A 71885-nucleotide genomic window follows, 5' to 3' on the forward strand; every position below is an offset into this window, starting at 1 on the left:
TTCCAGAATTTATCACCAGCCTGTAAAATATAGCAAGAGTTTTTGAGTAAGGATGAAATTGTCAAAATGGAAAGTAAGATGCTCAAGTTAATGGTTTACCGCTGGAGCCGGGTTAGCCTTGCAGAAAGGACTTAAGCCTGCTTTCCCGCAATCTGCCAGGCTCTCGTTCAGAAGAGACTTGGTCATGTCATCAACGACACCCTCAGGTAAGTCGTCAGGACTGTGCCGTAGAGGATCATTTTTCTGGCCTGTGTAATCGCACATCAAGCCGGGGCGGCGGCTCAAGGGAATCACCCGCCAGGCAATCCAAACCCGGACCAAGTCAATGCCGTTTAGGTCGTTCCCCAGAAGAGCTTTGATCTTGTTGATAGTGGGGGCAAGTGTTTGACGTTCAGCCGGAGATAATTTATCTGGTAAAGGGTGAGTTGACTCCAGGCGCAGGGCGCGAAAGCCGGGCAAGGGGTTCTCATCAGCCGGAGAAGTGTCTTGACAGTAGAACCAAGTCTGGTTCCAATCTTTAGGGTGACTCGGCGGCTCGGCATAAGGGAAGAGGCAGTCTCTACGTCGTTGGATTGAGATCCCACCAAGTTCCAAACTGGGCCCGTGGGCACATTCGTTTTGACGGTTCAGATAAAATAACTCTCTAAAGAGTAGTATGTTGGGTTCTTCTCCAAGGTACACCTCACAAAATACTTGGAAATTGCAGATGTTTGACACGGAATTAGGTCCGATGTCTTGAGGCCGCAGGTCAAAAAAGTGTAAGACGTCTCTGAAAAATTTTGAGCCGGGTGGAGCAAAGGCCCGGCTCATGTGATCAGTAAAAATGACAACTTCCCCATCCTTGGGTTGAGGTTTTTCTTCTGACGGGTCAGGAGCGCGATAAGACAAGATCTCTTTCTTCGGCAGATGACCACTCTTCACAAAACCGTCTAAGATGCTATCAGTGACGGTGGATTTAACCCAGTTGCATGTGATGGGTGCTTTGGGAGCCTTGGGCGGCATTATGAAGGATGGAAGCCTATGACAAAATAAAAATTTCCGGTTCAAATTTAAGCCGGAGAAAATACTTCAATTCATATTCAAGATGGCGGCTTACGAAGGGGCCTAATGATATATGGCTAATTGTGTCAGATTGTTTAAGCCGCCATGGGAAACAGTAGCAATTAAATTATTTAAATCCACTATGAGTGATCAAGATCATTCATTGAGCATTGCCTCGTTAAGCCGGCGGTAAGAGCCGTCATGGATAATGGATACAGTTTTTTGCCTAAGTATCGCACAAACAGGATTCACAGGTTGCAGTTGCTATTTTGGATCAAACGGTGGTTCAGAAAAGAAAATATTCTAGACCTAAAAACTAGTACAGATGAGTTCGTGAGCTCTAATGAGGTCTTTTTACAAGCAAAAGGGATCTGCTAGTATTGAAAATGGATGCGAAGCAACTACCGCATGAGTTCCATACTACTTTTGGATCAAATAAAGCCGCGGTGGAGGAATTATGAAGAAACTGTGTTGAACCATGAAGAACACGGAAGAACTTGAAAACCCTAAATGCAGATCAGAAGTGAGGGAAGGTGAAGACTTACAGTTGTAGATCTACTGCGGAGGATCGCCGCCGTTCTCTGGTCGATTCAGGCTGATGCAGCGGCCAAGATCGACGAAGATGAGGTGCTCTGCTGCGGTGGCGGCGGCGGAGCTCGAGCAGCAGCGGAGTCGCGAGAGGAAGAAGATGATAGAAAGGGGGAGAATGAAGAAAGACCTAAAGGTCGTGCTTATTTATAAGGAAGGACTGACAGAGAGGGCGCGAGAAACGAGGAGGCCAGACATGGATATCCAGCTACTCCGATGCCTCAATTTTCGGGATGGTCATTAAGATAAAGATCCGTTGAGATATGACAGAATAAAATGAATTTAATGGAAGATGACGTCATGGCGGGTTATCATGAATTCAGAAGATGACGTCATGGCGGGTTATAACTTCGCACAGACAGAAGCCAGAATGTTTTTCTTAAAGTATTGAAGATTGACATGAACCGGTTCAAATCAATCTGGGGCCTAATGTTGGGGATATAACTACTGGTGTAACCCGCCCAGGAGTGGCCGGGTTACGCTATAGCAATTCATTATATGAAGCCCAATATCAAGCTTGAAGATGGCGGTTCAATAAAGGGCCTAAAGCCCGTAGGCGACTTAAGGCCCGTAGTGATAAACCGCCGTAATGGCGTGACTTGTGTTGTAAGGCAAGATTAACTAGTTACCGAGCCGGATACTGTTTATAAGCCGGCCGGGACTCTGTAGGCCGCGGGGCGTCAACCCGTGTATATAACGGGATGACCCGCCGGCGGCTTAAGGGAGATAACATCAAATCGGTAGCCAGGCATAGCGGATTCGCTCCCTGGTCATCGAAACCCTAGTAATTCCACCTCAACTGGAGTAGGCTTTTACCTTCACCGTAAGGGGCCGAATCAGTATAACCCTCGTGTCCTTTGTCCCGCTTTAACCCATTTAAGCTTCCTAGTTGCGATGGCTCCACGACTAAGTCCTTTCACAAGGGCATCTGCCGTGACTATTCCACGACATCATCTAAATGATCACGTGATCCGAATCAACTAAACCATGTCCGATCATCACGTGAGATGGAGTAGTTTTCAATGGTGAACATCACTATGTTGATCATATCTACTATATGATTCACGCTCGACCTTTCGGTCTCCAGTGTTCCGAGGCCATATCTGCATATGCTAGGCTCGTCAAGTTTAACCCGAGTATTCTGCGTGTGCAAAACTGGCTTGCACCCGTTGTATGTGAACGTAGAGCTTATCACACCCGATCATCACGTGGTGTCTCGGCACGAAGAACTGTCGCAACGGTGCATACTCAGGGAGAACACTTATACCTTGAAATTTTAGTAAGGGATCATCTTATAAAGCTACCGCCGAACTAAGCAAAATAAGATGTATAAAAGATAAACATCACATGCAATCAAAATATGTGACATGATATGGCCATCATCATCTTGTGCTTTTGATCTCCATCTCCAAAGTACTATCATGATCTCCATTGTTACCGGCATGACACCATGATCTCCATCATCTAGATCTTTTATCAACGTGTCGTCACATGGTCGTCTCACCAGCTCTTGCTTTTGCAACTATTGCTATCGCATAGCGATAAAGTAAAGCAATTACATGGCACTTGCATCTTATGCAATAAAGAGACAACCATAAGGCTCCTGCCAGTTGCCGATAACTTCAACAAAACATGATCATCTTATACAACAATTTATATCTCACCACGTCTTGACCATATCACATCACAACATGCCCTGCAAAAACAAGTTAGACGTCCTCTACTTTGTTGTTGCAAGTTTTACGTGGCTGCTACGGGCTGAGCAAGAACCGTTCTAACCTACGCATCAAAACCACAACGATAGTTCGTCAAGTTAGTGATGTTTTAACCTTCTCAAGGACCGGGCGTAGCCACACTCGGTTCAACTAAAGTTGGAGAAACTGACACCCGCCAACCACCTGTGTGTGAAGCACGTCGGTAGAACCAGTCTCGTGTAAGCGTACGCGTAATGTCGGTCCGGGCCGCTTCATCCAACAATACCGCCGAATCAAAGTGTGACATGTTGGTAAGCAGTATGACTTGTATCGCCCACAACTCACTTGTGTTCTACTCGTGCATATAACATCTACGCATAAACCTGGCTCGGATGCCACTGTTGGGGAACGTAGTAATTTCAAAAAAATTCCTACACACACGCAAGATCATGGTGATGCATAGCAACGAGAGGGGAGAGTGTCGTCTACGTACCCTCGTAGACCGTAAGCGGAAGCGTGATGACAACGCGGTTGATGTAGTCATACGTCTTCACGATCGATCGATCCTCAGTACCGAACGTACGGCACCTCCGCGTTCAACACACGTTCAGCCCGGTGATGTCCTGCGAACTCACGATCCAGTAGAGCTCGAGGGAGAGTTTCGTCAGCACGACGGCGTGGTGAATATGTTGATGAAGCTACCGTCGCAGGGCTTCGCCTAACCACCGCTACAATATGACCGAGGTGGATTATGATGGAGGGGGGCACCGCACACGGCAGGGAGAGATCAATGATCAACTTGTGTGTTCTAGGGTGCCCCCCTACCCCCGTATATAAAGGAGCAAGGGGGAGGCCAGCCGGCCCCTGTAGGGCGCGCCAGGAGGAGGAGTCCTCCTCCTAGTAGGAGTAGGACTCCCCTTTCCTACTCATACTAGGAGGAGGAAAGGAAGGAGGAGAGGGAGAAGGAAGGAGAGGGGGGGAAAGGAGGAAAGGGTGGCCGGCCCCCTAGTCCAATTCGGTTTGGGCTAGGGGGGGCGCGCGCCTTGCCTCCTCTCTTCCACCACTTGGCCCATGAGGCCCATTACTTCTTCCTCGTATTCCCGTAACTCCCCAGTATCCCGAAAAATACCCGAATCACTCGGAACCTTTTCGATGTCCGAATATAGTCATCCAATATATCGATCTTTACGTCTCAACCATTTCGAGACTCCTCGTCATGTCCCCGATCTCATCCGGGACTCCAAACTACCTTCGGTACATCAAATCACATAAACTCATAATACCGATCGTCACAGAACTTTAAGCGTGCGGACCCTACGGGTTCGAGAACTATGTAGACATGACCGAGACCCGTCTCTGGATAATAACCAATAGCGGAACATGGATGCTCATATTGGTTCCTACATATTCTACGAAGATCTTTATCGGTCAAACCGCAGAACAACATACGTTGTTCCCTTTGTCATCGGTATGTTATTTGCCCGAGATTCGATCATCGGTATCTCAATACCTAGCTCAATCTCGTTACCGGCAAGTCTCTTTACTCGTTCCGTAATGCATCATCCCGCAACTAACTCATTAGTCACATTGCTTGCAAGGCTTATAGTGATGTGCATTACCGAGAGGGCCCAGAGATACCTCTCCGACAATCGGAGTGACAAATCCTAATCTCGATCTATGCCAACTCAACAAGTACCATCGGAGACACCTGTAGAGCATCTTTATAATCACCCAGTTATGTTGTGATGTTTGGTAGCACACAAAGTGTTCCTCCGGTATTCGGGAGTTGCACAATCTCATAGTCATAGGAACATGTATAAGTCATGAAGAAAGCAATAGCAATATACTAAACGATCAAATGCTAAGCTAACGGAATGGGTCAAGTCAATCACATCATTCTCTAATGATGTGATCCCGTTAATCAAATGACAAATCATGTCTATGGCTAGGAAACTTAACCATCTTTGATTCAATGAGCTAGTCAAGTAGAGGCATACTAGTGACACTTAGTTTGTCTATATATTCACACATGTACTAAGTTTCCGGTTAATACAATTCTAGCATGAATAATAAACATTTATCATGATATAAGGAAATATAAATAACAACTTTATTATTGCCTCTAGGGCATATTTCCTTCACATGCATCGCGTCACTTGTTGCAACCTGGGAGTTTTCCCTTTTTCGTAGATCCGTTGATTCAAAACATTTTATCTCTCAAACCGTGCGTCCAAATCTCAAACCGCTTTCACCGTTGGATTCCTCACGTCGAGATCTTCAAACTAGATCCCATGTTGATAGGTTTTGACGAACTTTTTTCACGAAAAAAACGGACAAAAAAACCAAACCGGGAGCACGGGTTTTTTCCCTTTCCGAAAGAGGCACGCCCGTGCCTCTCACGAAATCACAACCGTGCCTCTCGCGGAAGCAAAACCATGACTCTCGCGGAAGGAAAAAAGAAGAGAAAACACGTTTTTTTTCCATTTTCGAGGAGGCACGGCCGTGACTCGCGAAAACACACCCGTGCCTCTCGCGGAAGCAAAACCGTGACTCTCGCGAAAGAAAAAAAAACAGAAAACGCGTTTTTTTCCGTTTCCGAGAGGCACGGCCGTGACTCTAGTGAAAGCACACCCGTGCCTCTCGCGGAAACAAAACCGTGACTTGCGAAAGGAAAAAAAAACAGAAAACGCGTTTTTTTTTCATTTCCGAAAGGCATGGCCGTGACTCTCGCGAAAGCATAACCGTGCCTCTCGCAGAAGCAAAACCGTGACTCTCGCGAAAGGAAAAAAACAGAAAACACGTTTTTTTCCGTTTTCGAGAGTCACAGACTCTCGCGAAAGCAAAACCGTGCCTTTCGCGGAAGCAAAACCATGACTCTCGCGAAAGTAAAAAAACGTGTTTTTCGCGCAATTTTTTTAAATTTGTTTCTGCCAAAAAGCTAAGGAAGACCGGTGGAAAACCAAAACGTCGAAAAAACTGGAAAAAACCCGCTTAAATAGCCGAAAACGCGTGCGAAAAAAACAAAAACCGGAGGGAGCGCCTAGAGCGCGACACGTGGTGAATGGCTGACAGCGCGCCAAGTGGTGTTGATCGTTGCGAGGCTCCCGAAGGAGCGCTCGTTAACTAGTCTTCTCTCTTCCACCGCATCAAAAAACTGTACCACGTGTTTACAGTTGTCCAAAGTCAACTGTATGGGCGTGGTTGATCTGTTCCATTTTCTGATTGCCGCCCTTAGCCTTCTTAAATTGAAGCTGAGGAGGGACGAAGCCGAGCTGAAGGGCGTGCAGCCCCTTTGCCAAAGAGCCGTGACCAAATCCCGGCCTGCTGGCACCTACAACCAGTGATTTTCGAACCTGAAGAAAGGGCCTTGGGTGCTTTTTTGCAGAAATCCACTGCAACCAAGGCATGGTCTGAAGTTGTTGAGGGAAGAGCAGCTACCATAGTGTCCAAAAAACTCAGGTTCCAGTCTGCATTGACAAGAATTCTGTCCAGCTTGATAAGAGTTGGCTCCACTCTTTTGTTCGACCAGGTGAAGGTGCGATTTGAGATGTCAATATCATCTAGAGCATTTTGACGGATCCAGGAGTTGAAAGTGTCCATCAGAGGCCAGTTCTTCCTTCCCTGAGATTTTTCATGGGCGTATCTGTACATGTTGAAGTCTCCCAATACAATCCACGGACCAGCTAACACCTGAGACACTTGATTCATGGCATCAAAGAAATCTCCCAATACGTTCCTCTTCTATGATTCTGATACGTCAATATTTGATGTATCCTTCGGGGAAAAAGTAGCTCGGGTCAGTGATAACTGACCGGGTGGTGACAAGTCAGTAATATCCCTCTTCAGTAGAATAAAAATTGTATTTCACCAACCAGCCGGATTTGTGTCCGGTCAATACTAACTTTCATCATCATAATGGAAACATCCATCGGAGAATACATACACACAGTAACAACAATGGAAACATCAACCCCAAGTTCTCAAATTATACAAGGTACAAAAACTCCTTTAAACTACAGAAGATTGGAAGCGTGTTGAGGGCGAACATAGAACTCTAAGTGGGTGCGACGCATCCTGCTTGTGACGAATGACTTCCAATCAGCTATAGTGGGAAGAAGGAACATATAAAAGAAGATACTTGTGAAGAGTGCAACAAATGAACGAGTAATAAACTGGAAGAATTAGTAACATTTGAACAATAAAATGCAGCAAACTGAGATACCTTGGTCTAAATAACTTGCCCTTTAATGGATGTAATTCCGACATTTGATTGTATAAATTGATAACTATATTCCGCCGTCCAAGTGCAATATGCATGTGGATGCTCCTGGTTGGGACAGCCTCGACGTGCTTGGCTCACGGCCTCAGTGTTCTCTGCTCGTGGTTGGGACTGGTGCACACTCGCGATTGGGGCACCATGCATGAGGGTGCATTGTGCGTGGCGCCACATTGCAGTTATGTATGTACTACAAACCGCCATGCGTGCGTGTTGATATTCCCGGATGGCCAACCCCATTCCTGCCATTAATTGTGTCAATTCAACCTTTAGATCTCCCCACAACCCCAAGAACTATATATGCCCACGTAAATGTTGCCCATACAGAGAGGATCAAGGCTCCTACAATGGGGATCCCAGGGGCGAAAGCTTACGAGCAGTTCACCAAGGAGTTCACCGTGCCGTCCCATGGCAGGACCGACCTCATGGTGGTGTACACCAACCAGCCGCACTGGGTGGACCGATGCATCATCACGTACGAGTAGTTCGTGAGGGAGGACACGTACAAGGTGGTCGGTTTTGACCTCAAGTACACCTGCGGGCATGCCGACCATGATCAGATGGTCGTCGTCGCCCAGTTGTGCGTGCATAGCATGTCCTCATCTATCACTACTAGAGGGTCACGAGGCCTTATTCGTAATTTGGGCATCACCTGTCCGTGTCTCGTCGACATCCAGAAGCAATACAGGATCATCGTCTCGGGAAGAAGCAGGACTCCCTGGCTGACCTCATCGCAGCTATCATAGACCCCTTCTACTTGGCATGAAGGATGACATCATAAAGAGGCATGTATGCCACTCGATCGGGGAACGCAGACCCCACCTCCTCTACGTGGCCAAGGACGTCTACATAACCTATGGCATGTACAGGCGGATCATTGACATGTGGACGTGCCTCCTTCCCCTTGCCGCCAAGGGGTCGCGCAACAGCAGTCGTAGCAGTGCCAAGAATGTCAAGAAGTGGTAAATGATGATCGTTTCCTAGTTTATGTAATTATGCAACAAGATGGATGTTTAGTTACTTATGTAATGGACGTTTAGTTCAACTACATAATGATGTTTTATAAGTATATGTTGTTGTTCTGCGGACAGACCAAGTCACATCACACACGATTCACCTCGATAAAACATGTGCGATGGTTACCACCATCTCATGCAGCTCATATAGTTCAATCGTGTGCCTAACAGAGCACACAATTCTCACAGTATAATCATGTGTGTTGTCCTGATTCATCGCACACATGTTCTACTTACTAAACTGTGTGCGAAAATTCTCACATGGTCGTCATATTACGCAATGTCTACGATGCTCCCCATCACCGCAGCAGGCAATTGGTTCCTAGCAATAGGTTGCCACGCAGCGCACATGTCTAGGATGGTGGAATCGTGTTTGTTATCTCAACTTGTCACACATAGTTTTTCATACAGAATTGTGCGCTCCATATCACATACGCATTTCCTTTCTAAACCGTGCATGTTTGATCGGCCATCGCACACGTTTCTTTTTTTGGCAGAAGGTTTTATTGTTATACCATTTGTGATGCCTACACCGCACAGAGTCTGGTTCAAGGGTGTGCTAGGTGTCTCTTCATAGCACTGTTTTGCACTAATGAAATTTTAGAAAATATGTGTATATAAAAGTATTGGTCAATGTTGCATCCTTGAGAGAGCGTCCAAATCTACATAATTTTGTATTTATAATGGAGTAGTAACTAAGAGGGAAAACCTAAGAATATATTCAACATTTATAATTGTAGTAAGTGCATTACTGTTGTCTGATATTCATAATTTTTCAAAAGCAAATAGTATGCACTATCATGATCATGCCCATCCAAATTAGAACTTATCTCCACATAGAATACCATTGAAGTGCTCATGATACTGTCACAATGCTATATCCTAATCTGTATCGCCTTCTGGTGTGAAGAAACACAAGAGTACACAATACCAAATAATCCTCAAAAAATGTCAGCAAATGCTTTCCGATGCAAACATACATTGTGTGCAATCATATAATTAATCTGTGTTATTTTATCATTTTAGCTACATGCACTAATGATCGGTACCTTGAATTTGATATTTTGATTACGTACTTTTGCGAGGGACTACGTCCATCCACCGCAATGATTGTTTGACATGTTCCATATTGAGAATGGTGAAGTTCTACAAGGTCTATTCATCAAATTATTTTCAATAGTTGAATGCTTACATAATTTTTGGCTATAATTTAGCAAAATATTATAATGTCGGAAGCAAATTTGGTGCTCTCAAGTGCGCGTGCACCCTATATGCGCCAAATAATTTAGTAATTCAAAAAAAGTCAAAGAAATTGGAATCTTATTTGGAATCAAATATGATCAAGTATTGTACTGATGTAAAAAAGTTTGGCCAATGAATGATTCCCATAGACGTCAGCGGAAAAAATCAATTTTATGACGACAATATAGCGTGAAGTACTTGTATAAAGCATTTTTTGGTGAATATTTGACCCAAGATACATTGAAAATCATTCTCTAGTGGGTCTTTTTATATGAGTGCATCACTTTATCATGTTTGACTCTAGTTTCAGATATTTTTTGAACTTTTATTGAATTACTAAATTATTTTTGCATGTAGGGTGCATATGGACCCAAGAGCACAGAGGTATTTCTCAATATTATAAAAGGTATAATTGTGCAATCCTATTTTCATTATCCTATGTTGATGGAGTTTGTGAATAACACAGGCGAGGAAAACAACATGCAATGTTGCTCCATAGAGCTTTTGTTCAGCAAGAAGTGGGGAGTCAAGATGTATCTCATAGGCAAACTAAGTATATCTGAATGTGCCATGATAAGACACATGCAATAGGCTATGAAGTATAATACGTCGAACCTCCATTTAAAAAATATATGACATTTTATAGGAGTAGGGCGTTTTGGATCTTGGCCTCCATGGGCGCCGATTTTTTGAAAAATTCAAAATTCAAAATTTTTTGTTTCAAAAAAATATGAACATTTTTGTACAAGTAAACAAGGACGTGAGATGCATGTGTGTACAATTTCAGGATGACATATGTTGAGATGCTACCTGTACAAAAAAGACAAAGTCATGTTGAAACTGAATAGTATAATGTGTTCCAGATTTGTTTTTTTTTTGCACGGTCCTTATTTCATCGTATTTCATCCTGCAAATTTACACACTTGTGCACTATGCCTTCATCTATATCTGTATTTTTTCAGAATCTTTTGAAATGTAAAAAATATGAATTTTCAAGAATTTTGAATTTTGCATCTGGAGGCCTCCATGGAGCTCGGCCTCCAAAAGCAATTTCCAATTTTATAGAGCCTTCTATCAAACTGCTCTAACCTTGATTATTGATATATTATAATATAATATTAAATTGTTGAACTTAAATTAAGATGTGTCCCAAAGAATTATTTTATTGCTTTACAAGAATATAAATATATACAAAATAGTGGTCAATAATTGAGTGCAGCTATTCGGTGCCTAGGCTCATCTGCACCCGGTCAGAAAAAAATCATACAAACTTCCACTACTAGAAAAACGGCTATAGCTAATATGGTCATTAATGGCGCACCACGTATGTTTTTACTAATGGCGCACCACATGAGCAGTGCGCCATTGCTAATTTTTTGGGTCCATCCCCCCCCCCCACCAAGGTGTGGTGCGCCATTGCTATGCCTCAGACACACAAACACACCCCCCCCCCCCCGATCGCCTTTTAGGTTTTTTAAAAATAAAAGAAAACGATAAAAGATTCAAAAAAAATCAAAAAAATAGATGCCCATGTGTTATGTGTTCTAGTTGTTAGGAAAATTAACAAACATGAATTTTGAATATTTTTTGCAAAAGGCCGCCGTGTTTCGGTAAAATGGCCGTAACTTTTACATACGACCTCTGATGAAAAAGTTGTTTATATGGAAAATCATCTACTCGAAAAGTTACATCCCATGGCGCACCTGCCCATGGGAACCCCGTTGAAGATTTTTAGAATCCTTAAGAACCTAACAGAAAAGAAGTTACGGGGCTTTCAAGATCTGGAGAGGCAAAAAAATTAAAAAAAATCAAACTCAGTAATGGCGCACCTGCCCATGGTGCGCCATTACTATCTTCCCGCCTTCAAAATTCAAAGTATATCAAAAAAATAAAAATAAAAAGTTAGTAATGGCGCACCTGTCGCCATTACTATCTTCCCGCCTTCAAAATTCAAAATAAATCAAAAAAATAAAAAAAGTTAGTAATGGCGCACCTGCCCACAGTGCGCCATTACTATGCCGTATATATGGCTGGGCGGGGTCCTCTCCTCCTTACCTCTTCATTTTTTCTCCTCCACTCCATCTCCTCCTCTCCTCCACTCCATCTCCCCTCCTCTCCTCCACCATACTCCCCTCCTCCTCTCCGGCGACCTCCTCCTCCTCCTCCTCTCCGGCGACATCCTCCTCCCTCCTCTCCTCCCCTCCCCTCACGGTTTCTCCTCCCTCCTCTCCGGTGAGCACCTCCTCCCTCCTCTCCGGTGATCTCCTCCTCCCTCCTCTCCGGTGAGCTCCTCCTCCCTCCTCTCCTCCCCTCCCCTCACGGTTTCTCCTTCCTCTTCTCCGGCGACCTCCTCCTCCTCTCCGGCGATGGAGGCGAGCTCCTCTCCGGTGACCTCCTCCTCCTCTCCGGCGATGTAGGCGAGCTCCTCTCCGGTGACCTCCTCCTCCTCCCTCCTCTCCTCCTCACGGTCTCTCCTCGGCCCTCCTCTCCGGCGAACTCCTCTCCGGCAAAAGAACGTACAAGATCCAAAAACGAGAACAAAATTTGAAAAAATATCGTGCAAAAAAATGAGCAAAAAAAAGAGCAAAAAAAGGGCAAAAAAATCGCGATCCAGATCCAAATTCAAAATTCAAATATAGCAATGGCGCACGGTGGGGGTTAGACGGTGCACCACTACTATTTTCCCGCCTTCAAAATTCAGAATAAAATAAAAAAAATCAAAAAAAAAGTTACCAGTGGCGCACCTGTAGCAATAGTAATGGCGCACTACAAGGTGCGCCACTGTTACCTGCAATACTAATGGCGCACCAGAGGTTCGCCATTAGTATTTGTTACTAGTGGCGTGGTAATAGTGGCGCACCTATAGTGCGCCATTAATAGCCAAAATTGGTGCGCCACTAACAGCCTTTTTCCTAGTAGTGTTCACAAAAATTGAAAAATTCCAAAAAAAATTTGCATGGTTGAAAATTTGATGCGTGAGGTTCGCTCCAATTTTCAATTCATTTGGACATCTGAGCAGCTCTCGGCAAAAAAGACAAATCGAGTCAGAATAGTGGATGAACAGTAAACCTTTTTACAAACACTGAATTTGTTTTTTTGCTGAGAGCCGCTTAGATGTCCAAATGATTTGAAAAATGGAGCGGACCTCATGCATCAAATTATCTACCATGCAAAAAACTGGAATTTTGAAGTTTTTCTAGTATTTGTTTTGATTTTTTTCGTCGGGACGGTTGCAGATGAGCCTGGGCTCAGAAGATGATTACCGTCAATAATTGCATCATGGACACGGTGTCCCCATCTAACGAGTTTTTTAGTAAGTAACTAAGAGCAAAAAAGTTGAATGTAATCAAGATAAACTTACTCTCTCTTCAGTTTCCAATGTACTATTATTGAAGATTCTTTCTTTTTACTTGCTTAAAAATCCATAATTGTTATTTGGCAATTGGTCTAGTAGACCCATTGTCTTCATTAGCATCACAAATATTGTTACATCTAATTCAAACTTGTGACAATATGAATGTTTGCATACTGAGCTAACAATGCAAACAAACTCGTGTCAGCTCACGAAATTTAAGTATTGATCTGATGACACATACACGTGACACATATATTAAAGATGTGGCATGCATATCTGATATTTTATTTAGCACAATACTCTTTAGTGGTTATAGGACCATATTATTTTTTAGCGGATAATGTGAATATCCATGAAACCATCAATTGAAATACACTCTCCACTCTCAAGAGGGGCATATTAAAAAATCACTAAAGGGATACCTTGGTACATTTGCGACGGCCACTGTGCTAGTTGATATAAAAGTAGCATGAAACGAGCAAAAAAATATAGGTACGTCTAGGACATATCAAGATGCATGATATATTTTGATTTTTGGGTGCAGTATTTAGCTATAAATGAAGATGGATTTCGATCTATAGATACATGGACATATTGTCTATATAAAGTCATCACAACATATGATATTATATTTCATGAAAGTATCCATATGTGTCACTGCTAGTTGGAGAGATGCTACTCGTCAACCTATGGCTTCTGGTCCAATTTTCCTCATTAAACAGCCACCACTTCAATTCTATAAATGATAATATTTTTGGCAATTATTTATTTTGAAAATAAAAAAATATCTCCAACCACATTAGACGCTCACAACTTATTTCAAGTAGCAAATCTAGTAAATTTTACAACATCGCTAGAGTTGTAGGTGACACAAGTGAAGTTCCTAATTTGTATGGTAGAGATGTTGAGTGGCGAACTTTTACGGATTAATAAATTGATTTTTAAGTGAGGGGAGAAACTAGTCGCTTGCTTCAAACCATTGCACTTGGGCTCCAAAAATTGTTTTGCTAAGTAATAGATTGGATTAACATGAACCACTTCATTTCTCCTACATTAAATTTCTATCCACCCCTCTCTTCCCCCATTGTCATATAGACGTTCATGTTAACACTCTTTGTGATCAAGCTAATCCAATTGAGTAGAACAAGAGGTTGTAATCCTAACTTGAGAAAAGAGCTTAAGTGAGACGAACATCAATGAGATATTGAGTCATTAAAATGATACGACTCATAAAAGGGACTTGGGTTCAACTCTAGCTAGGTCCAACAAGAAGAATAGTGGTACTCCCTAGAAAATAAACTCTGTAAAAGGAGGGTAAAGGGGAGTGGTAATGGTAATGGAAATGGTGTGAGTGGGGTATCTACTAGGGGTAACCGAACTCGCAATTAATTTCCGGGAAACTACAACCATCATATGCGCTTCGTAAGAGCAAGGATGTGCAAGTATATGCTAAATTTGTTGGTCCATGTAATTCATATATAGAACATGTTATTTGGTTTTTCAAAGTACTTGTTACTAACGCCAAAGAGACGATTCAAGAATAGGTACCCAAAGTAAAATATTAATTGCATCTAGGACTATATCGCTGGTGGCAAGTCATGGTTGCACTAATGATATGACCAGACGAAGGGACATGCTTTACAAATTTGTGCAAGATATCTCTACTACCTCAAATGTTGTATTTTTTGAGAATAATATGGGAAAGGTAATTGATTGGGCAAAGTGACAATCACTAACAATCTATCCATAGAAACCGTGGTACTTGTCCTCTCATTATAACTTGCTTTTCGTTCAATGATTAGCATTCTTGGCTATCTATCCTTTAAGTGTGCGAAAGCTTTTAGGAGAGATACAGTCTCAAATAGGTCTTTGTGGGGCCTGTCGAAGGCAATATTTATGTGGTCGGTTTTTCGAAAGAAAGCACTTGGCATGCGAGATGCCTAATGACCATAGCCGACTTGGGGTGGTTGTGGCACCACAAGCTAGTCTACGTTGGTGTGAGAAATCTACAAATACGAACACATTCTTGGACTAATTGTGGATCCTTTGAGAAATTTAGAGTTTGTAGTGATTTTATTGCTGGAAAGAAGTATTCTGTTAAGAGCATGATCACGACAACTAGACCTTTGGACCTCCTTCATATGGATCTCTTTGGGCCTCCAAAATACGATAGCCTTGGCAGAAAAAAAATTATAGTCTTGACATTGTGGACGACTTCTCAAAGTACACTTTGGTGTTCTTTCTTCGAACCATGGATGATACTCAAGATACATTCAAGACTTTTTCCAAGCAAGCTCAACACAAATTTCATGGGATGATCTTGGCAATAAGAATTGATAATGGCACAGAGTTGAAGAATGAATACATCATCATAAATTTTACACCACAAATTGTGTACAAAGTATCAATCGGTACCAAAGTAATATTGTAATACTTTGGTACATGTCATAAAGCCTCTATTTTCTATAAGTGAAAATTTTGAGACATCGTTTAAGTAGCATATTGGCATGGTGCACGGGAAGTCTCACCAATGTTATGCGGTGTCATTGATCATGGCTCTACAGGCGGCGACGTGGAAATTCTATCATTTGCATTCATTGCCTACGCAAGCAAAATTTTAATTAAAAAACATAAACATTGTCAGGCGCCCAAAACAAATCTGAAGGAAGAAGAAGAAACTAATAACAAAGTGTGTAACTAAGAGTAAACCATATATAAGCTTACTTGTTTATCCCAATCAGTGGTGCCAAAGGAAATGAAAAGAAGCAACAACGTCTGTGTCACCAATCCGCTCAATATTCCCAATCAAAGCCCCTGCATGCACACAAGCTTGTTTATACCGACAGTGATCATCCAAATATGACACCAGCACCACCACCACCAATTATTATTATTATTATTATTATTATTATTATTATTATTATTATTATTATTATTATTATTATTATATACTACTACTACTACTGCCTCCATTCCGGTTTATTAGGTTTGCATGTATCCCTAGATTGAAAACTAGACTGACGTAATACAAGTTAAATATCACAAAAAAGTATCATTAGAAACTTTAAATTGTATATTTTCTAATGATATAATTTTTGGCCTATACAAGTCATGTTGTATCTGTCAAATTACTGATTTAGGAATATGTGCAGGACTAATAAACCGTTAAGGAAGTAATATGTTGGTACTACACTATTAATGTTCATGCTGCTACTAGTTTCCCTGTAAAGGAGACTAGGAATATATATACATACCTTTCCACCAAGATGGCACTTGAAGGTGAAAACTACTGCTGCAGGGATACCTACTAGATAATACGCAATGAAATTAACAAAAGCACCAATCTTCTGTTGTCCACAGCCCCTAACGATACCTGTAAAATTAACATAACCCTTTACTCAGTGTGCCAATTTGTGCCACACTTATAGACAGTTTTCCGGTAAAAAAGTACAACTACACGAACTAAAAAACTCACCAAACTTTAGTCCCCATTTGGAACACATGAACTTGAAACGTGTGAATAAGAAAAACATTGAAATTGAGATGGCATGTATCAGAAATTCCAAGAGAAACTAAAACCACGGAAAACCCTAAAACTCTCTTTTTGATGCCATGCGGGCAAAATCTAGAAATTGCAGTCACAAAGAGAAGAAAACATGAGGCAAAACATCATGTTTGGTCCCCTCTAAAATTCCTATGTAATAACTAACTACAAGGAATTTCAAAAGAAAGCGGGAAACAATTCTTTCGTTCCAAATGGCGCGAAAGAAATATTTCTTGCAGGAATTATATTTCTAAAATTTCTTTGTATATATGTTTTGTCTATGCTCTAAACGGGGCCACACAAAAATCAAAGGCTCTTGATTAGCTCCACGTGACGTCTCACTTTGAGTGAGTCCAACCTATGCACGTATGCACCCATAATTACTCAGCCCCCCTGCCCGTGGAGGATACGATGGAGTGCAGGCCGAGAAGGTGGCATGCCGGCGAACCATGCAGCGCTCTGACTGCGTCGTTCCGATTATCACAACGCAGTTTCTATCCCTATCTTGTCCCCATGTCCGAAGACTGTGTCTTGTCGAGAGCTCTGGCGATGTGCTGACGGTGACGAAAGGAGCGACGTCTTTTGGCAGGGTTCGCCGGCGCGGCGGAAGGCCTGGGAGACCAGCTTGGACGTCTGAACTTGTAAACTAAGATAGCGAAAAGGAATCAACATAGAATGAATATAGTCCCATAGATTACAGCTAATGGAACCCATCCTAACTAAGCCAGCCACGAACTCCATAGATGTGTTTGCAACGTGTGAATGTGGTAAATAAAGTCTTGTTTACAAGTCAAAACTGTGCATGCAGTAAGTTACCCACGAATTCCATAGAATTTTTGTTTACAAGTCAAACTGTGCATGCAGTAAATAAAGTCTTGTTCGACAACATGCATGACATGCAATATGCAGGCACGTACGTACCTGAGAGGACGTACTGGAGGCCGTCGAAGAGGACGGAGACGGCCAGGATGAGCATCATGGTGGCGACATAGGAGACCACCTCCTGGTCCTTGCTGTAGGCATGCATAGCCCCACACTTTGTGCACAAGAACCAGGAGGAGCCCCTCCGACGTACCCACCAGAAACGCCAGCACTATTACCACGCGGGCCGCCAGAAGCGCCGCCCGTGGCCGCCCCGCCCCGAGCTCGTTGGACACACGCGTGCTTATAGCCGAAGAGAGCCCATTCGGGACCGTGCACACCAAGGAGTTGGTGTTCAAGCTGCACCGGCCGGAGAGAGATACATCAAGCAGCGATCGTCCATGGAGATGGAGTGGAGATCAATCTATCCATCACAAAGAAAAGAAAGATCAACTTATAGTATACCAGATGGAGAGGACGGCAGTCTCGAGCTTGGGGTTGGGGAGAAGGCCCGAGAGTATCACCATCACCTCGAACGACCACCACTCCATGCTGCAAATTTTGCACATGCATCAAGGATTTGTCGTCGTTGATGAGTTGAGTGGCACTAGTACTACTCACCAGACCATGAGCGCGGATGGCACGGCGAGCTTCAAGAAGGGGATGAGGCCGTGGAACGCCTCAAAAGAGAACCCCATCCAGCTCTTCTTGCACGACGGCGAGACCCTGACGTAGACGGCCAGTATGGAGACGTTGGTGAGGTAGGACACGGCGTTGGCCAGCGCGGCGCCTCTGATCCCCAGCCGCAGCCTGTACACCAGCGCCCAGCAGACCAGCACGTGGCTCACCGCGGTGGCGCCGGAGCTCAGCATCACCGGCACCACCAGCTTCTGCGCCTGCAGAAACCGGACGTGGCACTGCAGCCACCCGTAGAAGAAAAGCGCCGGGATCATCCACCGGATGTACGTCCCGGCGCCCGCCGCGATCTCCGGGTCCTGCCCCAGGTGCAGCAGGATCGCGCCGGTGTTGGCCCACACCGCCGCAATCGGCAGGCTCGCCAGGACCAGCACCAGCATCGCCCTCTGCTTGTACACTCCCAGCATGTGGTCCTCGCTCGCCCCGAAGGCCTGCCCGCACAGGGTGTCCAGGGCGAACGACATGCCCGTCTGCCATGGTTCGATCGACAAGATAAGTGCAGAGTGGAAGAAGAACATGCATGTGAGCGGTACCGTACGTACCAGGAAGCTGAAGCCGGTGACGATGGCGAATGAGCTGGCCATGGAGGCGCTGGCCAGCGCGAGCTCACCCAGGTGCCCCACGAACATGACGGAGATCATCTGGATGACGCTCTGCAGCAGGCATCCCACGATGAGCGGCCCGGCGAGGCGGAGCTGTCTCTTGGCCTCGCTCGTCGCCAGCACTAGGTTCACGGCCCAGGCCGCCTTTGGCACTGGGGAGCCGCGGCTCCATGCTTAACTCCATGGATCCGCTCTTGGTGCTTCCGCTGGGGAGCTACCTCGGCTCACTCGGTCAGCGTCTCTGTCTCTGCTTTTTTTTTTAAGGTAAAAGAATGCTGATGCCACACACTATTTTTTCGAAAAGGGATGCCACACACTATGTAACGGAAGAAAAATTGATCTATTAGAAAAAGGACGGCTGAGATTCACCAACAGAGTGTGAAGATGTATATGGCTGAATCAGCACAGGAGCTCTGGGGTAAGGAAGAACAGTTCATTTACATGGAGGCTTTTCGGAAATGTTATCTCTCAAACTTTTGCCCGGAGGCCAACCATGGCGAACGTCATCCCTGCCGTCGCACAGATCTTAGCGGAAGGCCAATGCCACGTCAATTCCCTGGAGGCGTTCACTCTGAACAGCGAACGGGCGGACGTTCCTTCTTTTTTTCAAAAAAAGAAAAACACAAGCGATGCGCACTTGGAGGGAGTCGAACTAGCCATCTATGCGCACTCACCATTCAGCTGAAGCTAGGGTTTGTGAACACTTTCGTTCAAACTTTTTTCTGTATTTGAGTAAACTGCGCCCGAGATGAGCGAACACATTTTTTCGTACATTCGTTTCTTGCAAATGAGAAGATTGACAGGTCCCCTCTGGCTGATCTGATGGATGAGGCTCCGAGTATATCTAGGATGATCCATAATTTTCATATTGCAAAGATAAGTCGGACTGCCTGTCGGATGTGGGGTTCCGGCAAACCCTTAAGATTCGAACACTGGGGTGCGCGCGAAGTCTTTCCCTCCTACCGATCTACGCCCTAGCTCGCTAAGATCTCGCGGACGAACTCGACGAACTCGCAACACAGAAAGACACGAGATTTATACTGGTTCGGGCCACCGCTGTGGTGTAATACTCTACTCCAGTGTGGTGGTGGTGGATTGCCTCTTGGGCTGATGATGAACAGTACAGAGGGAAGAACAACCTCCTGAGGTTGAGGTGTTCTTGTGTGGGTGTGGGTTGGCTCTGGATCAGCCCTCTTTCCGATCTCTCTTCCTACTGTGGTGGCTGGTTCTACTTATATAGGCCCTGGTCCTCTTCCCAAATATCGAGCGGGAAGGGAGCCAACAACGGCGGGCAAATTTGAAGGGGGACAGCTAGTACAAGCTATCCTGACAAAAGCGGTCTTCGCCTGCCAAAGGCTCTGTTGATGACGCCGTCTTGGGCTCCACGTTGACCTCCGTCTTGCCGTCCTTATGGTCTTGGTCTCGTTGCACCGATATGGCAACCTTTGTCTGATGCCTCGGTACTCCTCGCCTGCGCTTACCTCCTTAGCACCAAAGAGGAAACAAGGACGCTGCGCGCACTGGTGCCCGCCTGGCGCCCGCCTTGCGTTGATCGTCATGGCTCACGTCACGAGAGCCTCATGAGGTTTTCCCCGCCTTGATATCTCCGCTCCTCGTGAGCCTGCCTGACTAGGCCACTCCTGAGGAGGTCTTGTGTCGTCTGCCTCGCGATGCTTGGCCCCTCGCGAGGGTCTTGGAAGCCTTGTTGATAAGACGGGCCGTACGGCCTGCTGACTTAGCCACGCCGTGGGCCGCAGGCCGGCAAGTCTGGGGACCCCCGTCCCTAGAACGCCGACAGTAGCCCCCGGGCCCAAGGTGCGCTCGGGCTTGGCTTCACGGCGAAGCCAAGGGTCAAGTACGGAGCACCGCGGGCCCCAAAAGCCCGCGGCCTTGGTTGACGCGTGGCGGTTGATTGGGCGTGGGCGCCTCCCTTCCCCACGCTGCCTCAGCTACTGCACGACTTTGACAAGCCCCTGGTATATTCAGGACGCCCTCTTCCTCACGAGGCGCTTATTTCCTCGTGTCCATCTTGCCTTGGTGGCCTGCCCTGGCGCTTTGTAGAAACTTGTTAGGAAGTGCGTCAAAAGATTTGCCGTTCACCCTGGCCCTGCCCTGGCGCTTTGTATCGCGGTACCCGTGGGGCACGGACTAGGAGAGGTGCGCCATCTTTTGGGCTCGAACGAATTTGAACTGCAGCTGCCTCGTAGTTTGCTCTTTATTTTTTTTCAAAAATTATTTCTAGGTATATAAGTATCTATTTAATCAGAGAAACATCAAAAGTTTTCCAAGATTCAACCACTAGCTAGGAACGGTCAAGCCCGCCGTTTTGACCGCATTTTGAAACGGGCATAAAAAATTCAAAAAAATTCAAAAAATTAGAAAACCTCCGCATTGTGTCATCATATTTGACCAAGTTTCCAGAAAAAATAATAAACTTGTAATATGGTAGTTATTTTAAAAAAGTGTTCTCAGAAATCAGCTATCATGCATGAAGATTCATGGCTTTCAAGCCAAATGATCAATCTTATGGCCACATTCATGGCATAGTTTGTTCAAATGATCTCATATTGTGCACAAGGGTGCATCTTGGAATTCCAAACAATGTTGCCTAAGGGAGTTTTCATTTTCTTTGGACGAAAAATTCATTTTCCATTTTTCGAGTGCCCGAAATGAGGTTTTTTTGTGAAGGACCTACCATATATTTGTTGCAAAATTGGACCAAATCAATTTTCTAAAATACTAGGACATATTTAATGCAAAATTGACCAAATGGTTGGGTGTAAAAAGTTTTGATCCACCTCTCGTGAAAAAGACAAATTCCCACCGATTCAGTTGGAAGCGGGTCAAATTTGAACTGCAGCTGCCTCGTAGTTTGCTCTTTATTTTTTTCAAAAATCATTTCTAGGTACATAAGTATCTATTTAATCAGAGAAACATCAAAAGTTTTCCAAGATTCAACCACTAGCTAGGAACGGTCAAGCCCGCCGTTTTGACCGCATTTTGAAACGGGCATAAAAAATTCAAAAAAAAAATCAAAAAATTGGAAAACATCCGCATAGTGTCATCATATGTGACCAAGTTTCTAGAAAAAAATAATAAACTTGTAATATGGTAGTTATTTTAAAAAGTGTTCTCAGAAATGAGCTATCATCGTGAAGATTCATGGCTTCAAGCCAAATGATCAATCTTATGGCCACATTCATGGCATAGTTTGTTCAAATGATCTCATATTGTGCACAAGGGTGCATCTTGGAATTCCAAACAATGTTGCCTAAGGAAGTTTTCATTTTCTTTGCGTGGAAAATTCATTTTCTATTTTCCGAGTGCTTGAAATGAGTTTTTTTTGTGAAGGACCTACCATATATTTGTTGCAAAATTGGACCAAATCAATTTTCTAAAATACTAGGCCATATTCAATGCACAATTGACAAAATGGTTGGGTGTCAAATGGTTGGGTGACAAAATGGTTGCGCTACTCCACCGGCTACTGTTCAACCACCCCGCCACGGGCACCCCTCCACCGTCTACTGTTCATCCAGCCCTCCACACCACGGGGTCCTGTTCAACCACCCCTCCACGGGCACCCCTCCACCGTCTACTGTTCATCCAGCCCTCCACACCACGGGGTCCTGTTCATCCAGAGGCAACGCCACCGCTCACTGTTCATCCAACCACCCCCCCCCCCCCCCCGCAACGCTCACTGTTCATCCCAGAGGCAGCATCGATCGGCTTCAGTTAGCAGCAGTATTGAAGGAATCGCTCGATCGGGTTCAGTTAACAGTCATCGATCGATCGGTCGGGTACAGTAACGCGTAGCCTGCGGTGCAATCGCTCGGGTTCAGTTAGAGCCAACGCCTCGCACACACGCGCGTACGTGTACGAGAGAAACGCGCATCGCTCGGCCCCCGACCTCCCACCGTAACCGGGAACTCGCCGAAATTTTCCTCGCCCTCGCTTCTACCACGGTTTTTTCCGTCATGGACGGCCCAAAGAATGTCATGCAGCTGCATCTCCGGCCCGCCCAGGACGAAAAGCCCATTTTCTGTCATGATTTTTTGTCATAGAAGTAGGAGCCCACCACATCTATGATGATACCGGGTTTTGTCACAATTATCGTCATAGAAGTGTCATATGTATGACAGAAAAAAAATTCGTTCGGCCCAAAATGTCACGGATGTGTCTTTTTTTGTAGTGAATGGGTAGGCTGAGACGACCTTGATGGGGTGGCCCTGGAAGTAGTGTCGCAGCTTGCGTGAGGCCACCAGGAGTGCGAGCAGGAGCTTCTGGGGCATGGGGTAGCGTGCCCTCGCGTCCCGTAGTACGGTGCTGACGAAGTACACCGGGTGTTCGACGAGGGTTGGTACACTGTCGAGGCTCGGGTCCTGCAGAGATCGGGGCATATCCTGAGGTGGAGGGGTTCCTGAGACCTGACTATCCTCAGAAGCTTCTGCGATGTTGCCCTGCTGAGCTTGGTCTTCCACCGCTGACGGCTCTGCTGCGCCTTCCTGACCCTACGCCTCTTCAGCTCCGGCTCGGCGCAGCGTGCCCTTGGCTTGGCGCTCCTCCCGAACCGCCACCAGCGCCGCGCTGGCGGAGTACGGGGTGGCGGCAAGTAGAGTACCAGGGGTTCGAGAGGCCGTGGTGCCACCATCCCCGCGGGGCTGGTAAGGTATTTCTTGAGGTCTTGGAAGGCCTGGTCGGCCTCCGGAGTCCACTCGAACGGGCCCTTCTTCTTCATGAGCTTGAAGAAGGGTAAGGCGCGCTCTCCTAGTTTGGAGATGAAACGCCCTAACGCAGTCACCCGCCCTGCTAGCTTCTGCATCTCCTTGAGGGTCTGTGGTGGGCTCATGTCTTCGATGGCCTTGATCTTCTCTGGGTTCGCCTCGATCCCTCTGTGGGATACGAGGAATCCCAGTAGCTTGCCGGAGGGGACGCCGAACACGCACTTCTCCGGGTTAAGCCTCAAGTTCACTTGGCGCAGGCTCTCGAAGGTCTCCTCCAAGTCTTGAATCAATGTCCTCGCCTCGCGAGACTTGACCACTATGTCATCGACGTAGGCCTCTGTGTTTCTCCCGAGCTGCCACCCCAGGGCGATGTGCATCAACCGCTGAAAGGTCGCGCCCGCGTTGCGCAGCCAGAACGGCATGCAAGTGTAGCAGTACACCCCACATGGTGTCAGGAAGGCTGTCTTCTCCACATCTTCCACCGCCATCTTGATCTGATGATACCCTGAGAACGCATCCAGGAAGCACAGCAGGTCACACTCGGCGGTGGAGTTGACAATCTGGTCGATGCGCGGGAGTGGGAACGGATCTTGGGGGCAGGCATTGTTAAGGTTGGTGAAGTCGACGCACATCCGTTCCTTCCCGCCTTTCTTTGGCACTACGACGGGGTTCGCCAACCATTCGGGATATCGAACTTCTCGGATGGCTCCTGCCGCCTCCAGCTTGCGTGTCTCTTGGACGATGAAGGCCTGCTTCTCAGTGGACTGCCGTCTTGCTCGCTGCTTCACGGGGCGTATGTTGGGGCATACCCTTAGATGATGCTGAATCACCTCCCTCGGGACCCCTACCAGCTGATTGGGCTCCCACGCGAATATCTCCTTGTTCGCGCGCAAGAACCTCACCAAGGCTTCTTCTTGTCCCGGGTCAAGGCCGGCTCCTATGGTAAAGGTGGCTCCTGAAGACCCGTCCTCGTTGACCAGCACCTGCTTGGTAGGCGCGGCCTCCTTGGCCTCGGGGGTACCGGCGCCGGCAGGCTGTGCTGCTGTCGCGGTCTTGAAGGCGAGCCTGAGCGCCGTCACGGCCTCCTTAGTGTCCCCCTTGATGGTGAGGGCGCCCTTGCTCCCTGGCATCTTCATGAGGTTGTAGGCCGGGTGAGTCGCCGCCATGAACTGAGCGAGAGCCGGGTACCCGGGGATGGCGTTGTACGGGAGACTGATGCGGGCAATGTCAAAGTCCACCAGCTCGGTGCGGTAGTTGTCGTGTGTGCCGAAGGTGACAGGGAGGCGGATCTGCCCCAGAGGTGGGCAGCTCCACCACCCACTCCCGAGAAGGGCTTGCTGAGGCCGAGCCGCTCGAGCGGCACGTGAAGAAGGCTGAAGGCTTCTACGGAGAGCAAGTTGAGGCCAGCACCGCCATCGATGAGGGTCTTGATAACGGCCACGTTGCAGATGGTGGGCGTGCAGAGCATTGGGAGCATTCCGGAGCCGGTGGTGGAGTCGGGGTGGTCTTCTGAGCCGAAGGTGAGGTCGGCCTCTGGCGCAGCCCAACCCGGCGGAGCCCCCGGGCGCTTGGAGGTGGCCCCGATCTGACGAAGGAACCTTGACGTGGCGGTCTGAAGGTGGTGCTTGAGAGCCGCCCAGCAAGGCCGCGACTGCGTGGTGCGCCGACACCGCGTAGCGAGCGGTGAAGAGGTCGTGGAGTTCCCCCCAGGAGGCCACCGTGGATCTCGGGAGGTTGAGCAGCCAGGCGCGCGGCTCGCCGGCGAGGGCCATGGGGAACCAGTTGGCCATGATCTCGTTGTTGCCTCCGGCTTCGAGGACAGCCTCCTCGTACGCCAGCAGAAACGGCGCCGGGTCTGCCGCGCCGTCGTAACGCGGCGGCATCTCTGGCTTGAACTTGGTCGGCCACCGCACTCGTCGTAGGGCGGGGGCCAGGGCTCGGTACCCAGACGCCCCGATGTTGATGTCGGCCGCAGAGGTGGATGGCGGGGCACCTGCCATGAGGGCGAAGTGCGGCGGCGCGGGGCACAGGTTGGTGGAGAGGAGCTCCGGCGCACCCCTACCTGGCGCGCCAAATGTCGGATGTGGGGTTCCGGCAAACCCTTAAGGTTCGAACACTGGGGTGCGCGCGAAGTCTTTCCCTCCTACCGATCTACGCCCTAGCTCGCTAAGATCTCGCGGACGAACTCAACGAACTCGCAACATAGAAAGACACGAGATTTATACTGGTTCGGGCCACCGTTATGGTGTAATACCCTACTCCAGTGTGGTGGTGGTGGATTGCCTCTTGGGCTGATGATGAACAGTACAGAGGGAAGAACAACCTCCTGAGGTTGAGGTGTTCTTGTGCGGGTGTGGGTTGGCTCTGGATCAGCCCTCTTTCCGATCTCTCTTCCTACTGTGGTGGCTGGTTCTACTTATATAGGCCCTGGTCCTCTTCCCAAATATCGAGCGGGAAGGGAGCCAACAACGGCGGGCAAATTTGAAAGGGGACAGCTAGTACAAGCTATCCTGACAAAAGCGGTCTTCGCTTGCCAAAGGCTCTGGTGGTGACGCCATCTTGGGCTTTACGATGACCTCCGTCTTGCCGTCCTTCTGGTCTTGGTGTCGTTGCACCGATATGGCAACCTTTGCCTGATGCCTCGGTACTCCTCGCCTGCGCTTGCCTCCTTAGCACCAAAGAGGAAACAAGGACGTTGCGCGCACTGGTGCCCACCTGGCGTTGATCGTCATGGCTCACGTCACGAGAGCCTCGTGAGGTTTTCCCCGCCTTGGTATCTCCGCTCCTCGTGAGCCTGCCTGACTAGGCCACTCCTGAGGAGGTCTTGCGTCATCTGCCTCGCGATGCTTGGCCCCTAGCGAGGGTCTTGGATGCCTTGTTGATGAAGACGGGCCGTATGGCCTGCTGACTTAGCCACGCCGTGGGCCGCAGGCAGGCAAGTCTGGGGACCCCCGTTCCCAGAACGCCGACACTGCCAATGGGGTGGCACATGAGATTGCTAAGTTTAGCTTTAGTTCTATGTCCGATGGGATTCTTTTTAATTCTGTTCCGCCCTGCGTGGTGTATGCTGTAACGAATGATTGTAAGAACCTTTCGTTGGCTTAATTAATATATGGGGTGTTTTTTTCAAAAAAAAAAGATGAGCGAACACATAGAAAAGAAAAGATTGCTGGATAGTGGGCTTCGGCCCACTGTCGGATGCATGAAGGCGAGTGCGAGTTCAGACTCACCCTAGGCGGCATATAGCCTGCGTGGTTTTCCTTAGCATATGAACACAAATATGCCCCCGAAAATTAAAGATGCAAGTTTCATGGAAAATCCATAGCATTGTCCACAGAACAATCAAGATGAGTACTCATAGTCAATCAAACAAAAAGAGACGAGTTCTGGTCATCAATCAAAAGAAAAAGAATGTGAGTACTAATTGTAAAGTTTCCATCTGAAAGACACAATATTACAGGTTCAGATAAAGAAACAAAATTAACCAGAACTAAAATCATTTGAGAGGCACAAGGGTATCCACCATGGAATAGGATTCAATGGCATAGGCAGCACCGGCCGACCACAAACGCGAAGGCGCGTTGCTGGTGCCGATGCCTGGAGCCCATTTTGACGGCTATCGAGGAACACACAAAGAGCAAACTTTAAGAGGGGTTTATAACCGGCGGCGAACTTGGAACCTGCACGAGTTGTTTCTTTTCTTCAGTTTTCCACTAGTTCTCGTCTTTCTTCTTCCAGTTTTTCTGCTGGTTTTCTTCTTTCATTTCTCCTTGTTTTTTTATATTTTATTCCGTTTCCTTTGCTTTGTTCATCTTTTTTCCTTCCTATAGTTTTCAATACATTAACATTTTTGCAAACATGTGATGAACATTTTAACAAATGCGTAATGATTTTTTATGTAAATATGTGAGTATTTTTTTACAAATACTCGATAATCTTTTTTATAAATATGCGACAAATTTTTTTAATATGTGTCGCAACATTTTGCAGATATGTGAAGATTCTGTTCTAACTACATGATAAACATATTATATATGTAGTGAATAGTTTTTAGTACATAACATATTTTAAAAATTATTAATAATTTCTTTTAGAATCTACATGATAAAATTTTCCCAGTATTTGAATACGGTTACCAGAGATGGATTTGGCCTAGATCAAACATGTGTGGGCGAATTCGTCCAGCAGGTGGGTTCTTATAAGCACCCCTACATTAGTGACGGTTTCAATTCAATTACAATCACGCCACCACTCAAAATTCGTGTCAATCCTAGACTCGCCTTAAACATTAGGTCCAGACATGCCTAAAAGATGAGGCGGCGCTTTTCCGCCTTTCCGCCTTTGGGTTTTTGGGTGTCTCATTTCCTCACATTAGGTCCAGACATGCCTAAAAGATGAATTCTTGTCTATTTTGAAATTATGCGCAATGTCCTACCAAGGCCGTTGAAGTGCCCGCACTCTCGTTAGGACAATTGGAAAGTTACTTTTAGGGAATAATATGGTGGGACGATACTTTCTAGACGTGTATCCTTAGAAGCATCAATGATCGTAGCCTCATTTCACATGCTAGGTAGGACTTGTCTCTAAGTAAAGATGCCGACAGTCGGAGGAGAGGGACTTGTCGGTGAGTAAGGGTGCCTGGTTGGAGGAGAGTGTCTTGCGGGCGTATTTTAACCAAGTCAAACCAAAAATAGTGTCTAGAGGCGATGACCGACATGTCCATTGTGCCCAAGTAGACACCCCGAACGGATTCAGTGTGCTAGCTTTTCGTAGATTAGATCTATGTCATTGTAATCGATCTTGTTTACCATCAAAGATACATAGGCAGAAGATACGACCACCGTGTCACCCAAATTCTTTTGGACACCACTCATCTATCTACTTTTTCGATGATTGCCGTGCATTAATAAGTCGTCAACACATTGACTAAAAAAACACTCACAACCTTCAACACAGACATGAAAGTAAGAACATTATAATTAATCTCGATCAGGCACGACATAAGGATTGTTGATCACCAGTTCCACCCAAAATGCAACTCAAAAGACATGCATCTAGTACCTAGCAGTTCGTAACCTGGCATGAGATCGATCATGTAGTAGGATCATCTTTTCTTGACGTGGCCAGTGGATTGCTGCCGGCCGGAGGCGAGGAAGACGGCAATCATGCTGATGGTTCCTTGGATCGTTTTTTGACGGCCGGGCCGGCAGCCGCTCGTAGGCCTCACCAAGGTCTGTCCACGGCAGCCGCTGGTAGACGATGGTGTTGGGTTTAACCCTAGTCTCCCCCTCTCTCTCTCTCACCGGACTGGAGGTAGAAGAAAGAGGAGCACAGAAGAAGGAGCAGGGCACACTAGAGTTTAACTCCCGGCCCAACACACAGGCTTTTTTCTTTTACAAGCTCGAACTCCACACCGGATACATGACCAGCTAGCCCACACAACACACTTAACGAAGTACGCATTTCCCTCTAGTTAGGGTTTCTGTTTCTCCCGGAGGCGACCGAGCCGCCGTCGAGATCTATCCTCCCCTACCACGTTCCTCTATCTCCGGCGATCGCCTGACGACGCTGGGAGCGGTCGTGTGCCGCTGCCTTGCTTCCGCTTGGCTAGGGGGCGGTGGAGTTAGGGTTCCCCGAAAAAAACAACCCGATCTGTTCTCCATCGGGTTAGGGTTTTGATGGCTTCGAACGCGGCGTCGGTTGCGGCGGAAGTAGATGATGTTGAGGCAATGATGAGAGAGTTGGGATTGACGGAGGAAGACCTAGATGATGTGATCTTTGATGAGAAGGACGCACCCGCAGAGGAGCCTAGGTGGATCATGCTTGCGAAGGTCAACACCACCAAGACGTATAGCCAGACCTGGTTTTACAGGAACATGCGAGCGGCGTGGGATGCGACGCAGGAAGTGAAGTTCAAACCTCTTGAAGAGAATCTGTACACCGTCCAATTCTCATGCTTGGGAGACTGGGAGAGGGTGATCAATGATGGGCCGTGGAATTTCAGAGGAGATGCGGTTGTAATGGCTCGCTATGACGGGATCTCAAAGCCGTTGACGGTCAAGCTGGAAACGGTCGACATATAAATTCAAATCCACGATGTGCCTGATCTGTATGCCCATCTGATTACTCCTCTGGCAGCAAAAGTGGGGGAAGTTCTGTTTAAGGAGCCCTCATCTCACGACTTCATTGGCAATTTCTATTGGGTGTGGGTTCGGATCAATGTCTCTAAACCTTTGAAGAATGTTGTATTCATGGTCAGAGACGGGAAGAGGCAGATCTATAGGATCAAATACGAGAAGCTACCTGACTGGTGTGCCGTGTGTGGTATGCTCGGGCATCTGTACAAGGAACATGGGAACGGGATCCACCCCCCGTCTGCCTTGTGTTTTTAAGGATCTGCGCGCGAGCTAGGCCATGCGTACTGGAAGAGGCCCTGGGGAGGCCGAGGCAATCGTGGAGGACGAAGGGGAGGTCGCTCTGGTGGTAGAAACGGTAACAGACATGAGGAGGGCAATACTAGCTACTCCGGGGCCAAGACTATGGGAAGAACAGGGATGGCCACAGCGCCGGCTACAGAAGATGTTGACATGGAAGAATTGACCAGGAAAAGGCTTGCGGCTGGACTGCTAGAAGGTACCCAGAACAACACCGCAGACCAAGGAACGGCTATAAATGAGAATAGCCTAGCTATGGTGCCTCTGGGAAGCTCTGTTGTCAGTCCACCACCGAGGAGAGAGCTTAAAAGATCGAAGACCTTTGAAGAGGGGAAGGAGGAATCAACATCAGCAGTTAAAAATTTGGCGGGCTCCTTCGAGGAGCGCCGTCGTGCCCAATGAGTGCGATGTGCTGGAACTGCCGTGGAGCGGGCAAACCTGCGGCAGTCCGAGAGCTTCGCGAGTTCGTGATGAAGTTTGCCCCTACCCTGTTTTGTATTGTTGAAACACAGATAGAAGGATCTAGGGTAGAGTCTTTAGCAAGTTCGATTGGTTATGATAACTCTTATGCCATCGATAGTCAAGGTAGGAGTGGTGGAATTGGCCTTTTTTAGAATAATGAAATAAAGATCGAAATTCTCGGCTACTCTGGGTACCACCTCGATGTGTCAGTGGAAGAGCAAGGGGAGGAAAAGTGGAGGCTAACTTGTGTGTACGGTGAAGCTCAAACCCATTTTTGCCACCAAACTTGGACGACATTGAAAAACATTAGCACTTTGAGCAACTTGCCATGGCTGCGCATGGGAGATTTCAACGAAGTTTTACGTCCAGATGAACACGAAGGGGTTGGACAACGCAGCAACGCACAGATCCAAGCTTTTAGAGACACAGTTGATGTTTGCATGCTGCTAGACTTGGGCTATCGAGGCCGGTTCTAGACCTTTGAGAAGAAGGTCACGGGTGGCTCCTTCACTCGATGTAGACTTGATCGTGCCTTGGTCAACACAGATTGGATGGCAAGGTTCCCTATGGCAGTGGTAACGCACGAAGAAGTGGCGACATCTGATCACGCAGCGATTATGGTTGATTGGGGCGGTAAAAAGGAACGACCGAAGGCACAAGACTTCAAGTACGAGGTGATGTGGGAGTCACATGAAGGCCTTCATACCGTGGTGATGGACGAATGGGACGCTGGACCGCCTTGTACCACGGTTGAGGAGTTGCGCCAAAAGCTTGCTAATCTTGCGGGCGGACTGTCGCGATGGAGCAATGACACTTTTGGTAGCATTCGGAAAGAGATTAAAATGCTCAAGAAAAAACTGGAGGAACTACGGACTGACCCTTTGCCGCTGGGACCTTCCCATATGGAGTTAAAGATCAATAACGACTGATAGAGATGTATCACTGAGAGGAAATAATGTGGCGCCAGAGGGCAAGGATTGAGTGGTTAGCAGTCGGAGACAAAAATACGAAGTTTTTTCATCTAAGAGCAAGCCTGCGGCCCAAAAGGAACATGATAAAAGCATTGCAAAACTCTTTGGGGGCAATTGTGGTTGATCCTGAGGAACTTAAAGACATGGCCAATAGTTTCTATCAGAAATTATATACCTCAGAGGGAGTACGTGATATGGAGGCCGTGTTGAATCATGTCCCAAGGAGGGTGACAGATGAAATGAACGCAAGTCTGAATGCTGAATACACTTCCGAGGAGGTCAAAACAACGTTGATATGGGGCCTGATGGCTTTCCTGCTCATTTTTATCAACGCAACTGGGATATCTGTGGCGAGGATGTCACGAGGATTGTACTTCGCATAGTACGGGGGGAGGAAAGCCCGGAGGGAATAAATGATACAATCCTGGTTCTAATACCAAAGGTAATCAGCCCCTCTTTGTTATCACAGTTTCGTCCTATAAGCCTTTGCAATGTGCTATATAAAATTGCTTCAAAGGTTGTGGCCAACAGACTGAAGTTAGTGCTGCCTCACATAATATCTGACGAGCAATCAGCCTTTGTGCCTGGTAGACTTATCACAGACAACATCATATGTGCTTATGAATGCTTGCATTATATGAAAAAGTCAAAATCAAAGTCAAACAACTTATGTGCGTTGAAATTAGATATGATGAAAGCATATGATAGACTGGAATGGCCATATCTGAAGGGTATCATGGCTAAACTGGGATTCTCATAGCAATGGATCAATACAGTTATGAGCCTTGTTTCTTCAGTATCCTTCTCTGTTCTTTTCAATGGAGAGAAACTAGAATCTTTTAAGCCAACGAGAGGCATTCGGCAGGGAGACCCAATATCCCCTTACTTATTCTTGATTGTAGCAGAGGGCCTTTCGTGCCTCCTGAAATCCAGTTCTGAGTCATCAATTGCAGGTATTAAGGTGGCCCCCACGGCACCCACCATAAACCACCTTTTATTTGCAGATGACGGCCTGCTGCTATTCAAGGCTACAGTGGAGGGATCAGTTGCAGTGTCAAACCTGCTAGATACATATTGTAATGCCTCAGGACAGAGAATAAATCATGAAAAATCTTCAATCTTCTTTAGCAAGTGCTGCCCCACAAATCTGAAGGAAGAGATCAAAAACTCATTGCACGTGCACAATGAATCATTGAGTGAACGTTACTTGGGAATGCCTACTGATGTAGGACACTCAAAAAATGGCACCTTCAAATATCTGAGAGATCGGGTCTGGGAAAAAAATCAAAGGGTGGATGGAGAAGTTGTTGTCAGCTGCTGGTAAAGAAGTGTTGATCAAATCTATTGCGCAAGCTATTCCGGTGTTCTCCATGTCATGTTTCCGCTTGCCAAGGGGTTTGTGTGAGAATATTACATCTATCATACGGCAGTTTTGGTGGGGAAGCAAGAATGGAAAGAGGAAACCTAGCTGGGTTGCATGGGATACGATGACGAGGCCAAAACACTTGGGTGGACTGGGTTTTCGTGACCTGGAGATCTTCAACTTAGCACTCTTGGCAAGACAATCTTGGCGGCTAATGATAGATGAGACATCCTTGAGTGCTAGAGTGTTGAAAGCTATTTATTATCCACAATGTACCCTCCTGGAAGCCGAATTGGGAGCACGACCTTCTCAGATTTGGCGTGCAGTGTTAGATGGAAGGGACATCTTGGCCCAAGGGATTATAAGGAGGATTGGCAGTGGAGAGGAGACTACGTGTGGGTGCAAAACTGGATCCCTAGAGACAATTTCAAACGTCCGGTTACATCACTAGTTCCTAACCCACCAACAAAAGTCTCGGACTTCATCGATTCATCTACTGCTGAATGGAAGGAAGGGCTAGTGCGGACAATGTTTACTCCCTTTGATGCCGAAGAAATCTTGAAAATACCTCTGTGCACAAGGAACGTGACGGATTTCTGGGCATGGCATGAGGAAAGCCGAGGTGTTTTCACCGTACGGTCGGCATATCACATGATTATGAGAACAAAACTGAGCAGGGAACGATGGCTATATGAAGAAGAAGGTACATCAACAAGGGAAAGCGAGAAGTGGAGTGCTATCTGGCACATACAGGTCCCATCTAAGCTTCGCATGTTCGTATGGCGACTGGCTAGGCAGTTGATGCCGACTGGCGAGGTTCTTAATCATAGGAACATGGCCGATCATGATACATGCAGACTCTGTGGGGCTAAAGACATATGGAGACATGCGCTGCTGACATGCTCTATGTCGAGAAGCATATGGGCTCTTGCACCGGAGGATTTTGTGGAGAAGTTCATTCATATCCAGGAGGAGGATCCGAAGGCGTGGCTCTTTGCTTTACATGAAATATTGGACACGGAGGAGTTCACTCGTTTGGTGGTTACGGCTTGGGCAATATGGGGAGCGCGGAGGAAAGCGGTGTATGAGGAAATCTTTCAATCTCCCTTCTCCACCAACAGCTTCGTAACAAACTACTTGACAGAAATAAAGCAAGCGAGCTACCGAATTCAACGGCCAACGACGGTTTCTGTCTCAAGACCGTCAACCTGGCTGCCTCCAACTCAGGGTTGTGCAAAGCTAAATGCAGATGCAACTATCCCCGTACGCAGCAGGTATGGCGCAGTTGGTTCAGTATGTAGGGATCAGCAGGGGGGTTTTGTCGGTGCATCGGCCATTGTTGTCAAGCACATCACCGATCCAGCAACACTTGAGGCAATGGCAGTAAGGGAAGCTTTATCCCTCGCGGCAGATCTCTATGTCCAGAATATCCATGTTGCATCGGATTGCAAGACGGTGGTAGAGGACGTGAGGAAGGGCACGTCCGTGGCTTATGGGTCTGTCATCAAAGAAATTATAGGCAGGTCTTCAGAGTTTCATTTTTATAACATAGTTCATGAATTTAGGAGCTCAAATTTTGAAGCTCACAAGCTTGCAAAGCACGCACTTACTCTCGAGGTTGGCCGCCATGTTTGCTTAGGTCATTCTAGAAATCTTTCTTTCTCCCTGTAAACATTATGACGGGATAATAAAAGCTTTGCGAGTTTGTCTAAAAAAAACTTAACGAAGTACGCGCGCGCACACGCGCTCACCCGGCGACCCAGCTGCTCTTGTGCATGGGGCCATGCAGCTCCTCCACGAGACCCGACCTCCACGGCTCGCTGTGCTGCATGCACGCGCTAAACCGCTCGGCCTCGCGCAGGACGCGCACAAATGCGCTGGACGCGGGCAGCCCAACAGATCGAGCACGCACACACGCTACTGCCTAACAGCCTAACTATGGGAAACTATTCTTTTCCACCGATTGATTTTGACGTGCGCGTAAACCGCCCTCACCGCTTGCCACGTGCCCCTGGCCCGAGCGTCCACCACCTATCCTTATCCACAAAGGAACGCCGCTCCACCACGCATTCTTTTTCCATCCTAACTCCTCTGCTACCTCGCTCCTCGCATCACGCATGGCGTGGCGACTCGCTGCGCTGCGTGCTGCTCCACCGTCACGTGCGTTGCAGCAAGACTTGCGTCCACCGGCGCGGCAAAGCTGGGGCCACCGCTGCTTCTCATCCCGCGCCCGCCGGCGCTGCTTTCTCATCTCGGCCACCGGGGCTGCATAGCCAGGGCCACCGCTGCTTCTCATCCTGCGCCACCGGCGCTGCAAAGCCTGGGGTTGCGTCCCATGGGTCTCGCCACGGCGGCCGAGCTGCAGTGTAGCACAAGCGACACTGCACACCGTAGATGTCACCGGCGGCAGATGCTGCAACGCAGAGTCGCCGTGGTGGTGACCACGGTGCTGCCGTCACCGGTGGCGGCAGATGCTGCAGCGCAGCGTCACCGTCGTGGTGACCACGCTGCTACACTCGCCGGTGGCAGCAGATGCTGCAACGCAGCGTCGCCGTGGTGGTGACCACGCTGCTGCGCTCGCCCTTGGCGTTACAATGCAGGGTCGCTCGTCGTGGTGACCACGGCGCTGCAACTCGTGGATCTCTCCGTCGTTCAACAGCCAGCGCTACAACCAAAGGCCCTGGGCTGCAATGGAGAATTGTTGGAGTCGTTGAAGCCGTGAAGGGGCTGCAATGGAGCGCCCTCGGAGCTGCAATGGAGCTTCACCAGAGCGCCGTCGGTGCTGCATTGAAGCTTTTTGCCGCGCTCGATGCTGCCGTGGAACATCGATGGCTACTGGTGCTGCGATGTAGCAGTAGCCAGTGCAATAATGAAACGGCGGCGGCGTATATGTGAGTGTCGCGAGGCGTTGTCGGGTGCATGCTGCAAGGCAGCACTGCGGGAGGCATCAGCGGTGCGCCGTCATGCTGCTGGGCGTGCTTGGAGTGTCACCTTGGGCGATGCATGGTGACGCATGGTGGTGCCTGCCTGCGCGAGGGAAGGTGTGCGGCGAGGGGAATTACGATCCGCGGGACACCAAGCGAACGGCCGTGATATACACAATCAGACGGTTATCAAGGCGGCTTATAATGGCAGGTTATCATCCGGCTTACGCCTAGCATCGGCCCCTAACTATTGCCACGAGCACACAGCCGCACACACACAATGCACGCACACCTACCACCTGACCCGACTGTGCGGACTCGACCTGACGCCTCTACGCTGGAGTCGACCTGGCGCATGCACGCCGGTCGCCACCGTGTCTGGGTCACGGCTTGTTCCCAACAGATGGTGCTCACCTCGATGATCGATCTGGTTCCCGAGCGCGCCCCGGCGTGCATGCAATGCATGCGGTGCAACCAGGAAGGAAGGAGGGAGGGCGGGAAGAGAAACGGCAGGAGCTAGAAGCTGGATGACGGCAACAGGCGACCCAAGTGATCGATTTTGTATTGTAGTGTAGCAATTGAGGAGGTGGAGGTAAATTGAATCGTGCAAATCCATCGAAGACGAGGCATGCATGGCGGGTGGTGCCGGAATTTGGGAGAAGGAGAAAGAAGTCGGTTTTTTGAGGGAGCTCATCGGCGGCGGGACTGGATGGTTCCTTTGGTCAAATCCGGCTCCTAGACCTCGATCGCCTAGCTAGGTCCACGAGGAGGAGGACGATGGCCATGCATGCTCCGTGGTCCGTGCTCGGTGCCACGATGTGCTTCCTCCGGCAGGATAATGTAGATTGTACGACGGGGAGACAAACACATCTTGTGCCCTCTACCAACTCATTTTTAAATACACGATGAATAATTTCGAGATACATAGTGAACAATTTTGCTTTTCAAAGAAGTGACTTGCTTATCAACATTGAGATGGACTCGTTCATTGGGGTATCTATGATCCAGAGCAAGGAAGTTGATAGATCAGTCTATGCACACATAGTTAAGGAAATTAAGTACTTGAGAGGGCTTCAACATTCTTGTATTACTCATATATCTCGTTCACAAAATAATGCTAGTCATAGGTTGGCTAGTTTTGCTAGAGTAGAGGACCATGATTTGGATTGGTTTTGGACGAACTGAAGTTAGTGCTCGAGCGTGCAATGAGATATTTTTGGACACCACTCATCTCTCTAAGTTTTCCATGACGACGGTGCATTAGTCATCAACCCATTGATTAAAAAAACACTCACAACCTTCAACACAGACAGAAAAGCAACTTCAAGTCTTCAACACAGACAGGAAAGCAACAACATTATAATTAGTCCCTTTTTTGCGAGGGAACATTATAATTAATCTTGATCAGACACGACATAAGAATTGTTGATCCCTGCTTCCATTCGAAAATGCAACCCAAAAGACATGCATCGCGTGCCTAGCAGTTCCTGACCTGACATTTTCATCTCTTGCTTCCATGCGAAAACCGCTACTCGATAATAAAACATGAGATCGATCATTTTTAGGATAATAAACTATAAAGCCAGTTCAGATGGATTACGATTGTACCACGGATCTTTCTTATAAGACAAGGTTATAATGAAACTTGGCGGCGTCGATGGATCAGAGCTTGTCGATGCGAACACCGAGGAAGAGGTCTTCGTTCTCGCTCCCAAAGTCCGGTGGCACCAGCAGGCACACCGGCGGCCCTCCACCGGAAAGATTGCCGCCGCCGCTGCTGCTCGGCACCGTGGACAGTCGACGAAACAAATTTTCCTCCGTGTTGCTGGCAACCTCAGCCCAGACCGTGGACCTGAAGCGGGGCGCCGCCGCCGCCGTGCCCTCCCGCACGCACACCACCGTGACAGCGGTGGCCTCCCCGAACTCGGAGAGGGTCACGAGGAACAGGCGCCGGTCGTTCCGCTCGACGAGGAGGTGCGTGCCGCCGCCGCGCCACGGAGTTGGCACGGCGATCCTGAACGGGCTCCCGTAACCGACCTCCGTGACGGGCCAGGAGTGGGCGGCGGCGATGTGGTCGAGGAGGGCCGGCGGGGAGGCCCACATGCTGCAGCCGTGGCCCGGGCAGTGGCAGGGCGCGAAGGCGCACTGCAGCGCGTGGTCGGCGGCCTCGTGGTACATGAGCTTCCTCCCGCAGCCGTCGGCCCTGTAGCAGCACGGCAGCTGCACGGCGCCCAGCGCGTCGTCCATGAAGGGGAAGGGGCTGTAGGCCGCTGGCGGGTCGCACGCCGTGCAGCGGTCGCCATGGCACCTGCCGCACACCCTGTGCCCGCCCTCGCACTGCACGCAATCACTCACAAATCAAGCTATTGTTCCACGACAGCCATGGTGATGGAGAAGAATCACAGAATAGCTAGGCGTCCATTACCTGGTGCACAGGAGGCCTGAGGGGAAGTTGGCATGCAAAGCAGAGATAGAAGAGTGGGTTCACCTCCGCGGCCACCCATGGAACCTGCATGGCTTCCTCCACAGTCGCCAGCGCGCCAGCGCCGCCTTGGCTCTCCTTCATCTCTAGCCGTTCCTGCTTCACCGCCGCCATGGGCTCCTCCTGCAACCTCGATTTCTTGTTGCTCGGCTCGCCGCCGTTCTCCATGGTTGGAGCACTCACTTGCAAGGTGGAAGTCAAAGCAGAAAATAGAGCACGGCTCAACTTATGCACGCAGCAGTACTGGAAGCCAAAGGGGTAGACGATGAAGATGTGATGTGTGAACACAGTAGAAAACACTTCGTGGGGACTTAATTCTTGATTGCTGCATACAATTACTATGCGCGTGCACCGGCGCTGTCAGCCAGCCCATCCAGTCGTAAGCATTAACTAGCTAGCGCGCAGCTCCAAATGCAGGCTTAACTCTTGTGAGCACACCACACTCCATGCGGATTCACTTCAAATACAAGGCTGCCTCTACTTCGAGCCTATCTTTGTGATAAAAAAATATGAGTCATGTATTTAAGAAAAATAAACCATTAGATACATGGCACACAAAATATATACTTCCGAGGCATATACAGGATATACAAATTGAGGAGATCGTTTCCATGTACAAAATGTCGTTGGCAACCTTTCCAAATGGCTAGCCAACCACCGGTATGAGCGCGTGACGGGCCCATGACATCAAAACAAGGAATATTTGTGAAGGGGCCCGATCGAATTTGAGGTGTTGCAACCCCGAAGCTCTGTTCTTGTACTCGATCGAGATTCCTTCATGACCGAAGAGATAATAAGACGGTTTATTCATTCATCTTAAAGAAATCTTTTTGCGGTGCCTCTTGTTTGCGATCTAACCACGATGTGTGATTAGTCCTCACATCCCACATACATGCTTCATATGGAATCCATGGTATGTTTATGCTATGAGTTGGTATTTTTGTCTCTTCTTAATCCTATGGCGCTGATACCCAATGCACCGAAGGTGCGCCAAAGAGGAGGCACATTGCAGGGCACATGGAAGGCTACATCGAAGACTGGTGACAATAGGGATTAGTATGGTAGTCCGATAAAATTCATTTAGGGGAGGGGGTAGGGAGATGATGTCGTCACAAATACGCGTGACTCCAAGCTTTGGTGCAAGTGAGAGGCGGCATAGTCCCAAGGACTCTGATCTTGGAAAAGGTGAGCAGTATACCAACGTCAAGGATCTGTGTGGGTCCGAGCTTGGTGATGGCGACGAGCGTCGTGACATCAGGGATTTGAATGACTTCCGAGTTTACAAAGGCATGCGGCGTCAAACATCGGTGTAACTCCAAGCTAGCGAAGGCAAGGGGCGCCACGACATCGACGAGCCTTTCACCTTTTGCAGGCAACGCTCTTTACATTACTTGTGTTTTACTTCGGCCGAAACTTGTTGAGGATTTAGCATCATCGATTCACGGCTTTACACTTGGTGAGGATTTACCACTGTACATTGCAATGTTGTTATAGTGAAAACAAAAGGTGATTAGTCGGCCTTATAGGGAAGCTTGGCGTACATTGATAATATTGACACCCCAATGTTTTTTTCTAATATTTTCAATCATCTTGATGGAGCACCGCCCATTCGTATGTTATGAAGGTGTCGAATGAGGTTTGTCGTAGAGTCAAGTTGTTCTCGGATTACTTCAACACCCTATCGAAACTTATATCTTCCTCGTCGTCGATCCAGGCCGTTCTCCATATTTGGAGTCAATTGTTTTAATTAATCGTACGACCTCTATCCAAACATGGATAGTCAACAAAAGTTTGATCGTACGATAATTATTCACACAACACTTACTTTTCTGGCATGCATATCTCTAGTTCGGTTAACCCGTCAGATGTTTTTAATAATAATAAAATGATTTTAATAGTTAAAGATGACAACATACTTTTTTTTTAAGTTTGACTAACAAGTAACTTAAATGTGTGTCATGCTTGAATTGTGAGACTCTTGGGAGAAGAGAGGGCATCATGGTGGCGTGGGGAAACGGCAAATCAATCAGCTGTCTCGGGTGGCAAAACTTCAATTTCTTTTGTCAGAATTCAGATTTGACCAACCGTTAATAACTTTCATTTATACTTGTATATGTTCCCAAAACGTCTAGACTCCTCTTTCCTAGAGCACGGCCGCCTCTTCTTCCCACATGACCGCATATACTCTCCCCCTCCTCTTCCGCTAGAGCGTACTGGCCGGACCGACGACGCAGGCAAGCCGGATTTTAGTCCGGGAGGAGGTGGAGGGAGCAAGCTTTCCCGCATCTCATCTGTTGCTGATTCGTCCTTGGTAGATAATTTCTTTGAGACTAAACCTGCATCCTTTCTTTATTTATTTACTCCCATTCTACCATTCAGTTTAAGTTAGCCTATCCTGTGACTCGGATCAGATTTGAAACTCTCTGAATTTATTTTATTTGTGTATGGCAATCACATTTTTTTGTTTGTCTTTTTGCATAAAGTGCATAGCAAGAAGTTGACAGCCGCATTTACACAGTAAAATTGATCGGACTTGTCGGAACCAAACTAGGGCCTAGCATTCGCGGAATCAAACATTCTAGAATCTACTAGAGACTAAATTATGAGAATGTTTGTCATTAGCTGTATGAAAATCGTGTCAATAGATTTATCTTTGATGGTTCATGCTGTTCTTATATGTTCTTTTGCACTAAGACTGTGACGCCCGGGTAATTAAGCTACAGTAATCCCACGCTAATAGTGCCACGTTACCTCCGTTACTGTTGCTAATCTATCGTTAGATCAAAACCGGTCCAAAATTCAAATTAAAAATTTGATAAATAATAAAAGTTTTCAAACATTAAAATAAAAATGTTCGGTTTCTACTAAATATTACATAGATAATTATGATGTAGAAGACACAGTTTTATAAAATGCATAAATATTTTAAATTAAATTAAAACAGAAGAGAAAATAAATAAAAGGAAGAAAATACAAAAGAGAAAAACAAAAGACCAAAAAAAATAGAAGAGAAACCACCACCCCGGGCTTCGGCCCAGCTGACCACAGGCCCAACTGGGCCAACCCACCAGGCCCAGCCGGCCACTCCCCCCACTCCCTCTTATCCACTCCCCCCTGCAAACCCTAACCCACTACCCCCACTTCCCCCACTCCCCCTCGTCAGCCCCCCCACCTCCCGATCCGATCCGAATCGGCGAAGGGGATCGAGGCCGCCCCCTCGCCCGTCGTCGTTGGACACGCCGCCCGGAGCCCGCGCTCCCTCGCCGGCCAGCTCCCTCTCCGGCGCCGTCGTCCCCGTCACCCTCCTTGCGCACCGCTGCCACGATCCCTACGCCCCCTCCCTCGTGAGCACGCCCCGCACCCCTCCTCCTCTCTCCCCTGTCCCTGCTCACCGCGCCCGTTGCCGCTGACCCGCGCCCGAGCTCGCGCCCGCCTCGCCGCGCCCGTGCGCGTCCTGCACCCGCGCTCGCGGCGCCTCACCCGCGCGGCCGCGCTCCGCTGCCGCCCGCTTCTCCTGTTGTAGCAGCGCCCCTGCATCGCGGTCGCCGCGCTCGACCGCGCGCCCCGCGCGTCCAGGCGACGCGCCCAGTCGTGCCTCTTCCTCCCCGCTCACCGCTGCGACTGCTGCCGCCGGCAGCTCGCCCACGGCCGTCCCGCTCCGCCTGCGCCTCCGCCGCCGCCCGCGCGCCGCCCCGCTCTGCCATGGCCTCTGCCTTACACCTCCCCGTCCGGCCGTGCGCTGCGCCGCTCCCCTCGCCGCCTGCGCCGCGCTCCTCGCCGGCGTTTGCCACTGGCCTCGCCTCGCTTCCCCTCGCTCGGGCGACAGCCGAGACCCGGCGCCCGCTAGCGCCTATAACTGCTAAGGCCCCTCTGGGCCAATGACACGGGGCCCCACCCCATAGAACGGTTTTATAAAAAAATAAAAATAAATAAATATATATATATATATTAAAAATAAATATATAAATAAAGAATTAATTAACTTAATTAATTTTAATTAAACTAATCAAATAACTAAACTAATTAAACTGTTAGTTAATTAATTAATCAGTCAATGACAGTGGGGCCCACCTCTAATTAATCCTGATTAGGTTAATTAATATGTGTCACTGACCAGTCAACCCCTGTTGACTGTTGACATCAGCATGACATCATGTTGATGTCATAAATCCAATTTTTGAATTAAATTAAATAAGTAATTAAATCCAGAAATTAATAAATTCTTTAGAAAATCTTATAAAATAAACCGTAGCCCAGATGTAAAAACTTTGTACATGAAAGTTGCTCAGAACGACGAGACGAATCCGGATACGCAACCCGTTCGTCCGCCACACCTCCCTAACATAGCAAACACCGGGAACACTTTCCCGGATGTTTCCCCCCTTTACCGGTATCACCTAGTACCGCGTTAGGTCACCTCTAGCACCGCGTATTGCCATGTTACGCTTTGTGATGCTTTGATTGCTCTGTTATTTATTGTGTTCCCCCTCCGTTACTTCTTTCCGGTAGACCCCGAGGCTGCCGACGACCCCCAGTTCGACTACGGTGTTGACGACCCGTCCTTCTTGCCAGAGCAACCAGGCAAGCCCCCCCCCCTTGATTACCAGATATCGCCTATTCTTGTCTATACTGCTTGCATTAGAAGAGTGTAGCATGTTACTGCTTTCGGTTAATCGTATTCTGCTGCATAGCCTATCATTGTTGCTACAGTTGTTACCCTTACCTGCTATCCTACTGCTTAGTATAGGATGTTAGTGTTCCATCAGTGGCCCTACACTCTTGTCCGTCTGCCATGCTATACTACTGGGCCGTGATCACTTCGGGAGGTGATCACGGGTATATACTATATACTTTATATACATGACTCATGTGGTGACTAAAGTCGGGTCAGCTCGTTGAGTACCCGCAAATGATTCTGATGAGGGGGCTGAAAGGACAGGTGGCTCCATCCCGGTAGAGGTGGGCCTGGGTTCCTGACGGCCCCCGACTGTTACTTTGTGGCGGAGCAACAGGGCAGGTTGAGACCACCTAGGAGAGAGGTGGGCCTGGCCCTGGTCGGCGTCCGCGGATACTTAAAAATAACACGCTTAACGAGTTCTTGGTATTTGATCTGAGTCTGGCCATTTGGTCTATACGCACTAACCAACTACGCGGGAGCAATTATAGGCACTCGACGTCGTGGTATCAGCCGAAGCCTTCGTGACGTCAGCGACTGAGCGGCGCGTGCCGGATTGGACTGGAACGCCTGCTAGGCTAGGTCTGCTTCTGGCCGCCCTCGCAACGTGCAGGTGTGCAATGGGCGATGGGCCTAGACCCCTGCGCCATAGGATTTAGACCGGCGTGCTGACCTCTCTATTGTGCCTAGGTGGGGCTGCGACGTGTTGATCTTCCGAGGCCGGGCATGACCCAGGAAAGTGTGTCCGGCCAAATGGGATCGAGCGTGTTGGGTTATGTGGTGCACCCCTGCAGGGAAGTTTATCTATTCGAATAGCCGTGTCCCTCGGTAAAAGGACGACCCGGAGTTGTACCTTGACCTTATGACAACTAGAACCGGATACTTAATAAAACACACCCTTCCAAGTGCCAGATACCACCCGGTGATTGCTCTCTCACAGGTCGACGAGGAGAGGATCGTTGGGTTAGGATTATGCTATGCGATGATACTTGGTGAACTTACCATCTACTCTCTTCTACATGCTGCAAGATGGAGGTGGCCTGAAGCGTAGTCTTCGACAGGATTAGCTATCCCCCTCTTATTCTGGCATTCTGCAGTTCAGTCCACCGATATGGCCCATTTACACATATACCCATGCATATGTAGTGTAGCTCCTTGCTTGCGAGTACTTTGGATGAGTACTCACGGTTGCTTTTCTCCCTCTTTTCCCCCTTTCCCTTCTACCTGGTTGTCGCAACCAGATGCCGGAGCCTAGGAGCCAGACGCCACCATCGACGACGACTCCTACTACACTGGAGGTGCCTACTACTACGTGCAGGCCGCTGACAACGACCAGGAGTGGTTTAGGAGGATCTCAGGCAGGAGGCCTGCGCCTCTTTCGATCTGTATCCCAGTTTGTGCTAGCCTTCTTAAGGCAAACTTGTTTAACTTATGTCTGTACTCAAATATTGTTGTTTTTGCTGACTCGTCTATGATCGAGCACTTGTATTCGAGCCCTCGAGGCCCCTAGCTTGTATTATGATGCTTGTATGACTTATTTATGTTTTAGAGTTGTGTTGTGATATCTTCCCGTGAGTCCCTGATCTTGATCGTACACGTTTGCGTGCATGATTAGGGTACGGTCAAATCGGGGGCGTCACAAAGACACTTCATGGTAGAAGGCAGCTAAGTTAGATGTATGTGCTTAGTTGCTTACCTTTAATATGCTATGCGTTATTATCTCAATTTATTACTCATACATTTTTTTTTACCTATTTCAGCTGCACAATGACAATAATAGACTTTATAAACGTGATTGATGATATCATTGACTTGAGCACCGACGAGGAGAATGTTGAACAGGATGAAATCCCGACTCAGCCCCCGGCGACGATGCTTGATAGGCAGGAGGTGTTTGTCGAAGCTGGTGATGGAAGGCAAGAGGCTGCCGAGTCCGGAAATACTATTCAAGCTACCACATGGTCCATGTTTAAGGAGAAAGGGCCTCTGGATACAACTGCAAACCAGAATTGCACTTCAATGACAGTACCACTCCCAAGTAACTACTTTCTTCGCTATCCCATTTTATGTTAAAAAACCTCGTGTGTTTATCATGAAAATAGTACACATATCAAACAATCATTGCAATGTCGATCTCTGTTTTCAATTAACAGTGGCACCATGATAGAGATATAAAGTTGTTATATCACTGCAGGCCCTGCTTCGGCCGCTCCGGAGGCTCATCCCTCATCACAGCCGAACCAGACTGAAGAAGGGTCCTCTACTCAGTCCAGAGATACTATGACAGGTACCACTGCAACACCGTCCTCAGTTGCAGAGAAAGGGCCTCTTGATGCCACTGCAACACAGAATTTTCCTCCAACATCAGTGCCATTCCCAAGTAATTACACTCTTCTCTATCACACTGTTTCTTAAGTTGTGTGCTTATCATGAAAATGTTCCATATCAACCAATCATTGCAACATCGATCCCTCTTTTGAATTAACAGACAACCTGATAGAGATAAGTGGTTATCGCTGCAGGTCCCACTTTCACGACTCCAAAGGGTCTGACATTTGAAGGAGATAATGGAAGGCTGCTAGGGATGTATGGGAGACGTCCTAGGAAGAAGAAGAACTACCATACCAAAACCCCTAGGAGAAGTCCTAGGTTCGAAGATAAGCATAAGTGTAATAAAAGGCTGTTGTAGAGCTGCGAGTCGATCGCAAAAGGCCCCCCATGCTAGAGCCAGCAGAAGAATCAACTGCCTCAGCAAGCAATTCAGAATTTTCAGAAACCTTCTCTGCCTGCACCCCCAACTAGCGTAATAAAATCTCTCTCTGCTGCTTCCAGTTAAATGTCACAAAAAGATTGCGAACCTGTTTTGAATGCGCATTATCAAGTGGTATTTTAAATAAATTTGGGAAATGCACTCTGTTTTTGCAGTTTGGGACTTGAGAAACTAAGTAGTAGCTGCAATGTAACCAACAGGTTGGATGTTGGACTGAATTTGTGAGGCCCACAGCATTGTGAAAAAATTCAAAAATAATCTTATGGTTTGGTGTGTGAAAGCTACATTTTACTTGTGTTCACAGTTGAATTACAAAATAAATCAAAGCTTATATCTGACGCTATGCTAGACACAACTGTTGTTGATCTTCTTTTTTCCTTCAAAAAGGGGATACCTGGGGCCTCTGCATTATGTGATGCACACAACCATTTTATTAAACATAAAAGCTCCAAATCACGGAGTACCAAAAGGTTTACATCAAAACACACCAGGATTTATGTGAGCCATGAATGCAAACTTTGAAAGAAGCATGATCCTCTGTCCCCAGTTTGATACACAATAACACACAACTTGACCCATCTCTGAGACGGGGGAAAATTCTTTGAAATGTGATTTTGTCCAGATTGTCATCTTCGGTTTGAACTTGAAGGTTCTTTGAGCATCAGGTCCAGCTTGCTCACAGAGAAAAGGGAGAGAATGATCTTAGGTACAACAATGAAAAAAATGATGTTAGTTTTTGAGAAGGATACATTTACATAATCTTTTCATGCCAGTCGGAGAAAATGATTTATAGAAGCTCCTTTCACGTGAACAAAATATTGAAGAATCTGAACATGAACAATATGATTCACAAAATGTATAATTTGCCATACATACTCTGCTGCAGGTTATAAAGAACAGAATAAATTCAGGTGCAGGATCTTCGGATTAATTACAATTGGTTGCACTTCACTCAGATCAAATACAAACCAGTAACTGCGTTACTAGTAGTACTACTATTTAGGCCATTTGTTCAGAACAACGAGTGAAGCATTTACCCTCGCTTAGCTACATGTTACTGCTACCGTACCATTGCTTAGCTGCGTTACTACTAAGTCAAACTGATCTAGTACTGATATTGCCTAAACAGCTTAACCATCAGATGCCAGAATAATCATACATTCATACTAATCATCCATCTCTGCTCCTTAGTTGCATTACTACTGAACTTGCTACCATAATCTTGATTGATTAGGTTGATTAGCTTGCACATGTGTGGTTTAGCCTCTAGTCATACATTCATACTAATCATCTAACTTAGCTACACTAATCATACTAATGGTCCATAACATGAAGGAGATAAACAACATACTTCACTGCATCCTCCTCGGCGCCCTGGCCTGCGGTGTAGTTGACTTGGGAGCGGCGGCGGCAGGTGGGATCAGATCGATGCGGACGCTGAGGGTGAGCGTGTCGCCGGAGAGCAGCTCCTGGGGCACCACCAAGAACATCCCCTGGCCCAACGCCGGCGCGCACGTGGACAGCGCATTGCTGATCACCGGCGAGGTCATGAGAACTAGGTCGTAGTCCTTGTCGCCGCTACGGTGCTCAATGGAGAGCTTGCACCAGAACCGGGGCCCCGTCTCAGCCTCACCGTCTGGCCTGAGGCACATCAGTGACACGACGGTGCCCGGACCGAGCGGGCGGAGGGAGACGAGGAACACGCAGCGGTCCTCCTCCCCGACAAGCAGGTGCCAGCCGTGCGACAGGGAGAAGCTCAGGCTCCAAGACCGGCCATAGCGGACCATGACGGCGGGGCGCTGGTGATCGGCGGCGAAGTGGTCGACCAGCATTGCGCGGGAGCCCACGAAGGCGCATGCGGACTCCGGGCAGGTGCAGGGCGCGCACTGGCACACGCGCTGGTGGTCCGCGGCCTCGTGGAACACCACGTAGCGCTCGCAGCCGAACGCCTTGTAGGGGCATGGCACCTTGGCGGCGCCGACCACCTTGTCCAGCTGGCCGCAGTGGGTGTTGGCACGGCTGCAGACGGCGCGGTGCCCGGCACGGCAGTAGTAGCACACCACGTGCCCTACGGCATCGCACTGCCACAGTAAACGCAACAACACCCAAGTCATCAGCTTCTCACTTGAAAGTTTGTTTTCAGAAAAGGAGGACAGCGAGTTCGGTGTCTGCATCATTGTGATGCACACAACACAAATGTATGCATGCTTTTTAAATTTCACTTGCAAGATGATAGATGGAGAGGATGAAAAATATCTTCCATCCACTTGAAAATAAAATAAATGTGTGATCTTCCCAAAATCTCAAAGAAATCCTCTCAAAAAGAGATAGAAAGAGGTTTTTTTTTTGTTCTTTCAAAAAATATGGCCGCTTTGGTGTGAGAGGAGAGATCACCTTGAACACCGGGGGCTTGAGGGGGAGAAGGCAGCCCTGGCAATGGAGGAGTGTCACGTCCATCCTCACGTCGATCTGTGTCGGTGCCATGGATTCCGCCGCCACCAACGCATCCCCTGCTTCACCTTCGTCTTGCATCGTTGCCTCCCCTTTCTCCGACTCCGACTTCACCTCCTCGGCACTCGCCCTCTTGCCACGACTCTCCCCTTTCTTCATTGTTATTTCTGGTCGCAATGTGTGTTTTAGTGGGGAAATAATGGAAGAGAAGGGAGGGTGAAGACCCAAGAGGAAAACTGGGGCGGCCATTGCAGCAATGTTGGAGCCAGCAGAGCATACCCGAAAAGGAAAGATAGCTGCCAATAATTTTAGCATGCCGATAATGTTCGTTTTGACTGTTCAAAGAACTGATCTTTAACGTATTGCTATGTAGGTGGAGTTTTTATTTGGGATAATATAACTTGGGTTCCACTTCAGTACACCCCCTCTAATGCCTCTTCGGACGAGAGGGTATGATGGTCCAGTTAAAATGTAATTATTGCTTTACAAAACTCACAATATGGGATATGATCTTGCTAAATTTAGCAGATGTAATGTGGCCTGACAAATTGTGTTCTTAGTCATAGAACTTGTCGTGCCGGAACAATATAGTTCACAAACATATCATTCACCAAACCACACAACTAATCTAATTTAGTCGAACTCGGTCAAGTTGAACAGTGGTGGCGGCGAGATTGACATGCGGGTCAGACTATGGTGATCTTCTCAATGCGAACGTGGAGGGACAATTTCTTAACAAACATATAATCAGCATATTTTTGGTTTACATGCTACCCAAAGATCCATCCAACAGCCACAAGATACCTCTTCCATGTACTAACATGTGGGAACTAACAAGTACTCATCTGATGTTTTCACACAAAAAAAAGTACTCATCTGATGTTGGACGAATTGACGCATGCTACCAAAATCCATCATCGGTTAAGCTAAATTAAACCAAACTAGACTAAACCTTACCAGTATTAACATCAGTAGAACCCTAGGCATATCAGAATCATTCAGGAGGTGATCTTGTCAATGCGAACATGGAGGGACACCCTCCTGGACGGGCCAGCCCCGGCAAGCAGCTTGTGTGGCACCGTCAAGAAGGTCAGCTCCTCCACGGCGACGGTGCCGGGCTCCTTGCTGCTCGTCACCTGGATTTCCGTTCGGACCGTGTCGGTCCTGTCGTTGCCTGCCGACGGCGGCCCGTTCGCCCACACCTTGGTCACGTAGTGCGGCGGCGGGGACGCCCCCGCCCTGATGCACACCACCGACAAGGCGATGAGCACGCCCAGGCCGAGCGAGCCGCCGACCACGAGGAACGCGCGGTCGTCCTCCTCCGCGAACAGCAGGCGGCGCCGCTCGGACACGGGCATCTCGAGCTGGAGCACCTTGCCGTACTGAACCGCGTGCACCGGCATGGAGCGCCGGCGGCGGGCCTTCGAAGCCGCAGCCGGGCACCGGGCACTTGCAAGGCGCGAGCGGGCACGCGTTCTTGTGGTCGTCGAGCTTGTGGTAGGTGACCTGGCGGCCGCAGCCGTGGTGGTCGCACTTCATCCTGGCCGAGGAGACGAAGGCGTCCACAAAGGGGCAGCCGTGGAAGTCGCCGCCATGGTCGCACCTTTGGCACTGTTTCCAGGGGAGCTTCGCGACGCAGCTGCCGCAAGCCAGGTGCCCGCCTTTGCACTAGACAGATCGAAGGAAATAAGAAAATACTAAAATCCGTGCGTTCAGCTGCTGCTAGATTCGATTCAGTTCATGGGATGTTGAGTAGCCAAAGAAATTGCTCTACTACTACACCAACCTGGAAGACGGGAGGCTTGAAGGGGGAGGAGCAGATGGGGCAGTCAAGCATGTTGGCTTCAATCCTCACGGTGGCCTCCGTCCTCCTCGTGCCGTGTCCCGACGCCTCCGCGATTGCGCCGCCGCCACCTCCTCTTCCTTGGGCTCCTTCATTATGCACAACGATCTCTTGCTTCACCGGGACATTGAGATTGGGCAGCTCCATCTCCATCTCCATGGCCGAACTAGCAGCCTGCGTTCGCCTGGAACGAACCTCTCTCTCTCTCTCCCTCTGGTGTCTCTGGTGAACGGCTGGAGAAGAGAAGACCAGAGGAGGAAGGGTGAGACTCTGAGAGAGACAGCAAGCGCACGGCACAGTAAAGGAGCAAGCAGCTGAGTTAATGTGACACCCAAAGTTGCAACAGTCAAAGAGCAAAACGAACCACCATAAATTTGGTGTAGCCTATTTGGTGCTTGGCAGGTGGGGAACATACTACAGTGATGATGATCAGACGGTGGTGTTTGGTTGTCTAGTCCTAGGACTTTTTCTAGTCCCTAGGATTTTTTCAAAAAGACTCTCAAAAAGGTGCTTCTAAGGACTTTTAGTAAAAAGTCTCAAAAAAAGTCTCCCTATTTAATTTGCTAGGGACTTTTAGAGACTTTTTTTAATCCCAATACAAAAAAGCCCTGGAACCAAACACCCCTAAAGAGTTTTAATCTCAAGCCGAAGCTCTATACTCCCTCTTTGTAATAATGTACTAGTACGCGTACATTTTTATTAACAATCAAACTTTGTAAATTTAGTTTTCAGAGCCAATTATTTATAACTGTAATACCAAATATAAAGTATAAAACTGCATCTTATAATAAATCTAATCATATAATCTTGGCATTCTAGATGTAGATGTTTTTTCTCCTTAAATTTGGACAAAGTTTATGAGATTTGAAATTTCAGAAAAACAAAGCACAACATAATGAAATAGAGAGGGTACTATAGTTTCTCTGCTCGTAGTATTAACTAGATGCGAGATAGTTTGCAACACATTTTGGTGAGATTCCTTGTATGAAACATGAATGTTTTGAGTAATAATATAAGAGCTAGAATTGAAAATATGTTTGATTTTTGTATAGTTGCATAATATTTATTAAATATAAATATCACAATAGAATGGAAATTCCCATGCATATTTGCATGTTGAGGTGAGTCTTTTCCCGTGCATGTTGCATGATGTGGCATGCTTGCAAGTTTAGAGAACGAAAACACTAACGCCCACACGTGTGGGCGTTAGCCAACTCGCCCACACGCCTCGATCGCCACCCAATGCCTTTTGCACGAATCTTGGCACGAGAGGGCTGATTTTGTGTGCCAAGTAGGACAACTCGCGTGTGTGGCGTATGAGGGAGTTCGCCCGCACGCTGTTTTCCCTCCGAGGTCAGCGGTTGCGACTCGCGGCGTGCGGTGGAACTGCCGTCGCGCCCGCACGCCCCGCACGACTTCTGTCCCCCATCTCCCATGACTGCCCATTTTCCCACTCTCCGACACCCAAGTTGTCATTTGCCATGTTTTTTGCAGGTTACATGGCAACCGCCCTATCCGTGATTGTAAGCAGATGGCAACTCTCTTTTACCCCGAACATGTTATTGTTGCCACGTCTGTTTTTGTAGCGCTACATGGCAACTGTCTAGTGTTAGTAGGTGGCAACTCCTAAAGATACCACCGTAGTCCACATGCCCGTCTCCTCTCCCACACACCAAAAGCTATCAGTTGCCATGTGTTTTTGTAGGGTACATGGCAACTGCCCTAGTGTGCTTGTAAGCAGATGGCAACTCTTTTTTACCCCGGACATGTTTTTTGCCATGTTTTGTAGTGCTACATGGAAACTGTCTAGTGTTAGTAGGTGGCAACTCCTAAAGTTTTCAAATCATGGCAACTGTAGTAGACTAGACCATACATGGCAACAGCTGCAGTTGCCCAAAAATGGCATCCGACACTTGACCTGAGATGGCAACTGCAGTTGAGCAACCATGGCAACTGTAGTTGTCCGACATGGCAACTGTAGTTCAGCGACATGGCAACTGCAGTTGTCCGACATGGCAACTGCAGTTCAGCGACATGGCAACTGGAGTTACACGTACATGGAAGAGGGTCCGGACCATAGAAATCGCGGCGGGACGCGTGGTTACTGCCACGCGGGGCGTGTGGCTCGCAGGCGGGGAGGGGCGACGGCCGAGACGGGTCGTGCGGGCCGCGTGGTCGCTCGCCCGGACGTGCTCATGCGGGCGATCGCGCGCGCACACCGAACGTGCGGGCTGTGGCGGGGAGCGCCCGGACGTGCTCGTGCGGGCGGGCCTTTGTCGATGCCACACGGGGCGTGCGGCAGATACCCCCTAGATGCCACACGTGTGGCAGTTATCGACGTCCTTAGAGAAATAGGTTAGTGGGGGTGTGCCTTTTTTCATGCATGTTGCATGATGAGGTGGCATGTTTGTATGTTGAGAGAAATAGTTTAGTGGGGATAACTATTTAGATATAGAAGACAAACAGTAGAGGAACAAAAGACACGGTACTCCCTCCTTTCCGGTTTATAAGGCTTATCTTAACTTTTTTGTTTTTCCAATTTAGAGGGCTCATCTTCATCTCATTTTTAGTTTTCAATGCACATTAAATATTTGCATGCAAGAATTAAAAAAGAATACATCAATGCATGTAATGTTCCTACTCATCTAGTGGTCAAGCATGCATGCACTGTAATTAATCCAAATTAATGCATGAGTTTAATTAGGATAGTTTTATAAAGTATGAGATATATTCCTCCAATCATAAAATGTCTTGGTTGATGAGATTTGAGATTTGAGCCCTATAAACCAGAAGGGAGGGAGTAGATTGATGAGCAGTGCTGGCCGTACGACGATTTCCTGTAGGACTGATGACCAACACTAGCAAACCACCGTGAGATGACATCGCCACTTGAACCACGAACGTAGGATCCTAGTGTCCTATGCCGGTCGGACACATATCATACCAAAGCAACTTCGTTGATCGAAATGTAAACACTATTAGTCTATGAAAAAAAAATAACACAAAATGAAAAAGAAGGTTTGGAACTAATTCAATAGCATTTTTTATCATCCAATCTAACCTTAATTAGGTTCTCACTACTTCATTGCCAACTTTCGCCCTCCCTTTTATTAAAGATAAAGACACATACATACAAAGTGTTGAGGATACCTTCCAACAAACAGGTAGAAAGAAATATAATGACGACGGGCGAGTGGCACAAGCATCACAAATCTAACACCCAACAATAAAAACAGGAGAGTCCACCCCTAACAAACTACAACCAAGACTATTAAAGAGGATCGAAGCCGAGTACCCCAAGAGAACCCACATAACACCTAGGATTCGAACACACCGGGCCACCTCCGGAAGGGGCCGTCTCACCGTAGCGATAGCCCCCTCACTTCGGGTCATGGACAACCGCTCCTGCCAAGGGAGAACAAGGACCACGGGGACCCGTCTAAAGGATAGGAGATACACATATGCAACCCACTCCGTAGACTAGGACGTGATACTCTAGGAGGGAGGCAAACCATGGGCCCCGGGAACTGAAGCTCCACCTCTGCAACCTGCAATCGGCTACTTAGCCGACGATAATGAGCCGGCCAAGCTTGGCTTTAGCAGGAGTGAAAGAGCGATGGCCTTCCTGGGACCCGAGCGTCGGGAACCTCCCATGCTCTACTCTACCTCGTGTCGCCGGTGCCTGCAGACGTGTCGGCTTCGTGGTCGTGGCGGCAGGGCACGGGCGTGGCGGAGTTGGTGACGTTGTCCTCGTCCTCGCTCTTGTCATAGACTCCATTCGCCGCCTCGTCGATCTCCTTGAAAGCGCAGTCGTGGTGGATTTTGTGGGCGGTATGATAGGAGTCGACCAGATCCAAGTCCGGCGCGATGATCGTGCTAGAGGCGAGTTGCTCCTCCGTGCGCCGGTGCTCATAAAGGAGGCAAAAGGTTGTACTCCTGGCCGGTCTGCATCTGCCAGAACTTGGCCTGCCACTCAGCCAACATCTTGTCGTTGTAGTGAGCACGAGCCTCGTCCATGGTAATGCCGGCATGGACCGACAAGGAGGACGGGTCGTCGGCCGCGTGTTTCATTGGGACGTCCGCCTCTGGCTACCTGTCGGCCTGCCAGCCGGCAACAATGGTGCCGATCTCCGTCTTCTGCTCGGACGAGAGGTTGTCCTAGATAGCTTTGAGGCTCAAGAAGGCCATGGCCGATGAGGCGTGGAGAGAAGAAATGGCTAATTTTTTTTAAATAATATTTTTTTTATTAATTTCATAAATATTACACTGGGTAATTTTTTTTCAAAAATAATACACCGTCGGCCCGCTGCAGGCCGACTGGGCCTAGTCGGCCCACAGCAGGCCGATTGGACACCAGTCGGCCTACAGCTGGCCGACTGGCCCCTGTCGGCCCACTGTGGGCTGATTGGTGTCAACTTTTTTTCAAACATATTTTTTTGGTGTCAACTTTTTTTCATACACATTCTATATTTTTTGTATAAATAAGGAACATTTTTATACATACATTTAACAATTTTTAAATACATGCTTAACACTTTTTAAAACGTATTTTTTATGTCAACTTTTTGCATATATATTGTACATTTTTTGTATACATCAGGAATATTTTTTTATACACGTTTAACATTTTTTAATTACATAATTAACAAGTTTTTAAACATATATTTTTTATGCCTACTTTTTTTGCAAAAACAATTAGCCCACAGCGAGCCAATCAGCCCACAGTGGGCCGACAGGGGCCAGTCGGCCAGCTGTAGGCCGACTGGAGTCCAATCGGCCTGCTGTGGGCCGGCTAGGCCCAATCGGCCTGCAGCGGGCCGACGGTGTATTATTTTTGAAATTTTTTTATCCAGCGTAATATTTATGAAAATTAATTAAAAAATGTATTATTTAAAAAAAATAGCGAAGAAATGGAACCGAGGAAAACGGACGCGGCTATGTCCATGACTCGAGTTTAAATAGCCGGCGGATAGTGGGCCCGAGAATTCAAGAATGAAACGTGTAATTTTCTCACCACATCCTCTTCCTTGGCTGCTGCATTATTGCTTCACGGGACCATTGGGTAGCTCCAGCTCCATGGCCGAACCAGCAGCCTTCGTTCGCTCTTCTCCCTCTCTCTCTCTTGTCTCTCTAGTCAACGGTTGAAAAAAAGGCAGCAAGCCCACGGCACAGTAAACGAAGCAAGCAGCTGAGTGAATGTGTGCTCGATTGATTGATGGACATCGGTCATTGGTGAAGGGCCGAGAGTCAAAATATGGCGTGCGCCGCTGGTCATGCCTGCCCCCGAATGACGGTTCCCGACGCGCGACGGACCGACGGTACATGCCATAGCCCATAGGTGATAGGTCCTCCGAGCCTAGCTGCACCGTGCAGCCATAGCCTCGTGGGTGCAGCCAAATCCCCTCTCGTCCTCCGAATGTCTACAGCAAAGCTGCAACAGTGCACACCAAAATGAACCACCGTATAGTATTTGGTGGAGGTAATATCACCGGTAGTCACGGAATTTGTGCTTGATATTCAATTTGATGCTAGAACTCTGAAAATACAAAATTGCAGTCACTTAAATTGACTCAAGCATGCACATACGGTCACAAAATACGTATGCAAATGTATCCGTGCGTTTGGCCCAACTTGTCAGCGAGTGAGGGCTCTAGGGCGATGCATTTTTGCACAAAACAACTTTGTATTTTTTTCATTTCTGGAAAAGCCAACCATAGCCACACATTTTTGCACGAACCCCTCACAAATTTTTATTTCCAAAAAGCAAGCAGCACTGTACTGCAAATATAAAAATATGGTGGCTCCCGGATTCAAACCAACGACTTTAAAACAGAAACCGTAGCAACCCTACCGATCACGTCAACATATCCAGTACGGATAACAGATGAATATGTAGTAAACGAGAAAGCATATGGAGCTTAAACGGGCTGCAGATACTGCGGCCATTTTGCATGAGCAATTATTTATATATATATTTACAAAACTTAAGTTCTTTAGTCATAGGGCGCCATCTTGGCTAGTTTCTTTACCATCTTGGCTAGTCATAGGGCGCGGCGTTCTTGGGCGGAGCTTGCGTCTCAGGTGCGGGCAAGCAGCCATGGCCACGCGGGTGGCTTGGTTTTGGGTGGTTGGCAAAGCTAGGGTGCGTCGGAGGGAGGCGAGCGCCGGGGTATATCACCTGTCCAGCCGTGTTCTGGCCGACGGTGGCGGCATCGGTGACGTCGTACCCTTCCTGAAGGCTTCGTCGCGGCGTTCCCTCTCCCTTCGTCTCCCTCCAGGTGAAAACCTGATCTTTGGATCGGGCGGTGGCGGCTCTATGGTCGTTACCTTCTGGGAGGCACCGCTCTGGAGTCCTGACTTTGTCGTTGTCCGTTTCACCTCTCCATGGTGGTTTGTCATGATGGAGGTCTCCGTTGGCTCCAAGCGGTCTCCTTTGCATATTCGTAGTTAGCTTGGTGGTCGGTGGAGTGGTGTTTCGGTGCCCGGCACCTTTGTATCAAGCCTTGGGTGTGTGTGTTGTGTGCGTTGGTGGCGTGAGTTTGTATCGTCTCTCGGATTTGCGGTTGTGCTTTATAATATAAAGCGGGGAAAAACCTTTTTCGTATTTTCCTCAAAAAGAAAAACGTAAGTAAAAAAGTTTTGTTCAAATAATTGTGTGTTAAAAATACTATACCTACAGAAAACGATTATTTTTCAAAAAAAAATTAAATATATACCTATGTATTATATATAAAAATTTAGTTAATACGAATATTAAACAGTTTATTAAACAAATATGTCTTATAAATTCATAAGAAGTTATACATTCACCGCTTATATTTAAATTATAAAAAACGATGAATAAAAACATTTACTAAATATTTTGACTATTCACTTGTGTATAATTTTTACTCATGACTTATATTTTAAAAATTATACAATTTAAATATTATGCACAATTGAATATTCATAGCACAAGTTTAAATTCTAAATTATGGATAATTTATTTATTCAAATATTTTTTGTATTTTAGTTATATAAGTATTTTTAAAATAATACCAGGAGAATTTTAAAAGTAGATTATTTATTTTGTACAATATTTATATCAGGCGATTATCTGAAGGTTATTTTTATTGCTGAAATTATAATTACATACTATATACAAATTTCGAAAAAAAAGAACAGGTGCAAAATGAGTTGCACTGGCCATAGCCCTTTCCAACTCCACGAGTGCCTTTATTCTATTACATTTTTCTTAGTCATCCATATTCAACATGTAAATGTGCATGTTGTAGTGGCTAGCTCGGCTTATTTTCTAGGCTCTGGTCGTGGGGACAAGACTTGGCTTCTACTCTTTTGTGTGTTAATTTTTATTCTGAAATAACATTGTGGGCCATCGTTCAATACATATGAATTTGTTATCCGAATTAATCAAGTAAAAGTTAGCAGGTGGATTGGCTATGCTGTCTTGTTTTTTCAACCTAGGTCGCTGGTTCGACACCCTGCAGCTCCATTTCGTTCTTTATTTTTCAGTACAGTTGTTCGTTTTCATCGAATACAAATATTTTAAGGGGATTTAGTGGAAAAAATCATTGCAATTGTTTTCTTTTCCTGAATAAAAAATAGAAGGGTGTTTTATGCAAAAGTGCGTCATCTGAATGGTTTCACTCACTAACAGGTGCCCTCACTCACTGACAAGCAGGGCCATACACATGGATACGTTCGCATACGTATTTTGTGACCATATGTGCACGCTTGAGTCAAGTTAAGTGACTGCAATTCCGTATTTTCAAAGTTCTAGTATCAAATTGGACATCGAACGCAAGTTATGTGACTTCTGATAATATTACCTCTATTTGGTGTACTACTATGCTTGGCAGTTGGGAAAAGAGATTCTGTTTTCCTAAAAATCAGACGTCTATTTTTCAATGCGCTAGAGCATATCTAGTGACTTGTCTAAATTTGGTAGTCTATATCTTCACATACACAATGGTGTACAAAAATTTCATTTTAGACAACCTCAGTTTTCCAGCGGATTGTCTAAATTTGGTGCGGACAATCAATCGAGCAAGAGATGCGGGATTTGTTCTACTCTGGAATGACTACTTCAAAGAAAATCCTCGCTATCCCAAAAACTTATTTCGGCGAAGGTTCAAAATTAGTACATTACTTTATGTTTGCCTTTTTTCACATTCTTATCTCATTTACATTTTTACGCACAGGTTTAGGATGCCTCATAATTTGTGTCACTCGCAGCCGCCGCTCGCGCCTCGTGCCTCGTCTCCAACTGCTCCAGATTGCCGCGGGAGCGAGCTCGCGAGGAGCAGCTCTGGTTTGGACATCCTCGCTCGGTCGTCCAAATGTGGAGGAAGTGTAGCTAGTCTGGTGGATGTCTAGAATTTAGACCACGCCATACACCAGCCGCTGGAGACGTTTTTTGACCAACGGTGGTCTATATTTGGCTTAGACTATGGGATACACAAGCCACTAGAGATGGTCTTATATTCCCTCTCCTTTGGGTCTCCTAAAAATCAGTAGTCTGCTTGCTTGGCGCGTTTTGGCGGGAGTCCAACTATGCAAAATAATTGTTGTCCAAAAAGAAACATGATAATCAGTTTTAATTATACGCGATGGCTGCACCAACACGTCTTTGGCGGTGGCCGGCATGGTACATCCCCGACCTGAGATCGGCGGGAGTCCTCACGCACTACCGCGGGATGGTGTTGCGCTGCGCCTTCACCGCGAAGCTGCTCCTCGCCGATGAGAGAGGTTGCGTGGTTGACTCACGTGCGAATCGAGGGGAGACCCTCACCCTGTGTGCCACAGTCACGTTCCCGTGTCACATCGCGCGCATCGAGGAAGCAGAGCGGTGGGGTGACGCATACCTCGAGAGTCAATCATGGCTTAATACAGGTGGATGGCAGAGTGAGTCTACTCGCTCGCGTTCCGCATTCCACTTCCTCCCCTACCTTGGTCAGTGGTAGGCGACTGCTCCTGGTCTTCTAGATACGAGCGTCTGCGAGGATGGCGGAGATCGAAGAAGAGCAGATGGTGAGGTTCGCGGGAGGGGATGCGTGGAGGCTCACCCGACTGCACCACATCGAATCCTAGTTCAACAGCAAGGAGGCGCTGCACGCGGATGCGCCGGCGGTTCAGGATTCCCTGACGGAGGAGGAGGAGGAATCGTTCTTTGGTCAAATGCGGCGCAGGCACTCGCTGGAAGTTTTCATGTGGGCAATGGATCAGGCCGAGTCGCTGGTGAGGGCGATGGCGCAGAGGTGAGCGGCTTTCGTCTCTTTCGACACAACCACTTCGTCTCCAGCTATAAGAGCGGCGTCGCTCATATCTCGCGAGGTGGTCCTCGCCCTCCCACCGCCAGGGTCGGCTCAGGCTCCGATTATGATTCAGGACGAGTCGAGGGCGACTAGCCTGCCGGAAATGAGGGCGCACGCCAACATGCCCCGGCGCTCCGCTCGTCTAGCACTGCCTTCATCGACTCTGACACCATGTCACTCGGTGCGCCTCGCCGGGAACAATGCCTGAATCCTGAGCTAGCCAGCAAACGCTTCTGGATGCTAGCTAGCGAGGGTTCAGGCAACATTTCTGATGGGAGCGTCAACACTAGCTTCGAATCAGGTACGAAAACCTCAGATCTGGATGTTTTTCTTTATCTCCTCTCAATTGCGAGTGTGATAATGGACGACAGGGGGATAATATGAAAATTCAAAGTTGTATCATACGAGCAAATAGAAAAAATTAAAACTCAAATGAACCAATACGTTTAGAGTCTTCTGCTTAAAAATTCAGAGAAAATGGAGGGGACGCAGATGGGGAGGGTCATTGCTGGTTGTCGGAATCATCTACCGTCTGTAGATTCCCCTAATTGCGGTAGATATCATAACAAACAAATTGACTTTGCATGTCCCGCAAGCTTCTGTTCTCTGTCGTTTACCTGAGTGTGTGATGAGCATAGAAGGAGATGACAATTTTTGCTAGCGGGAAATGGAAAGGGGTAATTTAAGTACCACAAAATGTTGAGATTGAGAAGATCGGGATGTCTGATTCGATAGCTGCTAATGAGATTTTGGAGATTTTTTGTTTCTGAATTTAATCTGGAGGGTAATCCGAAGGTTGATGACCGTGGTGTAGGGGGAGACACCAAGTCTGGTTTGGGAAAAATGATGAGGGTTATGGGCCTGGGAGTGCTGGGCCTGGCAGAATGATATGAAATGGGGGCCCAAACAGAGCTAGAGAGCTGGTGGTATTTAACACCTAGGATCCATTCCCTGCCCTGCTAGAACCAGATATCCTCTCCTCACCAAACCCTGGCGAGCGGGCGGTGGCTGGCAGTGCTGAGGAGGAAGATCTGTTGACAAAAGAGGGGAAGATGGCAAGAAGGCAAGACAATTGGCGCCCCAGACCAAGCAGAGGTGGCTTTGGGGGACAGGGAACTCATCTGGCAGATTTGGGAGCAACTACGACATAGATTTCAACAGGCAAGATCATAGAGAATTAGATAATTTTGATCGCAGAGGTGTACAAGGTGGTTTCAGAGGTGGATCTGGGACCAACAGTAGCGGATCTTGAAGTGAGGGGGCACCAAGTGGACAAGGTAATGAGTTTGCTAGCCAGATAGGTGGACAAAACCCTGTCAGGTACGTGGGTCAACAAGATAGTTTGCAATTTGGGCCAAATGCAGCTAGGAGTGGTAGTGGTTTTTTGCCAGGGGTTACAAGTTTTCAACATCCTAGTGGTCAGGGGAACAATTTGCGGATGCAAGGAGGTGGTTTTGCTGTTATGCCTAACCAAAACTTCCCTCAAATTTTCCCTGTGGGTCTGGGTTTGACTCAATTGGGATCAATGCCTCAGGACCAGATAGCTCAGCAATATCAATAATTTCTTGCAAATGTGCCCAACAAGACTGTTCTGCAAACTCAAGGTGGTGGTAAAGAAAGTGGAGGCAAAGAAACAAACAAGAAAAATGATGCAAGTGGATCAAAAAAATGTTTGTGCAAAGTGTAAGGGACGGGGGAATCTTAGAAGTCACTATAAAATCAAAGATTTCGGTGTGGTTTGTCAAAGGCCCTCACACAGTACAGAGGAATCTACTATTCTGAAACAAAGTAAACCTGTTGTGAAATATGTGGGATATGGTGCTAGGGGGCTTGGTTGCTTGTTGGTGCAAAATACTAAAGACATTGCATGCTACTACATAACATGCTAATCATATGGCACTGATAACATTCTCTCAGGTCAACTGAATGAAACTACTGTGGCTCAAGGCTTCAACAAGATGTTTGAGTGGGGGTGGACATGAGGAGCTAAGTTTCAGAGTCCAAAAAATTTCTTAATGAGATTTCCTTGCAAGGCCAAGCTGGTAGAATTAAGGAATTTTGAGAAATTTACTTTACTAGGAATAGGAGCTATAGTGGAGGTTGACTTCTGGAGCCTATTGTGGAGGCCAAAGGGAAACTACACTCTATTTCGATTAAAATGTTGGGAGTGCCTAATACCTTGAGACATTACTTAGGGATATGTGAGATTGGCTTGGCCTTGGGGCCTATTGTGGAGGTTGATGTAGAGCACATTCACTCACAAGAAGAAATCAGGTCTAAGGTTGGAGTGACTAACCTACATAAGATTCGAGCTGGGACTGAGATCACCACGAAAGATCTGTCATTGTATGATATTGGCTTTGAATTTGAGTCCATTGTAGAATAGTGGTGGTATAATTGTGATGATGGAAACAAAAGGAAAGTATTTGATTTCTTATCTTTGGAAGATATACCTGAGCAAACAGACAATGTTGTGCAGAAGAAGAACGAACAATCTGACCCTGGTAAAAATAATGTGAGTTTAGGGAGCATGGGACTGAAACAATATGAGCAAGTTGTAAATAGTGATTGGCAAAACAAACTCCCGCTGGGAGGAGGTAGCAATGATATAGAGAAAAGGGCGGGGGGAGGATAAGAGAGAGGAGCAGAATTTGCTTGTGAGGCTCCAATTGGCAGAAGGGATGGCTATCAGACAGGTTGCTCAGCTGATATTGGAAGAGAAGAAGAGGAAGGAAATGGAAATCATTAAGAGAGGCTCGGAGAGAGAGGTTAAAAGATAGCATGAACTATTACAAATCAATTTAAAACAGTTGATGAAGTGAGAGAATCTCAGTCTGATGAAAAAAAGCCTCGAGAAGGATAATAGATCCGTGGATGGTGATGAGCTTGAAGGAGAAGGGGCAACTGAAGGCAAAAATATGACAGAGCTGGAAATGCTAGAAAAGGAGATAGGACTGGGATACTTGGAGCTAGTAGATTATTCTGTTAATCAAGATCAGGAGTCCTTTGCTTGGAAACACCCTAACTTTTAAGATAAATCACCAGCGGATCATATTTAAGTTGAACAAATGTAACTCCGATTTTAACATGATATATAAAAACATATTGTAAAACATACATAAAATGTGATTTTTCTGATCTTATAACTTTTTTTAGACCAAATTTTACATATTGAATTAATGTGCATGTAACTATTTATATTCTAAACGTAATTTATTTAGGAAGTGATCGTAAGATTACCTCGGATGAAGAATAAGTTATAGTCTTCATCCGAGGTAATCTTACGATCACTTCCTAAATAAATTACGTTTAGAATATAAATAGTTACATGCACATTAATTCAATATGTAAAATTTGGTCTAAAAAAAGTTATAAGATCAGAAAAATCACATTTTATATTCTTCATCCGAGGTAATCTTACGATCACTTCCTAAATAAATTACGTTTAGAATATAAATAGTTACATGCACATTAATTCAATATGTAAAATTTGGTCTAAAAAAAGTTATAAGATCAGAAAAATCACATTTTATGTATGTTTTACAATATGTTTTTACATTTGTAATTTTATGTAATATAAAATATTTTTTACGGCGAGTACATATTTTCTTACGTTCTTTTTTTATGTATGAAATAAGACAAAATTTACAAAACGTAAAAATCCGGTGCATTGATGTCAAAATAGAGAGGGGGTGAAGAATAACTATTCCTCACCCAGGGTGACGAATAGCGCGACCCTATATATATATGTGTGTGTGTGTGTGTGTGTGTGTGTGTGTGTGTGTGAAATTTGAGTGTAAATTATCCATATCTTTTAAACCGTAACTCCGATTTTAACCCCCGCCACCTTGAGTAAGACAAGATAGTAGCGCGAGACGTCCGAAAGGAACCAGCCGCTACCACCGGCAGCACCAAGGAGGGTGAAGAGGAGGACAAGGTGAAGCTGCACCTTGAATCCTACGGCTGCTTGGACTATGCGCAGGACTTCGACGCCATCAGGTACCGGATGCACCGCATGCGGAAGAAGATAAAGGACGAGCTCGCGGCCGGCAGCAGGGCTACGGTCCAGCAGTACATGTGCCCTGCCTGTGGGAGGAGGTACTCGGCGTTGGATACCATGAGACTCCTCGCCGGCGACTGCGAGTGCTTCCGCTATGAGCACTGCGGCGGCGAACTGGTCGTGGAAACTGATGCCAAGATCACGTCTCGGGGGTCAGGAGATGGTGGTGACCATGACAACAATGCACAGCGTAGGCGGCTTGAAAAGTTGGAGGACATGCAACCGAGGATGGATGAGCAGCTAGAGCCATTGCAGGCGCAGATCCAGAGGGTGAAGGGTGGAGAGACAGAGGTTGAAGTTGGGATATTATTTCTTGGTGCAGGTCGGTGTGGCACGAGCAGTGGCTCAAGGTCGAAAGTCTTTCCTCCATGGATGTTAAAACAAGGCATGGATCATACAAGTATTGATGATGATAAGAAGATGAACTCAAGTAGTGAAGAAAAGAAGAAACGTATACTAAAATGAGAGGATGAAGACGTTGACGAAGAAGTTGAGATGGAGTGGGAAGATGGCTAAGAGTGCCAGTGGCATCATGAAGAATTTGCTATCACCTATTTTTAAAAGATTTAAGTCTATTAGTTGAACATTATTAAACTACAGTAGCACTACTAGTACAAGACCAGACTATTAGCAACCACTATTGTAAATGGTTAGGGCATCTCGAACGATGACCCCTAAATAGGCCACTATTAGCAGCCACTATGGAAAGTGGTTAGGGCATTTCAAACGCCGACCCCTAAATCTGCCACTATGGACAATGGTTAGGGTGAAAACATGCCATACGCTAATCGCATGTGCTGGCCCAGGACGCCCCGTACGCGATGTGATGCACATCACGAATGGTAGGCTTTAAAATCTCATGCCCAATGAGTCCTCACATCATGGACAATGGAAAATCTAGAAAGAAAAAGAAAGGTGGGATCAAACTTAACAATGATTACTTTGGTTAAAAAAAGAGAACTGACACATAAAAAATCACATTATACTCATGAAGCAAACTTTTGCGGCTTCCTCCCACTGGTGCGGGCCGGCTGGCGTGCCCCACTACTGAGGGATGCAGCCATGCGAGGCTAACATTCCTGTCCTGCTACAGGCCACCCAAGCCTGGTGCCGGCTGCCATTTGCAAATACTAGAACCTATTGTTATGGCCTTGCTCATGACAGATTCACCACAACAATTTCTAATACACCTTGTTAGCTCCACAACTAATCCTAATACCAGAACCTATTGTTATGGCCTTGCTCATGGGAGATCCAGATCTACATGTTGCAATTGCAATGTACAAATATTTCCCCATGTACAGGCTTACAGCCTTCTTATTACTTGGCTCGTACTGTTCTTGTTCATGCACGGATATGACAGAAACAAGGGTGCTCTACTGCAATTTTTGTTTAAGTTGTTGCTGCCTGGATGGCTACGTCTTGAGAAATACATCAATTTAAACTGAATATGTGGAATGCCATCAGTGCTAGCTGAATGTGTCAAACTGATGTGCTTATAAATTAATCATTGTGCAAACTGCAACCTGATAGCAGTCGGTGAAATACCTTTATTTCCATGCATTGTAGCATCATATTTACTTGCTTTCCGTTTACTGCGCCGCTCATGGATTTTGCTCTTGTTGAAGTTGTGTTTCTATGTCCTGCGCAGTTCCTGTTCTTTTAACATGCTCTTGTTGAAGACAACAGATGAATTCTGACTGTCCGCATGTTGCTCTTCTGCCATGTGCATCGCCTATACTGATTGTAAATGGAAGAACTGCAAATGGCCAGGTGCAGGATTCAATTATCAATATAAGTTGAACTTGAAAGCATAAGATACACAACTGAACAAAAGGAGTTGAGAAACAACAAACAAACTAGGTTCCAACAGGACCCAGATCTCAAGACAAGATGAGGTAGCAGAACCACAACTAACTCTTTTTTCATGGCAGCACAAAGGGCGTGCCCAATAGCAGCAGACAAAAGAACAAGCGGAACAAATCTACCGTGCTAACGACGACCCGAGGAGCTTATGCTCAAAACATGCCTTGTTGCGGATGGAGTTTCTAGATAGCCAACCTAAGGAAACTGTCCAATGCTCGAAAAGATAGATGGTACAAGTGCAACCCGACCACCACAGTGTAAGGCCATCCATGCTCGGCCAGTACTTTGGCGTCGACAGCCCAGAAGACACCTGCAGAGTCCATCACCATACGGAAGGAAGGCTAACTGGCCATGATGGGTTAGTCTACAAGTATAGGGAAAGGAAAGAAATGCTTGCATAATACACAAAAAAAGGAAAGAAACACCAACAATCTTTCTTGAATCTGAATTTGCATACAAGTACTCCCCCGTCCCGAATTACGTCCTGAAAATGGATAGAAATTGATGTATCTAGACCTAAAAATACGTCTAGATACATCCATTTCTGCGACAAGTAATTCGGGACGGAGGGAGTATATACTGAACATATCCTTATCCTATATGAATTTTCATTGACGACAACATGAATGGAAAGAAATTCTAAAGAGATTTTAGTCTAAACATATCCAAAGCCGGTTGATAAGTTTCCAAAAAAACCAATCGATCAAGAGTGTGTTTCCTGCCTATTCTGTATCCCCTATATTGTATCAGGACATGCTTTCACACCAACGGTTCAATATTTAGATGGAATACTAGTACACACCGGGATAAGGCGTCAATAAATCTTTACCTTTTCATTCCTCATTCTAAATGGATTGACACATGAAACATACTAGTATATATATGCCCAGATATGCATCCAAAGATTCATCGAGCAAACAACAAACACTCCAGCCTACCATTGCATCCATCCCACAACTTTGTCAACTCTTCTCTTTGAAATGGAGAATGTTGTAGTGTTGATTGTTGGCGCTGGGCCAGCAGGCCTTGCAACAGCAGCATGCCTTAGCCAATTCTCAATTCCCTATGTCATTGTCGAGCGTGAAAGTTGCAGCGCGTCGCTTTGGCGCAACCGCGCCTACAATCGCCTCAAGCTGCATCTTGCAAAGGAGCTCTGTGAGTTGCCACACATGTCATACCCACAAGATGCGCCAATATACATACCAAAAACCTTGTTTGTGAAGTACTTGGATGACTATGTTGAGCGTTTCAATATTCAACCCAAGTATCTCACTAGTGTGGAGTCATCCACATTTGAAAATGACGATAAATGTTGGTCCATCGTGGCACATGAAATGGCAAAGAGCACAATATTCAGCTTCACAGCAAAGTTTCTTGTCATGGCAAGTGGTGAGAATAGTGCAGAGAATATTCCAATGATCCCCGGACTGCAAAGTTTTCCGGGTGATGTCATCCACTCCTCAAGCTACAAGTCAGGCAAGAGCTACTCTGGCATGAATGTATTGGTCGTTGGATCTGGCAACTCTGGAATGGAAATTGCTTATGACCTTGCGGCCCATGGTGCCAATACTTCAATCGTTATACGAAGCCTGGTATGTACTTGCACTATATATTATTTTCTGACCTGGAAACACTAGGGGATCCCCCACCCCCACCCTACGGGCAGTGTATATTTTCAGTGGGCACAAGGCAATTTCTTATTATAGTCACCACTAGAAAGATGCAATTTTTAGAGTAATTACTAGAAAGTACTTCATTGTATAGAGCGATAGACTGTTTTATAACATGCACAAACAACTAAACAATTAGACGAACTACACCGAAAAAATAACTCTTGAAAGAAGATGATTCTATGAAATTTTATTTTAAGACGCAGGCTTCAAAAGAGACATGACATGTTTGTGGTTGCAGATTCATGTAATGACAAAGGAATTAATTCGGTTGGGGATGACACTTGCTCGCCATCTTCCACTAAAGCTAGTGGATAACCTCCTTGTGATGGCGGCGAAATTAATATTTGGAGACCTATCGAGGTATGGCATCAGAAGGCCAAAAATGGGTCCAATGATCCTCAAGTCAGAAACCGGCCGATCCGCTGTTATTGATGTTGGCACTGTTGGATTAATCAAAAAAGGTATCATTAAAGTAAGTATATCCTTGACATGACATAAATTTCATAACATATGTTGTCTTCATATGCCAAGTTATCAATATTCTATTCATCTCCTACAGGTACATGGGAGCATTAGTAAGATCGTGGGCGATATAGTTGAATTTCAGTGTAGTAAAAATATATCATTTGACGCGATTGTGTTTGCAACTGGATACAAAAGCACAGCAAATATATGGCTCAAGGTAACAACATCAATGTTTGAATATGTCCGAGTTTGTTTTCTTGGTGCAACAATTGTTAAATCTGCTAACAAGCTCTATGTTATTTTTTTATCCCAGAATGGTGAGAACATGTTTAATGGCAATGGACTGCCCGTCAAAGAATATCCGAATCATTGGAAAGGTGAAAATGGGCTCTACTGTGCTGGGTTAGCAAGGAGAGGATTGGCTGGTATTGTAGCAGATGCCAAGAATATCGCCAATGACATCAAATCAGTGATAGGCGCTATGTATGGCTAAATTATCAAATCAGCGAATGTGTCTTCGACAACGCGATGTCTTCCATCGCTAGGCTCCTCAACAAGATCAAGGATGAGCTCCGATATTGGGCTAAGGCAGGGGCACAAGGCCTGCGGGTTGTTCTGCACCAATCCTGGGATGTCCACTGAGTTGTATGATATATTGTAAAACTAACCTCCTATGAGGAATGTAACTTTTCCCCATCCTTTCAATGCAATGAAACGCAAAGCTCTTTTGCGTTTTTTCGATTTTTTTTTATCTTTTACATGTAGTTTACCAGGGCTAGTGAGCTAGACGGTTGATTCTTTGAGAAATCTATCCACCGCCACCTGTCTATCTATCTTTGATAGAACTAGATTTTTGTTTATTTCAAGGTTCATATGTGCCAGGGAGTAAGCACTACTTTTATAATATAATCAAGGGCTTTATACTCACATGATGCAAAGAGCTTTCTAATTTTTGTTGAACAGTTATCTACAATATTTTATTTACTTGAATTTACACATGCAGAAGGCATTCGCTTGAACATGATGTTTAACAACAAGGGGCTAAGTGCAATTAATACAATCCCAAATAATCAACAACAAATGGTGCAAAAGATAATCAAGTCAAAGTTGTTCGGTTTTTCATGTCAAAAACACACGAGTAACTGCAGTAGCTTCCAAGTTTTTATTTATTAAATGAGTATCAAATTGACGATATCTAGAAATACGATGGTAATTGAAATGAATGATAACAAATGGAACAATCAAAATAAAAAGTTCTCCAAACATTTGCTTGATATGTACATGATTGAGTACCAATCTTCAAGCCAGGCCAGGATAGGTATTTCTTTCCCGTTCCATATTAATTAGTGAAAACTAATTTCTAGTTTAGTCTACCACTGAGCACAAACGTAATTTCCTTCTCAGAACCACGTTCAAGAGTTGCTTCTCCACTTCCTTTAGAGTTTAGACACCCTGTCTGTAGATGCAGGGAGAATGGAGTGTACCTCAATTTGCGCTTTGTTATTAGCCAGACTAATATCGTAGGCATGGCATCCAGATTTCATCCATAGGCATGGCATCCATATTTTGTCGATTACAACTACCATTTATCATGTGCAAATGGAATTGCTAGAACTAGTGGGCGATGAGCGCCGCAAGAGGAGCCTAAATGGCTCACAAACAACAAAAAAGGTATGGGAATTTATTTATTTTTATTATTACCCACTATTCCGTTTATGCCTGTCTGGCAGCAGTACAGATTGTATAGTAGTAGCGCACTTACCGGAGTGGTCACCGACCGATGCCTCCTACCGCTCCACCGCGCGAGCGACGCCGGCCCCGGGAAATGCCTCTGACCTGCGCGTCATCTCCATCTCCATCCTCGTACCCTCCAGCTGCCGTCAGAGCAACTCCAACACGCCGACCCAAACGTACACACGCTTTTCAGCTTTTTGTCCGTTTAGATCGGGTCGTCCGTCCGCTTCTGTGTTTGGATTGGCCGTGCCCCCAACCAGCCGACCCAATTCACGTCCGCGTAGAAAACCATATGAATTATAAAAAGGTCAGTGGCTATAGATCAGGCCAGTGGCCATGCCATCGCCTAGAGTTAATGCCGGTGCCATGCTAGCGACTCGCATACATGCAGCCTTTAAAAAACACCACACAGTTCATGCTGGTGCACTTGCCAGCGGCCGACACACATGCCAGCACACAAAAGGGGCTGGAGTTTAACCACACCATCTCGGTCGTGGTCATGCCGGCACACTTGCTGGCATACAAAAAAAGATAATGCTCTTCGCGAGAGATCACTCATCATCGAACTTGAGCATGTCGATTTGCATCTTCTCGAACGAAGGCTTCTTCCTCGGGGACGCTGTGCTCAAGTCCACTTTCATGATCTCCACCCCTTCGTCATGCAAGCGAACGCCACTTATTTTGCCTTGGTCTTGGAATTGGTGGCCTTGATTTCGAGCATCTTCATTTGCTTCTCTGCCTCCATCTCGAGCTTCTTGGCTTGCTACTCTGCCTCCATCTCAAGCCTCTTCCTTTGTATCTCCATGAAGGCCTTCATTTGCTCTTCTTTGTCTTGCCGGCGCTTCTCCTCCCTTATGTCCTTCTTGGTCATTATGCCTGCCGATGTTGCATGCAAGGCAATCGACGCCACATCACACTTGTCCTCTTTCTTGGAGTTGATCTTCCCCTCAGTCGCGGCTTCTCTTCCTCGCCATCCTTGACGGCCTCCTTCCCTCCACATGCCTTCATGGCGGCACATTGCGCCTTGAATTTCTCGTCCCCGTTGATGACCATCCAACAATGGGTGAGTTGGATGACTTGTTCCCATGTTGGGCCTTGAAATCTTCCAAAGCTTGAAATGCCTACAAATGAAGAGCATGCAAGCATATGGGCAAATGGACAAGCAAGCATATGGGCAAATGGACAAGCAAGCATGAAACAAAGGAGACGAAGATGGACGCATGTATACCATGTCCTTGATGCCGAGGCCACTCACAGGACGTCCCTCGATGCTCTCAAGGGTAGCACAAAATTTGTTGCATTCTTGTTGTATCACCCTGCAACGCTTCAAGAGGGACACCCACCCACGCTTGATATCGATCTTGTACGGCGCAAACTTCTTGAGTTCATGATATTCGACCTTGGGGTCTTGTCCAATGTCGCTCCAACATTCACAAAGGAGCTTGTCCTCATCCTTTGTGTATGCCTTCGTCCTAATGCTTTGGCGCTTCTTATTTGCATTGGCTTGGGTGGTGAGCTCGTCTTAAAAAAACATAGACTCCCAATCGATGTCCACTTCGTCTTGTTCTTCTAGGATGTAGTCCTCTGAAAATTCGTGGTCTTGCGGGGAAGTGCTTCCCATGCCATCTTGGCCTTGCGCGAAGGGGTCGGCCATGCCTCCATGGCCTTGATCAAAGGTGTCGAGCGTGCCCTCGTGGCCGGCCATGAAGGGGCCTCGGTCATCTTGGCTTTGGGTCTCGTCGAAATCAAAGGACACCGCCTTCGAAGATGATGGTCTCGATGATGAATGGTTGGTCGTCTCGTCGTCCGTGGCCGGCATTCTGCCGAACAGGTTGCAGGTGTAGGGATGCATGTCGGCTGGGATCTCCCGCGGGCGTTTCCTTGATGGCCATGGGCGCGCGCGTGGTCGGCGCGACCACGCTCACCTCCGGCGAGTACTCCCCGGAGAAACGGGAGATTGCAGGTATGGATGGAAGCCGGGCATCGGCGGCGTGGTGGATGAGCACGGCGACTCTGGCAACGCCAAACGAGGAAAGGCCGACGAGCCCGTGATGGCCTGGGTTTAATCCTAGGTAGTGTAGGGCCTCCCTCGTTGCACATAGATTATTGATCTCTAAAGTTTCCAAGCTGTTGTGCCCACCTATAGAAAGCCACATGTCTCAAAAAAAACCTATAGAAAGCCACAAGTACCAGCCCAGTAGGTTAATGTGTTTCAAAGACTGTGAACTTGGCAGAAACACTCTATTTGAATCAGTTATGCATAAGTACATAATTATTTTCCTTCAAAATTTGTAGTTTTCCCAAAAATAAAAAATTGGAAATTTAATTTAAACGTGTGTAGAAAATCATGAATAAAAGTACATAGGAATGCGTTGAGAATATAGTGACGTGCAGTGCAACACATCACACTTAATTAAAATTAGTGTGTGCTCCCCGATATTTAGCTCAAGTTTGAACTGCGTACCGGGGCAACACACAAAATTTACGTTCAATCCAAACGGGCCTAAATATGTCAATCCACAGCTCAAAGATAAATAAATAGGTCCATCAGTCTAATACTCCCTCCGTTCCAAATATATTGCGTCCTTGATTTCCGTGCTTTAACTTTGACCATAAATGTAATCAATGAGACCGACCGCGGCGGGAGCAAAAGTTATACCAATGAATTCGTATTCAAATGAAGTTTTCAATTATATAATTTTTGCTCCAGCCGCAATCGGTATCGTTGGTTAAATTTATGGTCAAATTTAAACCTCGGT

General features: G+C 46.9%; 3 protein-coding genes and 2 pseudogenes across 3 annotated transcripts; 1 reads left to right on the plus strand and 4 right to left on the minus strand.

The window, feature by feature from the left end:
• Positions 1–15077: 15077 nt before the first annotated feature.
• On the minus strand, positions 15078–18969 carry LOC109783183 (protein DETOXIFICATION 16-like; annotated as a pseudogene).
• Positions 18970–37150: 18181 nt separating this feature from the next.
• On the minus strand, positions 37151–38674 carry LOC109783182 (E3 ubiquitin-protein ligase SINA-like 10). The gene is made up of 2 exons (XM_020341784.4): positions 38219–38674; positions 37151–38130 (listed from the first exon to the last, which is right to left on the minus strand). Exons 1-2 carry the CDS (start codon positions 38441–38443, stop codon positions 37456–37458), a joined length of 900 nt encoding a protein of 299 aa, XP_020197373.1. The 5' UTR covers positions 38444–38674; the 3' UTR covers positions 37151–37455.
• An 8347-nt stretch (positions 38675–47021) lies between these two features.
• On the minus strand, positions 47022–48330 carry LOC109783186 (putative E3 ubiquitin-protein ligase SINA-like 6). Its single transcript, XM_020341785.3, has 2 exons — positions 48115–48330; positions 47022–47801 (listed from the first exon to the last, which is right to left on the minus strand). Exons 1-2 carry the CDS (start codon positions 48328–48330, stop codon positions 47073–47075), a joined length of 945 nt encoding a protein of 314 aa, XP_020197374.1. The 3' UTR covers positions 47022–47072.
• A 569-nt stretch (positions 48331–48899) lies between these two features.
• LOC109783184 (E3 ubiquitin-protein ligase SINA-like 4) lies at positions 48900–50263 on the minus strand (annotated as a pseudogene).
• Positions 50264–66234: 15971 nt separating this feature from the next.
• LOC141027951 (probable indole-3-pyruvate monooxygenase YUCCA11) lies at positions 66235–67885 on the plus strand. The gene is made up of 5 exons (XM_073505625.1): positions 66235–66409; positions 66731–66846; positions 67166–67399; positions 67487–67609; positions 67706–67885. The coding sequence occupies exons 1-5, from the start codon at positions 66235–66237 to the stop codon at positions 67883–67885; spliced, it is 828 nt and encodes a 275-aa protein (XP_073361726.1).
• Positions 67886–71885: the final 4000 nt, after the last annotated feature.

Source organism: Aegilops tauschii, chromosome 7 (genome assembly GCF_002575655.3).
Source record: "Aegilops tauschii subsp. strangulata cultivar AL8/78 chromosome 7, Aet v6.0, whole genome shotgun sequence".
Taxonomy (NCBI): domain Eukaryota; kingdom Viridiplantae; phylum Streptophyta; class Magnoliopsida; order Poales; family Poaceae; genus Aegilops; species Aegilops tauschii.

Excerpts from the sequence above, each read along its gene's own strand:
- LOC109783182 (XM_020341784.4), bottom strand. The coding sequence starts at position 38,443 with ATGGAGAACGGCGGCGAGCCGAGCAACAAGAAATCGAGGTTGCAGGAG. Across the intron at positions 38,131-38,218 it reads TCAGGCCTCCTGTGCACCAG|TGCGAGGGCGGGCACAGGGT; the intron begins GTAATGGACGCC and ends GATTGCGTGCAG.
- LOC109783186 (XM_020341785.3), bottom strand. The coding sequence starts at position 48,330 with ATGAAGAAAGGGGAGAGTCGTGGCAAGAGGGCGAGTGCCGAGGAGGTG. Across the intron at positions 47,802-48,114 it reads TCAAGCCCCCGGTGTTCAAG|TGCGATGCCGTAGGGCACGT; the intron begins GTGATCTCTCCT and ends TTACTGTGGCAG.
- LOC141027951 (XM_073505625.1), top strand. The coding sequence starts at position 66,235 with ATGGAGAATGTTGTAGTGTTGATTGTTGGCGCTGGGCCAGCAGGCCTT. Across the intron at positions 67,400-67,486 it reads TCAAAAAAGGTATCATTAAA|GTACATGGGAGCATTAGTAA; the intron begins GTAAGTATATCC and ends CATCTCCTACAG. Across the intron at positions 67,610-67,705 it reads CAGCAAATATATGGCTCAAG|AATGGTGAGAACATGTTTAA; the intron begins GTAACAACATCA and ends TTTTTATCCCAG.